This window comes from Microtus pennsylvanicus, chromosome 7 (assembly GCF_037038515.1).
Source record: "Microtus pennsylvanicus isolate mMicPen1 chromosome 7, mMicPen1.hap1, whole genome shotgun sequence".
NCBI classification, from domain to species: Eukaryota; Metazoa; Chordata; class Mammalia; order Rodentia; family Cricetidae; genus Microtus; species Microtus pennsylvanicus.
In genome coordinates, this window is record NC_134585.1 from 34,272,033 (window position 1) to 34,322,649 (window position 50,617).

Consider the following 50,617-nt stretch of genomic DNA (forward strand, 5'->3'; position numbering starts at 1 on the left):
AAAAAGACATTCACTCTTAGTTCCGTTACCTAGAATTGGCTGTAATGTGTTTTTATTTCTTTTGGGCAGTGTTTGTTCGCACATATTAAGTCAGAGGTTGAAAGCATGTTCGTGTGGTGTGGAAGCATGAAGATTTCAACTCGTATTTTATCTAAAGAAATTTTACAAATTATCAAGGACTCTTTGAGAATGTGTTTGCCTGCCTTAGTATGCCCAGTTTTGGATATGTCGCAGTTTGCTTCATAGCTTTGTTATTGTTGAACTTTCGGCTTTTTAAAAATAAAAATTTTGAATTGCATTGTGGTTTGTGTGTGTGTGTGTGCTTGTGTGTGTACACACACGCATGTGCACCCGCCAGGAAAGAGAGTGGGTCCCAGGGACTAAACTCAGGCCAGCAATCAGGCATGGCAAGCAGCTTCACCTGCTCAGCCATCTCTGCGCTCCTTTTTATTTTCTTCACTTCCCCTGGTTGACATCACATGACCATTTCTTTTTTTATTTTGTGTATGTAGAAGTTTTGCCTGCATGTCTGTCAGTGCCCCAGACGTCAGAAGAGGGCATCAAATCTGGAATTACAGGTGGTGGTGAGTCACCTTGTGGGTGCTGGGAATTGAACTCAGGTCCTCTAGAAGAGCACCAAGTGCTCTTTAACCACCGAGCTATCTCTCCAGGCTCCAAATGAACGCTTGAATTCACAAATTGTCAGCATTTCAGATTTTCCTAATGCTTCTGAGACAGACTTGTACAGCAGGTCAGCAGGCTGAAGCCGGAAAGCCAGCCGGTCCTTCTACTCAAAAGTGCTGCCCTCTGGATCTCTCTCTACACCTTCTTCGTGGCCTAAAGTATGTACGGCGGAAACCACCAACTTCCACCTACCACCTAGTGTTCATTCTCTCCGCTGTTAAAGTAAACACAACTTACCGCTAACATATTCAGAAAGATACTTAAGCCTCAAGGTCCCCAATAATTTGGAGTACTGAACTTGATTCACCCTGACACTTCTGTCAGAAGTAACACGTTACTTAATGAGAGGTCTCCACACCCTGCTGTTAGAACCTACACATACACAACGCCTGATAGCCAGTCACTGTTCACGTGGTTTGCTCTTCAGGCCGTCCTTCGCCATTAGTCAGCTCTAACTAGGCCGGAGTCCAGCAGGAAAGTGGACGGTGCGCCAGGTCCACCGTCTCTTAGGTTGCTACTGTTTTCTCTTCTTTGCTGAAAGGTTGTACTGAGCCAGGCTTTAGCCATGACAGGCCAGCAACATGAACCCTTTTATCATGCTCTTCCTCAGGCTGTTCTGAGTCAGCCTCTTCTCTCTGACCTCATCATGTACAGGAGGGTTCCATGGAAAATGCTAATTGTGTAGGGGTCGTCTATTTTCTGTTGGTTAAACAAACAAGGAGTACCTACCTTAACACTGTCAACCACTTTACCTTTAAAAAGCCGGATGTCTTTCTCATACAGTACCACAGCCTCAGGGTTTAGGGGACTTGTCTTGTCGATCCTGTAGAAGACTCTCCTTGCGTACCTTACGACCTGCCATGTGTGATTATGGGTCCGCCTCCACTTTGCGCATGCTCTCTTCACACCCAGTTCACCTGAGGCAGAATCAGCTAGCAGGTGAAAGATGGGAATATCAAACAGCAGGCATGGACAGTCGCCATCTGGATAGTTATCAGGAATACACACGGTAAACTTGAATACACCATCCCGATACAGTCCGTGTCGTATGAGTGTTACTCCAAACCACACTAATGCAGAGCGGTACGATGCCTGTACCTAGACACCCGCTAGCTTCTGCTTCACCGCCAACGTAAATTCTGCAAGAAGCGAATATTCCAGGTGGAAGGGTCCGTAAGAAGCATGAGTGCCATTTCTTGACTGCGCTGCTGGGGCTGGAGATGTAGGCTTCGTTATGGGCAGAGCGTTTTTTGGGGGGAACAGATGGCAGCTGCTTTTTTTGGTGCAGTTCGTGGAGGACTGGTTTTCACATCCGCTGCTAATGTCTTCTCTTCACCTTCAGCTCGTCTGCGCACAGAGTTTGCAGACATGCTCCACAAAGGGTTCGTAACGTGTACTCCAAACAAGGAACTTCAATGCTGTGTCATCAAACGCTCTGTCCTCAGCATTCACGCTGGACGCCCTCCATGTGCAGCTCACGCCACCACTACTCGACCGCATCTCCGGCTGCTGGGCATCTCTCCCACAGAGCCCCTCCCTCAGATTTCACAAATAATTTTCATAGTTTTTTTTTTAATTTTGGGGGACCATATATAAGTTCTTGTTTTCTATCCAATCAAATCCATACATTTCCTTCATGTTTTATTACCTTACCGTTATAATTTGACTATCACATCACACCTCATGACTTTATGTCATGTATTTATTACCTTATTGTCATAATTTGACTATCGCATCTCATAACTATACATTTCTTTAATATAATTATTTTAAATAAATGTGTGTGTTAGTGATCTAGTTCAGGGCTAAACGCATGCTAGCCTCGTTCCTATTCTACCTTTTTAATATTTAAAATTCAAATTTAGTTAGAATTTGTTTTGCCACATGGCAAGGATTGTGAATCAATTAAAATTATAAATCTATTTCTCAATATCGTTTATTAATTTTACCCTATCTGTGAGAGGTTATGTGTGTGTGTGTATGGTGTGAGTGTATGTATATGCATGTATGCATAATATGTATTTGTGCGTTATGTGTACATGTATGATGTGTGTATGTGTGTGTTGTGTGCATGTATGATGTGCGTATTGTATAGTGTATGTATATGTATGATCTGTATATGTGTATTGTGTGCATGTCTGATGTATGTATTGTATAGTTTTGTCGATTGTCTTGGGCGGGCCACTTAGTCTAGGGTTAGTAGCCCGCCGGGCAGTTCAGTTATTCCAGGGTCACGGAGAGGCACTACCTGGAAGATATGGGCTAGGAGACAGGAAGAAGGCCATGCAAAGTTTGTCAAAGCCTCCGTTTATTACAGATGGGGTATAGCTTTATATAGAGTAAAGAGTTGGGGGATGGGCACAGGGTTCTGGGCTCTTGCCGCGTGGTTCACGTTGGTCACATGGTCCGAGTTGGTCACGTAGGCAGGAGGTTATCTTCGGTCAAGTCACAGTAGGCCAAGAAGTCACAACTAGGAGATGATACACCTAGTTCTCGAGATAGTTTGGAATGTGGGATGGGTTCCGCTAACAGATAGCTCTCATTAACAGCCAATTTGGGTGTGGGGTAGGCTCTGTCAATAGAACCATTCTTAACACAATTAGGGGTGTGGGGTTCTCTGCAGACTCCCCAGGGTGATGGTTCCTGTAATGATTTTAGGAGGAAATTGGCTCCTGACATAGTTTGTGCATATATGAGGTGTATGTGTGTATTGTATGTATTATGATGTGTGCATAATGTGTGTATGTATTATCTGTGTATGTGTGTGCATGGGCATGTGTGTGTTATGGTGTTGCATGTATGGAGACCAGAGGACAGACTCAGGCGTTTGTCTTTGCCCTTTACCTTGTTTGTGACAGTCTCTTGCTCACCTCTGCCATGCACCAGGTCATTTGGCCTAGGGGCTTCTGGGAAGTATCCTGTCTCTATGTCCTGGCTATAGGCCCACTGATATTACAGCGCATCCAGCTTACACAGGCTCTGGGGATTCAAACCCTGGTCTGCACATTTGCACGGCAAGTATTTCCCCAGTCACAGTCCATAGCTTTAAGAAGCCCTTCAGACAGTTGGGGTTATAAAGAAATGATAATGAACTAAACTCCAAAAAGTGGGTGAGGGTCAGGATCGCTTCCCTCTTGGAAGATCAGTGAAGGAAAAATGAATGCTGCAGGGAAGGAGGAGGTGGCCAACACTTTTGTTTGTTTTATGTTGAGACATATGTGCTGTATATGGTCGGAAATACTTTATAGACCAGGCTGACCTCTAACCCACAGAGATCTGCCTGCTTCTGCCTCCCAAGTCCTGGGACTAAAGGTGTGTGCCACCACAACTGTTGACAGCCATTTTAATGCAGTGTGTAGCCCCACGTGGCTAGACAGAGTGTAGCTCCATGTGGCTAGACAGGGTTGTAGCTCCACATGGCTAGACAGTACCCAGAGCAGACCCCGCAAGGTGAATTCATGTGATCCACTAACTACAGATGACTAAAGCCAGGTGTTGCTGATCTCTGCAGGGCTGTGCTACATCGAAAAGAGGGATATTTCGCTGGAGCTGTTTACCGTTTGCTTCAGTCTCAACTATTTTACAGACAGAATCTGATATCCACAGTCAGTGGTGAGGAGACAGAGAAATAACAGATGATGACCTCAGCCAAGAGAGGAAGCCATTCACAAGACAGAAGAAGGCCCAGATGTTGGAATTAACAGACAGATTTGAACCCAGTTATGAAACATATGTTAAAGGATTCAACAGCAAATAGAGATAACACACATGAATACATCTCAGGTATTTTAACCGAGATATGGAAGCTATAACAAACCAGAGCTACAGCTTCCTCAGAACTGTGGTCAGGACAGTTAAAATCAGGACGCGCTTTGAACCAAAAGAAAGGGATTGTGGAGCAAGAAGTTATAAATTCTTCCTTCTGTCTCTCTATGGTATCTGTTTGGGTTTTTTTTCCCTCCTTTTACAAATGTCTCTTTCGTTTCCTTGGTTCATCTGTCTCTTGAAGTATGTATGATTAAATTTATAATAGCTTTAAAAATATTAATGGCGTGAACGGATGTGGCGGCACACACTTGGAGACAGAGGCATAGGGTTGAGAGTTTAAGCTTAACTGGACCCATGGCCTCTGCTTCGGTTCCTGCCTTGAGTTCCTGTGCTGACACCCCTTCATCATGGATCATAAACTGTGAGGTGGAATAAACCTTCTCCCAGCCAAGTTGCTTTCGGTCATGGTGTTTCGTCACAGCAATAGAAAGCAAACCAAGGCGGTGGGTGAGTCTTTGTGGGTAGCAAGAAGAGAGGAGCGTATGAAAACTTCCTGGCGGGGCGGGGGAGGGAATGGGAATATTTCAGATTTTGGTTTGCATGTTCACTGCGGTCAAAATTTATGGAGCAAAACAGAAAAGGCCCAAGCCCACCCTGCTCCTTCTCTGCTTGGCCCCTCTGTGGGAATACTCCTTTTCATCCATCAGTCTCGGTGCCCAGAGTTGTCACGGTGACTTTAGTTGCTGCTGTGGTAGATAACTCTCTCTCTCTCTTTTTAAATGGTGTACGCATGTATGTGTGTATCTATGTGCATGTGTATGATGTGTGTGTTCATTCTTTTGTTTGTATGTAGGTGGGCATGTGCCACCATACATGTGTGGAGGTCAGAGGACTTGAATGTTGGGCCTCATCTTCTACCGTGTCTAAGGGGGGGGGGTCTCGTGTTCCTGGCTGTAGGTCAGGCTAGCTGGCTGGAAAGCTTCTGGGACAGTGATTCTCAACCTTCCTAGTGCTGCGACCTTTTAATGCAGTTCCTCATGTCGTGGCGACCCCCAACCATGAAATTATTTTCATTGCTACGTCATAACTGTAGTTTTACTACTGTTATGAGTCGTAATGTCAATATCTGATGCACTACCCATGTAGGAGTCACCACTTACAGGCTAAGACCCGCTGTTCTAGGGGTTTTCCCTGCCTCCATCTCCTGTCTTGCCCTACGCACTCTGGGGTTACAGATGCTTGGGCTATTATACTCAGCTGTAAGCAATGAATCACAGACCTGGGGATCTGACACCATGTTCTCATGCCTGTCTGGAAACACTGTACCCCTGGCCCTGTGCTTTGGATCTTAACTTCCACCCCGCCTCCCCAAAGTCCATGTGTCCAAGGTCTGTGACCCTGATGGGAACTGGGGAAATCAAGAGATGGGACCTCATGGGAAGAGCTTAGGCCACTGGGGAAGCCCCTTTGAAAGGGCTACACAGGCACAGTCTCTTCTTGTCTTTGTTTCCTGGCCCCAGTGAGGTAAATGGACCTTTTCCAGGCGCTCACCACATGACATGTTGCTTTGACAGAGTCCAAACCCAAACATCCAACCACCATAGCACCACAACCAGCCTTTCCCGGTTGTTCATTTCTGTGTGTACATCAGTGCCAGCTGTTCTCCTCAGTTGTTCCTCTGCTTTAGTTGTTTGAGACAGGGTCTCTCACTGAGCCTGGAGCTCGTCCATTTGTCTAGACTGGTTGGCCAGGAGCCCCAGGGATCCTTCTGTCTCTATCACCTAGTGTAGGGGTTACAGGCATGCAGTGCTGTGCTAAGCTTCTCACCCGAGTGCTGGGGACCTGAACTCAAGTCTTCATGCTTGCATGGCAAATACTGTACCAATGTAGCCACCTCCTCACCCCACCGCTCCTGGTTTTGTTTTTTTTTTTTAAGTGGATTTAACTCACAGTGACAGAAAGCCAACATAATTGCTCTCAGTTGTTGCAAGTAAATTCAACTCATTACCAGTAGGAACAGCACAAGAGAGAAATGGAAATAGTAGGCGTTTAGAACATTAGTGGATTTAAGCATGCAAATCTGGAAGTGGTGATATCTTTCCGAACACTTTTTTTTCTTTTGCGATCCAGTAAGTGAAGTTTTCTCCTTGAATGTCATTTGTTCCATCTTTCCCTTTAACAGAGTGTTCTGTGCATTGTGAAAAAATTAAACTGTTTAGTGAGCCACGGGCTCGACACTCAGTTCTAAGTCGCTTCCACACACCTTGCTCCCATACACCTGGACACAACTTTGGGTCTTATCAAATTTCACCAAAGGCCTATATGGACACAGGGTATGGCTTGTGTTCCTACCACCAGGGTCACTGGGGTCCAGCTTCCAGAACTTTCTCATCATCCCTGGCATTGTCAAACTCCAGGACTTTTACCTTATTCAGGTAGAACTTAGAGCAAACCTGAAGACTTCATCAGTGTTTTTTAAAAAGGTGGAGACTTACTCCTTTTAAATAAAGACAGACGTACAAGCTGAGGGCTGACAGTGGACTTCTGACCACAGGTTTGTCTCCAGCTCTCCGTTCTGAATGCATCAGACAGCTGTCACCTGTGGAGGGCATGTCATGGTGATTGTGAGCTCCACTGAACAGTGTGTTTCTTGGGCTGGTTGAGGCCATTTCCTGCTGTTTTCTTTTAATGATACCTTTTCTTTCTTTAGCCACTTCCTCTTTTGAACCTTTAACCAAGAACACTCCTACTGAAGTCCTGCTGCCTTCCTAGAACCCTGTGGAAGCAAGTGACCTTGAGGGAAGGAGACGCGTCCCTCCGCATGAGGATTGAGTGGAAGAGCAGTGACATTGGGAAGAGGGAAAGAGATCCGCTGATCCTCAAGTGGGGTCCTGGTACCTTAGGGATCCTGAGGTGAGCTTAAACTTTACATAGTGGGTTACAGTTATACATATCTAAGCATCCCTGGGCAAATTGTGGTCATACCCATCATTGACACACTGTTGTCTTTTCTGTAAGGTGGTCTGCTAAGATGTCTCGGTGGTTAAGAGCACTGGCTGTTCTTCCAGAGGACCTGGGTTCAATTCCCAGGACCCACATGGCAGCTCACAGCTGTCTGTAACTCCTCATGCAGATATTCTTGCAGGCAAAACACCAATGTATGTAAGATAAATAAATTATTAAGAAAGATGGTGTAATAAAAGGGAAATCTTTGAGTGGAAACTTACCTGACTAACTCAGGCTTTTGGCAATTTTGTCTCCCAGCATGAGATACCTGGAGGAATTCTAATTTCTCTTTCATTTTTAATAGGTAGCTTTGCTGGGTATAACATTCTGGGTTAAAATTATTGTTTTTCAGAACTTGGAATACATTTTTTTCCCAGGCCTTTCTGGCTCTAAAAAGTTTCTGTTGAATAAGCAGGTGATATTCTGGCGGGTTTGTCTTTATAAGTGATTTGACCTTTCTCTCTTGCAGTTTTTAATATCCTTTATTCTGTGTTTTTAACATTTTAATTATAATGATATAATAAGATGGAATTTCTTTTCTGGTCCTTTCTATTTGGAGTTCTGTGCCTTTGTACCCGTTCAGGCATATCTTTCTCTGGATTTGGATTTTTTTTTCTTCAATGATCTTATTTAAAGCATTCTCTGTACCCTCACTATGGTGTTCTCCTTCTTCTGTGCCCATAATCCAAAGATTAGGTCTTCTCATGGCATCCCAGAGCCCTCACGCTTTCTGTTCCTATTTCCTTCCCAATGTCTCATTGGCCAGTACTGAGTGACCCATTTCCTGCTCGTTGCTCTCCGACTCTATTTCCTACACATTCCATTCTGTTGGTGTGGTTTACCACTGAGGTTTTTATTTCGCTTTTTATTGAGTTTTCATTTTGCCATCATTTCAGTTTGGGTTTTGTTCAGCAATTTTATCTCAACTTTCATAGATTGACTTCATCATTATATTCATCCCTTTGTTTTTACTCTTTTGAGCTATATTTGTGTCTTCTTGAATACGCTGATTGTTTGAACATCTTTATAATCATTCTTTTGAATTCTTTGGTAGTTTTTTTTTTTCAAGTCATTTCCATTGGTTCATGAAGCAGATGACTTGTCTCTGTTCTTATTGTTTCTGTTTCTTCAATGGGACTTGCATGTCTGGAGTTAGTTCGTGGGTTTTTCATTTTTTACTTTCTTTTGTTTTGTTTTTACTAGTCACCTTTAAAATATTTTGTCCTTTCGGTATTGGCTTCTGCAGTGTTCAGTTGAGAACTAAGTCCTAATTAGCGTTTGTTAAGTTGGGAGTGTAGACCCCAGCCCCTCACATCTATCCCAGCCCCCAGGCCTGAGAGTTGTATTAGTCTGGACTCCAAATCCCAGCATGCCAGATCCTGACCCCTCTCTCTGAGGGGAGAGGAGGGGGTTAGGACCACTCCCACAGGGTATTTAAGTGAGCTCCCAAAAGAGGAACACGTGGTCTCTTTCCTCGTGGCCTCTTTGTTCCTCCTTGGGTCCACTGAGAGCACAGGAATCCCATTAAACCTGGATATTTAATTTGGCTTGTTGTGATTTGGCTTGATTGGGATTTTTGCATTGGCAGAGAGCTCACATTAGGAAAAATTCCTAACAGGGTTGACATGTCCTTCCCCCCTGTAGGGCTGTTATTTTAGGGCAGGGACTCTTACCTTGAGTCTTCCTCTGATGGTCAGATATTGACCTATGTCAGCAAGAACTTTGTTCTGGTGTCTGCAGGCTTCCCTGTGAATTATGGAACTCTCCACATGCCTGTGAGCTTTACCCAGAGCCAGATAAGGCCCTCACCTTTGGTCTGTAGCTTCCACTGAAGCTACTGGGAGATGAGGAACTTCTATTTACCAATAGACTTCACTCTAACTTAGGAATGATCTGTCCCCTAAATCCATTGCCAGTGAAGGTACTGGTGATATGGAACTTTCCCTTCCTTTGGTTCTAATTTGGAGTTCCACCTTGGTTTTCTGAGACAGGGTCTTTTCACTGGACTGACCGGCCAATGAATCCTAAGAATCATTTTGTCTCCACCTCCCTAGTGCTGGGATTACAAGTGTTCTTAAAAAAAATATATGGGTTCCTGGGATTGGTTCTCATATTTGTTAGACAACCATCATACTGACTGAGCATCTTCCCAGCTGGCTGTCTAGCTTTTCTAAGGTAACTTCATCATATGAAGTGTCTGGAGGCCAAAGTCTTATTTTGTAGTTTCTTACGTCTCTTGCTCTTGATGGCAAACTCTCTCTGTGTTCTGTAACTTTGATAAAAGAGTCCATATATGCCCAGAGTATACCTGTGGGAGTTCTTTGTGACCCTGACTGGGAAGACATTCACTGTCAGATAGTCACCAAGTGTCACAGAGACCAAAGATAATTTTCCTGATGATTTCCTGGTTCACATGACACCCTCAGCCCAGCAGCAAAGTTTGCTTCAGTGCGGTCAGCTCCTTCACCAAGAACAGGCATTCTGGAGGTGCTGCCTTCTGTAAGGGTCTTTGAGCTTGAATTTTCAATTAGGAGTTGGCATTTTTATCATTTAACATCTACAGGTACCTTACTAAATTGCATTACAATTCTCCTGTAGAAAGAAAATTATGTTGGGACTAGAGAGATGGCTCAGTAGTCAAGAGCATTTGCTGCACTTGTAACTCCAGTGCCGGAAGATTTAGGGCCTTCTTACCTCAGCGGGCACAGTGCTCACACGCACTTGTCCACCCCACTATCCATAGTTAAAAAATAGAAGAAATCTGATAAAAAAGGGAAAAATGGTTTTGACATACCTTTGTTTCATTTGAAAACATGTATTTACATGTCAATGTGTGTGCCATGGTGCCTGTGAAGAGGTCAGAAGACAATTGTGGAAGTCAGTTCTCTCCTTCTACCATGTGGGTTCTGGGACTTGAACTCAGGTCGTCAGCCTTGATGGCAAGCATCTTTACCTGTGAGCCATTACACTGGCCTAGGCTTTAACTTGAAAACAAGAAAGCCAGGCATGGGGGAGCACGCCTTTAATCCCAGCACGCGGGAGACAGAGGGAGGTCAATCTCTGAGTTTGAGGCTGGCCTGGTCTACTGAGCAAGTTTCAGGACAGCCAGGGCTACACAGAGATACCCTGTATTGAAAAACCAAAAACCAAACAAACAAACAAAAAAACCCCAAGAAAGTTCTATGGGGAAAAAATAAAAACACAGGGAAAAGATACAAGGAGGATGAAGACAGACAACAGTAGGTGAGGTTGCATTTAGATGGGGTACAGGTAACTCCCCCTGCCTGTACTTTTGCTGTCTAGGTTATTGTGTTCCTGGGGTGTGAGGCAGGGCCTTTCTCTTGCTTGGCAAACACGTGAACAATGAATTGCACTTTTGTCCTTTCAAAAATGTTTAACAGAGACATAAAGCGGCTTCTTGCAGTACCACTCTGGTCACCAAACCTTACTATGTGGATCTTTCGGAGTGCACTACTTCAAACCATAGGAAATACTATATGATAACCACATATGCCAGGGTTCTGTAACATCCTGGTTCAGGTCCTGAGCTGGGGTAGGGGTGCCAGTGCCAAAAAAAATGTCTGGCTACCAGATGAGTTTCACTCAAGTGGTGGCACAAATAGCTCGAGCTGTCTTTATTTGTACTTAAGAAACACACGTTTCCCCCCCAACTTTGAAATCAAAATAACTTTTAAACCGAAAACAACGTTCAGCATTTTGCTAGCTTGGTTAAATATCGAGCCAGGCTCACCCTGTCCTTACAAAGCTAAAAGGTGGTAGACATAGGCAGCAATATTGTTCAGAACATAACAAAACATATTTGCAGACTTAGGGGTGATTTGCCATAGGCTGCTTTCATACAGTTGGCTTGTATTTCTCTAACTGTTCCCTTGTCCGACAAAAGGGTCCTGCACATCTAAGCCTCTATATGAAGGACAGAATCTGATAAGGCGCTCATTTTCCATCCTGCCACACCAGTCTTAATGGGTTTTCTCCCCTGGGATTGGGAGACATAGTGAATGTCCCTGTGTTGCTTCATTATATGTGTTCATTAACTTTTATCATCTCAGATTCTGTCAGCGCTGAATCAGAAAAGTTCCCAGGGTCTGGATTAACAGCTGGTATTTTCAGATAAGAAACCTGAGAAGCATCATTTCCGAAATAATTTTAGGGGAAAAATAATTGAGAAAAAAAATGGGGTTTCCAGGAATGATCACATCTGTCCAATGCCTCACTGGCAAAGAGAAACTAGAAACTATCAGGAGAATCATCAATATTGTGAGAGAGAAGAGAGCATGCAGGCTGCACAGTCCACAGCCGTATTCTGCACTGTCCTGAGGTCCACTGGTTTTGCCAAGTGAGAGACTGTCTTCGCATGATGTCTCAGATTCATAGATGACAATGTCAGGCAAACATATTAGAATAAGACATACAATGCTTTCAAATGTTGTATCATTTAGGGAAGTGCTGTGGGATAATGCTCTTAGACATTGTAAAGATTGTTGCTCATATTAGTTTAGTAAAACACTGGTTGATAGCCAGGCAGGTAGTATAAGCAGGGCAACCAGACTAAGAGAATTCTGGGAAGAGGAAAGGCAGAGAGTAAGGCACAAACCAGATGCAGAGGAAGCAAGATGAGAATGCCTTACTGAGAAAAAGTACTAAGCCATGTGGCTAAACATAGATAAATATGTATGTATAAAAAATTATACAGGTTAATTTAAGTTGTAAGAGCTAGTTAGTAATAAGCCTGAGCTAATAGGCCAAACAGTTTAGAATTAATATAAGCCTCTGTGTATTTCTTTGGCTGTGGGACCAAGAGGGACAGAAACTTCTGTCTATAGGAAAGACCTCGGTTTGTTGCTATAAAAACGGTAATGGCCTGGCTCTGCCCCTTTAAGAGACAAGCCACACCCACTCCCTCCCTGTCCACTGAGGCAAGCTGATCTTCAGCTTCCAGCCTGAGTCCCTTCCTTTTCCATCTCCCTCTTAAAGAGGCAGCTTCTGTCTCTCTCCACTTCTCCCCTTCCCTTCTGTTTCTCTCTCCCTCTGTCCCCCTCTCTGCTCTTCTCTCCTTTTCCCCTTCCCTTCCACAACCTACTAAATAAATATCCAATCTCACTCTGCATGGGGTGCCTATCTGTCTGTCTCTCCTTGTGGAACTTGCTGCCCCTCATGGCCCACTGCAACCTCTTCGGGAATTGCATCATCCTTGCCTGGGACTGGCTGCTTTCAGGACCCACCGCCTGCTGCCTGTCCCCCACCCCCCAGGTGGGACTTGCAAGGACCTGCCGTGTAGTCTCATGGCTTGCTGCCTGCTGCAGCCACTTGGGAACCTGCAGCATTTTACTTAATCCATTGCAACAACCCCCACCAAGTCTCTTCAACTAAAACTGGTACATTTCTCCCTTTTATGTGGTCCTTATGGATCAGCTGGGGCTTTTCTTCCAGATGCCAACACCCTGCCTTCATGATTGCCCAATGGACTAGTTACTTCCCTTGTTGCCGTAATAAAATGCCTGAGAAAAGCAACTTAAGGACTAAAGGATTCATTTGGCTCACAGTTGAGTGGTTCAGTCATGGTAGGAGATGTAAAGGGGAGATGTAAAGTCAGGAGCCTGAGGCAGCTGGTCACAGAGAGACAGGAAAGCTGACTCTCAGCTCACTCTTTCCTTTCTATTCAGTTTAGGACCACAGCCTATGGGGTAGGTGGGTCTTCCCAAATCAATTAACCTAACCTGGAGACTCACAAAGATGTGCCCAGGGGTCTATCTCCTAACCTAACCAAAAGACCTGCCAAGTTGACAATCACCATTAACTATCACACTCAGCAAGACAAGAGGCCATGGGCCTGCTGTGACCTGGCTCTTTATATATATATATATATATATATATATATATATATATATATATATATATATATATATAGAATAGGCACAGGTTCCTTCTGCCTTTTGTCCAGTAAGCCACCTGGTGATGTTATCTGACCATAAGGTCAGAAAAATAGACTCCCCTCCCCATCCCATGGCTGAAAAGGAGACAGTGCAAATGACTTCCATAGTCATCAAATTTGACACTCATAAAATCTGATTTTTATTTCGTCCATGTTAAAATAAGGAAGGGACTTCCTAAAAGGGTCTATCCCAATGTGTGTATGTGTGTGCCCGTGTGTGTGTCTGATAGAGCCGCTATCTTGCTTGTATCTAAGATTTGTAGGATGGTTGCAGTCACTGCAAGAGTCACCCTGAGGTGGGCCTCCATCACCATCACCCTGTGTTGCCTGCAGGATCAGGAAGTGAAATGAGAAACTGGAAGTGACTTGAGCATGTGTGAGACCTCAAAGCCCGCCTGGCCTCCACAGTGACACACTTCCTCCAACAAGACCACTTCTACTCGAATAATAGCCACATCTCCTAATAGTGCCCACGGCCTTCACCCTAGTAGTTAGTACCAAGCCCCTGCCACTGAGTCACCACCTCTATGGAGGCATCTTTCTTTCTTCCTCACCGCCATTTCCTGTTATAGATTAAAGGCCTTCCAGAACTTTCTACAGACCCAGCTAGCCAGTGGAAAAGCAGGGGCGGGAATTCACAAATGGCTTCTCTGCCTGCTTCCCAAACTTCCCGGCTCTGTATCCAGCCTATAAGAGATGGACACCAGATACATGTCTGCTGCAGGGCCGGGCTTCTGAGCCACACAGCACATTCCTCAGAATACACACGGCCTCACTTTGCCCTGCCTTCTCATGTGTGCCCCTTCCCCCACCAGCCTGTGTTTCCCTGCATCAGGCAGCCCCTGCTTTCTTTAGGTGTCCTAATTCACAGCCGCAGGCATTTGCCACATGTCCTGGTGTTGTTCCTGGAATCTGCTTCTTCCTCTCCCCCACGGTGCTCACTTGGCTGTAGCAGTGAGCCAGGATTTGCAGCTCAGAGGTAGAGAGTATTTTTTCCTAATCTGAGCCATGCCCAAGCTGGTGCCTGCAGATGTAGCTTTACCACGTTTTTCACAGCCGGTGCCTTGCGGAGGAAAAGCAACGCCTCTGCCAGCTGCCGAGGAGGCAGACACATTCCTGGGAAGCCAGCTCCGGATGGCCTGCAGGCTCCCGCGAGTGTTCTGGGCAGATCCTGGCTCCAGGGTCCGTGGTACTGGCAGCAGTGTCTCTGCTGGCCTCTTGCCTAGGATGACCACAGCCCATACTCTTTCCATCCTGGGCCTCTGGGCTCTGGCCCAGTCAAGGCGATGAGCTCCTTCAGGCTGGTTGTGCCTTTCCCCCTCTCCATCTTAAAATAATTGTTCTGGCGTTGCGGGCTGGCAGGCTTACTCACTTAACCCCAAGGCCAAGAGCAGCAAAAGGCTCCCGGTAAAGGGCCCCACGGCCATGCACGCCACCCAACCTTCACTCATGGTGGCCAGTGCCCCTATGGCTGCATAGCCTTCAGAGATCATTTTCTGCATGCTTATTCTTCTCCCCTGCTCTTGCAGGGAAGGAAACTTGGGCTTCAGGTTGATCCTAGTGTAAGCTCTTTTCCTTTACAATAGATAGTGGCAGCCACACACTAACACCACACCACACAGTACACACACCACACACACAAACCACACAGTACACCATACCACACACCACACCATACCACACATACAGCACACATCACACACACCACACACACAGCACACATACCACACACCACACCATACCACACATACAGCACACATCACACACACCACACACATACCATACATCACACACACACACACCATATACACACATACCACACCACACACACACCACACACACATACCCACACAAACACCACACTACACACAATACAGACACACACACATATCACACAGCACACACACACATACACACCAAACACCACACACCCACACACACACCACACACATACCACACATCTCACACACAAAAACATTATACACACATACCACACCACACACATGCACACACACCACACTCATACACACACACACCACACACACACCACACACACATACACAAATACCACATCACATACACACAATAGACACAAGCACAAATAACACACCACACATATACACACCACATGCCACACACACCACATCACACACACACACACACACACACACACACACACACACACACACACACACCACATCACACACACACACACACACACACACACACCAAGATTCCTTGTTGGTTCAGGGAATCCTGCCATAGCTCCTGGTGTGGGAAAATCTTGTTTTATTCAAACAATAGGCCTCCAGGTGTTCAGAGCTCCTTGGGCCTGTGTTTATCACGTGCTCAGGGATGTGCCCGGGTTCATTCACAGAAAGTTTGAGCCTCGCTGCCTGTGTTATCTCGACAATGCTTGACATCAGGCAGAGCTCATGGTCATGGGGTGGGGGGAGCTGCATTTGCCACCCACAAAATAGGAGCCAATGATGTGTTGTTTCTTTTTGTTATTTTCCTAAGACTAGATCTCATTGTATAGCCCTGGCTGGCTTTGAACTCAGGAGCCTCCTACCCCAGCCACCTGAGTACTGGAATTACAGTCACGTGTTAGCATGACCAACTGAGAAATTATTTCTTATCTATTCTCCAAAGAGCAATCATTGCCAGTTAGGCTAAAAGTTTCTTTTTTCTTTAAAATATTAATAAATTACCTGTTTAAATATGAGGCAGATGTGTAAGGCCCTCCTGACCGGCTTTTGCACGTGTGTGCATGTCTGTCCGTGTGTTGGATGTTTGTATGTATTGAAGGGCAACATCAAATGTTTTCCTCTATTGCTCTCTCCCTTGTGTCTTGGAGACAGAGTCTCTCACCAAACCTCAATGCCCCTGAGGTAGTTTGGCTAGACTGCATGGCCAGCAAGCCCCAGAGATCTTGGCAGCTCCACTCCCCCAGTGCTGAGATTAAAGGGACACACTACTGCATCTGGATTGTAACACATACATTCTGGGGGGTGGGGGTTGGATAGGCCCTACGCTTGTACGGCAAACACTTCATTGACCAAACCATTTCCCCAGCACCCTTCTGACCCCCTTGACCCTCTGACTGCTATGAAATAGGCCTGATTTTTCTCCACCCTCCAGCTAAGATATGCAGTAGGTAGAACTCAGGTTAACCTCCTGGCTGCCTGCATGGGCCATGTTATAAGAGCCTGTTCCCCACACTCTCCCGCCCTGCTCCATCATCCAGACCCTTTAAACAAGTCACTAGGCCTGGTGGGGACCATTTCACATCGCCTACCACCTTCAGACAGAGCTAGGCATCAGGCAGCGGAACTCTAGCACTCTGTATTTTAAAAGCAGAGGCAAGAAAAAAATAATAAAGCAGACTTAATGAGCATTTCCCATGTATTGGAGTGAAGGGAGACTCAGAGCAGTTATAGATGTAGACAGTGGCAACTTGGTATTCATAAATCATGCTGTGAAATCTGATGCAATCATTGCAAGTACAAGTGGACAGTAAATTTGAAAGTTAATTTCTTGTTGGGCAAAGTCTATCAGCTTAGCGCATTCAGACCTGTGAATGAACACAGACTTCCTGTACGACACCTGACTGAGCAGAAGGGAAAAGCCTTATAGTAGCTGGTGATGGGATTGTTGTGCATCTAAATGAGGAAAAGGGGACGGCGGAGAGGTCTCGGCGAGTGGAGTGCCTGCCATATAAACATGGGTAGCTGAGTTCAGATCCCCAGCACCCAGTAAGCACAGCCCAAGGTGCCTGAAATCCCAGAGCTGGGGAGGTGGGGACAGGAAGGTCCTTGAGGCTTGATGGCTGGCTAGGTTAACTCTGGTTTAGCAAAAGACCCTGTTTCAAACAATTAGGGAGGAGAACAGTTGGGGGAGACACCTGTTGCCAACCCGTGGTTTTTACAGTCAGGTGCACTTTAATGCATATATACTTGCGCTCACATTAGTGCTCACGCGTGTGCATGCACACACCTGGACACACACGCGCACACATATCCATCCTACCCATCCAATCAAATAGATAAAAGAATAAATAAACCTGGCCCCTACTGCGAGTATTCAGATTACAACCGTCTATGGCGAGCTGACAAACTAAGCAGTTTAGATAGGACAGGAGGGTCAGAAGTTTAAGGTTATCTTTGGCAACCAGCTGTGGCATGAGCTCTAGGCCACCCTGGGTTATATGAGACCCTAAAAACAAACAAACAGCAAGAACAACAACACATCAAGATAACACAAGAATTAGTGACCTTGTGGTAGGGAGGAGCTTTTAAAACAGGGTATAGAAATCCAAACCCGAGGAGGGCAGATCAATTAGCCTGTGTTACAATATTTGCTTACCAAGAGACTGTAACGGGAGCCAAAGCGGGCTCAGAGAGGGAGCTGGAAGCACAGAACCCATGAGACGTCTGCCTGAATATATAAAGAGCTCTTGCAAATCAATAAGAAAAACTCAAACAGTACAGTAGGAAATCATGAAAGGGATTTGAACAGGGACTATGTTCATTTTAAATGACCTTAGTGCAGAGTCAGTGTTTCGGCCTCCTGCAGCCAGAGCGATGCTAGTTAGAGCCACACCGTGGTGTCTGAGGTAGTTTTAAAACCACACACATGAAGTTTGCTTATGCTTCCCTCTCCAGGGCCCAGATCTTGATGCCCCATCATTGAGTTTGAGCTGAAGTAACTTATCTGTGTGCATGTGTGAGTGGATGTGTGTAGGTGTGTTCACACACCCATGTGTGTGTTGTGTGTGTGCATGTTTCTGTGTGCTCATGTTTGTGCATGCGAGTGTGTGCGCATGTTTCCATATCCATGTGTGTGCATGTGACTATGGTGCCCATATGTCACAGTGAGCATATGGAGGCCAGAGGACCACCTCAGGAGTTATAGTCAAGGACTCTGTTGTTTGAAACTGTGTGCAACAGACCAACTAACTGTTCCACAGCATCTGGGGAGTCTCTTGTCTCTCTTTCCCATCTTGAAAGATACTTATAGAAGCACTGGGATTATGGATTCATCCCACTACGCCTAGCAACATTCCATAGTTTCTCATGTTTATGTGGCAAGTACTTTACCCACCTAGCCCTCTCTCTAGCCAGGAAGTACATATTTAATGGTCAATGTGCCAAAACTAATGAGAGAGACACTTCCAACACTAAGTCACAAGAGATAATATGACCCCTTCTGTCTCTTTGTGTCCCTCGGACCACGGACTTGGGGAAATCTGTGCCCTCAGAGAGAAGCATCACATAGCCCCATGGAGAACTGTGTTGCTGCATGGTTGTAATCTCAGAGTGGGGGAGGAAGAGACAGGCGAATCTCTGGTACTTGCTGGCTCGTCAGCCTAGCCTACGTAAGTTCCAAGTAACTGAGAGACTCAGTTTCAAAAAATCAAAAGCAAGATGAACAATACTTAAAGAATGAAGCTGAGTTTGTCCTCTGACTTCCACATACAAATGCACTCACATGTACCCCCCACATGAGCATACAATACAGTACGTATGTACACACACACACACACACACAGAATGTGGGTAGATGATGTTAAGCATTCTAGTAGTAAAGGCATTGAATTGAATTAATATTTGGCGCTTAACAAATTACCTCGAGATTGGGTGACTAGATGGAAAGCATATTTATGTCAAGATTTATGAGGCAGGAAGTTGGGGTTTGCTGGCCTGGATGACTCTGGTCTTAGGAGGCTTCAGTCATGATGTCAGTTGGGGCTGCGGGCATCTGGGGGTGAAAGGGGAGTCCACTTCTTCATCAAGGGTGATGTCTCCCTGTAGCAGAGCACTCTGGCTCTGGCGGGGCTGGATTAGAGCGGCATGTCCATCTGTCCTCGTTTCGGTCTGTTGTCATAATAAAATATCCTGGCAAAAAGCAACGCAGGGAAGAAGTTTATTTGGTTTGTGATTCCAGGTTTTAGCCCACTGTTGTGGAAAAGGCAAGACAGGAACTCAAGCAACTATTCATTCACAAGATATCCAAATATGAGCAGAGAGAGACTAGACACACCCTTGCTTTCTGCTTCCGTTCAGCTAGCTTTCTTTACTCTTATACAGTTCAGAGCCCCAAACCAGGGAGTGGGTCTTCCCGCATTGATGAAGAGTCAAGACAATTCCCTGTAGACAGACTCACAGCACAACATGGCCTAGACAATTCATTGAGACTTTCTTACCAGGCGATTCTAGGCTGTGTCAAGTTGACAGTTAAAACCAACCAACGCGTCATGGCTCTTGTGTTGCCTCTATTGCACACACGTTGAACCAACCTAGGACATGGTCTTAGACTCCTCAAGCCAAAAAGAACCCTTTTTTGTTTTTAACGTACAAATTCCCCAGCCTCAGGCACTTCATTATGGTGACAGAAAACAGGCTAAGAAGCTGGGCCTTGTGGTGCATACTTGTAACCCCAGCACTTGGGAAATGAAGTGTCTCAGTTAGGGTTCCGATTGCTGTGAGGGGACACCACGACCATGGCAAGTCTGATAAGGAAAGCATTTAATTGGGGTGGCTTGCTTACAGTTTTAGAGGTTCAGTCCTTTATCACCACGACAGGGAGCACAGCGGTGTGCAGGCAGACATGCAGGAGGAGTAGCTGACAGCCCTACATGTTATAGGCAGCAGGAAGTCAACTGAGACACTAGGCCATATCCTGAGCAGAGCAAACTTCAAAGCCTGCCTCCACAGTGACACACTTCCTCCCACAAGGGCATATTCACTCCAAAAAAAAAAAAAGCCACACCTCCTAATATTTCCACTTCCTGTGAGATTATGGGATCCAATTACAGTCAGACTACCACATGGAGGCAGGGGGATGAGGAGTCCAAGGACAGCTTAAGCCAGATCCTGTCTTAAAGGTAAACAGGGGGAAAATGAGAACGGTAAAGCTAGCACAGAGAGGCGGCCCAGTTGCATTTCAGGGAAAAGGCAGTTGATGAAGCAGAGGGGCCCTGGAGCTTTGCTTGTTAGCAACGTTTTATGTGCTCACCTGGGCTGCGGTTGCACAGCTGTTCAGTGCATTACCTACCCAATTATGTTTGGTGCCTTTTCCTGTGTGGTTGTGTACTTACGAAAAAGATTCATTAAAGAAACCACAAAGCAACAGGATATAACACGGCAGACACATCTCTCAGGCCTGTGGTAAAGCCTTTGGTATGAGTCCCATGGCCCATCCAGATACTCTGTTTCCTTAGTGCTGAGCTACACAGTCCCCCTGCTCTCGAGTGACACAGACATGACCTCTGGGAGATCATAGAGGGTGTGTTCTCTAGGTAATCCTCTACAAAACATATTCATTTGGCTGAATCTGGGGACAGAGAAGTGGAGGCTATGTTCCTTGATGAGGGTTTGAGCGTGGCTCCTGGAGAGATGGGCAGGGAATGGTGGAGTTGGTACCATGCTAGGGAGGCTTGGAGTCTCAGCATGTCCTCTTCTGAACACATGACTGCCTCTGACCTGGGCAAGTACTGTGGGCTGCTTCTGCTGATGGGGTCAAACGCAGGTTTACAGGGTGTCAAGCTACCACATTGCAATATGTATCAATACTTCTTCCTTTTTTATGCTGAATGATAGCCCATTATATGGATATAGCACATTAAAAAAAACCCTTATTCCCAGCACTTGGGAGGCAGAGGCAGGCGGATCTCTGTGAGTTCGAGACCAGCCTGGTCTAGAAGAGCTAGTTCCAGGACAGGCTCCAAAGCCACAGAGAAACCCTGTCTCAAGACAAAACAAAACAAAACAAACAAACAAACAAAAAAACCCTTATTCATTAGTTGATGGACATGTGGGTTGTTACGACTTCTCGATTATTATGGCTAATGCTCCCGTGAACATCTATTGAGTGGTCATATTTTCATTTTTTTTTTGTTGGATGTGTACTAAGGAGTGAAGCAGCTTGACCAAATGAGAATGTCTATTTTATTATTTATTTTATTTTATTGTGTCCTACGTGTGTCTTTCTATGTGTGTGTGGTTGTATGTGCACATACTCTCACACAGATGCACACATCCATGTGTGTACATGTAGAAGGAAGGAGGATGTCAGATACCTTCCTTTACTGCTTGAGACAGAGTTCTTTTTCTTTTGTTTGAGACTGGATATCTCTGTGTAACAGCCCTGGCTGTCCTGGAACTCACTCTGTAGACAAGGCTGGCCTCCAACTCACAGAGATCTGCCTATGTTTGCCTCCCAAGTGCTGGGATTAAAGGCAAGCACCCCCACCACCCGGCTTGAGACAGAGTTTCAAACTGAACCTGAACCCCACTATTTTGGCTCGGCTGCCTGGTCAGCTAGCTCCTAGGAGTCACCTGTCTGTCTCCAAGATGTTAGGGTTACAGACATTCACTGGCATGCTTGCCTTTTACAAGTGGGCTAAGGATTCAAATTCAAGTTCCCCTGCTTGTCAGCAATCACTCTTCCCTGCTGAGCCTTCTCCCCAGACCCAAGAACCATCAGACTATATCCTGCGGTGTGGGACCACTGCACATTCCCACCAGCAATGCAAAGAGCTGCAGCCTTGCACATCCTGCACACTCGCAGCCCTCTGTCTGAGGGATGCCCATCTCTTACCAGTTTTAAAAACAGGTTGTCGTTTTACTGATTTGTGCATAGACCCTTGATCAACAATGTTAGTTATGTTTACATTCAAATCATTTTTTGCTTGTGGTGTGTGAGTGTGTGTATGTGTGTGTACATATGTGTGGAGGTCCAAAGACAACATTGTGGTCACCCCTTTTATTCTACCATGTTCTGAGACAGGACCTCTTGTTTGTCACTGCATGAGTAACTGTCCCTCAAGCTGCTGTGACTTCTTCACTTACCATCTCCCCACAGGGGTGTATGCTAGGAGTACAGACACCCATGCTGCTGAACCTGGCTTTTGAAAGTTTTATTATTATTTATTATTATATTATTATAATATTATATTATATTATTATTATATCATCATTGTCATTATTATTTTACTTATCTGTAGGTATATGTATCTGTGTGAGGGTTGTTAAGTATATGTGAGCACAGGTGTCTAAAGAGTCCAGAGGTGTTGGAGTTACAGGTTGTTGCCTGTACTGTACAATGGTACATGGTGCTGGGAACTCATCTCGGGTCCCCAGTAAGAGCAGAAGGCGCTCTTACCCACTGAGCCACTCCGCAGCTCCTGAGCATCTGAGGATCTGAGCTCAGGTTGTCCAGCTTATGTGGCAAGCACTGAGCCATCTCCCTAGCCTTTCGTTTTGTTTGTTTTCTCATTTATTTTTGGGCTGTGTGTATGTATATCACAAGTGTGTATGCACAAGTCTCAGTGGGATCAACACATGACAGATTAAATGTGACAGCTAACCCCTTTTCTTAAAAAAAGGAGTCAAGTTTAGGTGAACATGGGTGTGAGGAGACAGCACGTGTGACTTAGGCGTGTAGGCCTGGAGGGGGAAAAAAAGAACGAAACCGAAGAAGGAATTCTATGGCCTCCCCACAAAAAAGAAGAGTCCATATGCCTTGCCACAGATTGTAACTGTAAAAGCCACGGGGCGTCATCTGGATCCCATCTTGACCTTCCCTCAGCTCCTGGGTACAAGCTGTTGCTGGGAAAGGAATCCATGGAGAAGCTGGAAGGAAAGGGGAGGAGGGCCAGTGTCCCTATGTGCGGCTGTTGCTGACTCTCTGGGAGCACAGGGGTGGGAAGGAGGAAGTGACCTAGCAGCCATTTTGTCCCACCTGAGCATGCGTGGGCTGAGATCAGCCCTGTCTGGATATTGAGTAGGGTAGGGGAGCCCCTGAGCCTTTGGCTACTTCCTGTGAGGGAGAGAGAATCTGTTTCCCTGGAGCTCTTTTTACTTTGAGAGTTAACCCATCAAAGTCCTAACATTTTGTAGAGATTTTAGAATCTGTCTCTGACCGATTCCCTCTTGGGGTGGGTGGTGTCCTATGTTAGAAACACAGACGGAACTCTCTAAGGATGCCTGCGGAGTGATGGATCAGGACTCTACACTGATGTAGCACACTTTCTCATGTACTCATGTTCAATCTCCAGGTTGTCCCGACCAACCAGAAAGTACTTTGTTACTCTTGGTTGGTCGTCTGCACGCAGTTATACGGTCACTATTTTTGAGGGCCCTCCCCCTTTGGTATTGTTCTCCCTGGGCTCCTCCTCAACTAAAGCTCCTCCCTTTCCCCTTCATATCCCCTGTATCATGGTATTCCCCTCTCTAGGGCTCCTTCCCTGCCGCTGTGGCCCCTTATTACTCTACTGGTTAATCTTAGCATTTTATAGATATTTGCATCTGAAGATTTGGAAGCATAAAGGAGAGAGAACATGCGATGTTTGTCTTTCTGAGTCTAGGTTGTCTCATTAACATAATATCTTCTAGTTACTTCCATCTGTCTGCAAATGTCATGATGTCAGTTTTCTTCAGAGCTAAATAGTATTCGATTCTATGTGTGTATGTACCGCACATTCATTAACTCATCAGTTGAAGGCCCTTAGGCTGTTTCCACTTCCTAGTTAGTGTGGGTAGAAAGTTAATGGATATGGCTGAGTCTGTGGAGTAGGAGGTCAAGTCCTTTGGGCATATACCAAGGAGTGGTGTAGCTAAGGGTCATGATTTGCTTTCTATTACTATGATTTTTTTTTTTAAAAAAAAGACCCAAAGCAATTTGAGTGGGGAAGAATTTATTTGGCTTACACATTTCAATTACAGTCTGTCATAAAGGGAAGCCAGGGTAGGGAAATCAAGGCAGGAACCTGGAGGCAAAACCTGGAGTAGAGACCATGGAGGAATGGCTCCTTCTGGCTCACTCAGACTGCTTTCTTACATCTCAGGACCACCTGTCCAAGGGTAGTACAGCCCATAGTGAGCTGGGCCCTCCCACATCCATCAAGAAAGAGCCCCGGAGACTTGCCTACAGGCCAATCTTATAGGAACGTTTTTCTCAGCTGAAGTTCCCTTTCTCAGATAACCATAGTTTGTGTCAAGTTGATGAAAATTAAAAACAAACAACAAAAACAAACAAAACCAAACTAACCAGCACATTGGGTCATATGCTAGATTTCTTTTTAGCATTTTGAGACGTTTCCATAGTGATTTCCAGCGTGGCTGGACCGGTTTGCATCCCCTTCCCTTCGCATCTTTGCCAGCATTTGTTGTCAGTCATTTCTAATGGCATAAGATGAAATTTCAAGAAGTTTTAATTTGCATTTTTCTAGTTGCTAAGGATGTTGAACACTTTTTGAGATAATTTTTAGCCACTTTAATTTCTTCTTTTGAGAAACTTCAGTTCAAATCCATAGCCCATTTTTTTAATTGGGTCATTTGTTTCCTCAACTCTTTTTTTTTTTTTTTTGAGTTTGTTATGTATCCTGAGTATTCATTTTCTGTCAGATGCACAGCTGGCGAAGATTCTCTTCCATTCTGTGGGTTTCTTCTTCACTTGATTCTTTCCTTAAGCTGTCCAGAACCTCTCGGGGTTCTGAGGTGCCACTTGTCAGTCCTTGGCCTTAATTCCCAGACAGATCCAGTCCTAATCAGACTGTCCTTTCTTGCACCTCCAGCACGCAGAGTGTTGCCGATGCTTTCTTTCTTCTTGCGGTTTCAGTGTTTCAGGTTTCACATTCAGGTCTTTGATCCATCATAGTTGACTGGGGGCCGAGGGCAGAGTGCCAGACACACGTCTGCTTTCATTCTCCTACATGCCGACACCTGTGTTTCCAGCGTTATTTGTTGAGGATGCTGTCTTTTCTCCAGTCTATGTCTTTGGCATCTTTGACAAATGTCAGATGGTTGTAGTTACATGTACTCATGTCTGTGTTTCTGTCTTGTCCTATTGGTCTATATGTCTGCTTTTGTGACAGTACCATACTGGTTTCTGTTATTGTAGATTTGTAAAGTGTCTTGAAATCTGGGAAGAGCAATCCTTCCTGCATTATTATTTTTGTTCAGAATTTCATTGGCTTTCTGGAATCTTTTGCAGCTCTATATGAAATTTTTTCTGTTTCTATTTTTCTATTTCTGTGAAAAAAATGTTGGAATTTTCATAGGGATCATATTGAATCCATAAATGGCTTTTGACATGACGGTCATCTTCACAGATTAATTCTGCCAGTCCATGAGTAGGGGAGATCTTTTCATGTTTGTCTTCCTCAATCTCTTCCTTCAAAGATTTAGAGATTTAATTGTAGAAGTCTTTCACCTCCTTGGTGAGATTCATTTCTAGATATTTCTTTTTCCTTGAGGCTCTTATAAATGGGAGTGTGTCCATGCTCTCTTTCTTGGCATGTTTGTTGATAGTGTCTAAAATTTCTTGATTTTTTTTGTATTCTGGCACTTTTCTGGAATTCTTGATCATTTTTTAGATGCTTTATGGGAATTTTAAAGACCTCTTATGGATCATATTGTCTACACAAAGGGATGATTTAACTTCTTCTTTTCCTATTTATATATCTTTACTTTCCTTCTCTTGCCTTATTCCTTCACCTAATGTTTCAAGCATTATATTGAAAAGGAATGGAGATAGTGAACATCCTTATCGCGTTCCTGATTTTAATGAAATTGATTCAAATTTTCCTCCATTTAGGATTTTATTATGTTGAGGTATGTGCCCTCCAGCCCTATTTTCTCTAGGAACAAGATATGTTAAATTTTGTTAAAGGCTTTTTCTGCATATATTGAGGTGATTATGTGATTTTTGTCCTTAAGGTCATATATATGATTTATTATATTTATTAACTTACATATATTGAACCATCTCCAGAATATAACCAACTTGATCATTGTGGATGATCTTTTTGATGTATGCCTTTACTAGGTTTATAGGTATTTTATTGAGTACATTTGCATTTATACTTATTTGGGATATACAAAGCTGTGTGTGTGCGCATGCAAGCGTGCGTGCGTCAGTGTGCGTGAGTGAGTGTGTGTGTGTCTTTACCTGGTTTTGAGATTAGAGTAATACTGGCTTTGTAGTAGAAATTTGAAGTGCTTCTATTTTTTGTCTTGAATATTTTAAAATGCATTGGTTGTGCTGAAGAGATAGCTCAGTAATTAAAAGCTAGGCTCACAACCAAAAACATAACGGTTGTAGATCTTTTGTAAAAGTCTGGTAGATTTCTGCTGTGAATCCATCTGGGGCTGGACGCTTTCTTTTTAATTATTAGGTCAAACTCCTAATTTGTTATGGGTCTGTTTATGTTGTTGGTCTCCTCTTAGCTTAAGTTTGATAATTTGAATGAATCTAGAAACATGTTAATTTCTCTTAGATTTTTCTTTTTTTTTTTTTTTTTTTGGTTTTTTGAGACAGGGTTTCTCTGTGGTTTTGGAGCCTGTCCTGGAACTAGCTCTTGTAGACCAGGCTGGTCTCGAACTCACAGAGATCCGCCTGCCTCTGCCTCCCGAGTGCTGGGATTAAAGGCGTGCGCCACCACCGCCCGGCTCTCTTAGATTTTTCTAACTTAAAGTATTTCCACTTAATATTGTGAATTTTTTTTTGGTGTCTGCTGTAATGCTTCCTTATTCATTTCTGGTTCTGTTAATTTGGATCATTTCTTTTTTCTCTTTTGGTTACTTGAGCCAAGAATCTATAGATCTTGTTGTTTTTTTTTGTCTCAAAGAACCAATAAAGTTTGTTGATTCTTTGTATTGCTTTCCTTGTTCCATTTCTTTTTTTTTTTAAGATTTATTTACTAATTATGTATACAGCGTTCTCCCTACATGTACACCTGCAGACCAGAAGAGTGCACCAGGTCTCATTACAGATGGTTGTGAGCCACCATGTGGTTGCTGGGAATTGAACTCAGGACCTTTGGAAGAGCAGTCAGTGCTCTTAACCTCTGAGCCATCTCTCCAGCCCTCCTTGTTCCATTTCTGCTCTTATTTTTAGTATTCCTTGTTGTTTATTAGGTTTTGTTTGGTTATTAACTCATGTATTTGTTTTCTTGCTGATTTTTTTAATGTAGGAATTTAGAATTATAAATCATTCTCAAAGAAATGTTTTTAATGTGTCCCGGAGGTTTAATTTCATTGTGTTTTTGTTTAGTTCCAGAAGTTTTAAAATTTCTTTAAAGATATCTCTCTTTTATTGACCCATTCACTATTCAGTATTGTCTTGCTTAATTTTCACATGTTTATATATTTACCAGTGATTAGTTTTCTGTTCATTTTAATTTGATTGGATTGTGTTGAGAGGATAAATGGAGTTACTTCAATCTGTCTAAATTTGTCTCCCAGTATATAGTCTATTTATAGACGCTTCCATAGCTTACTGAGTTCAATGTATATTATTTAGTATTTGGATAGAATATTTTGTAGGTATGTCATATCCTTTCGCTATAAGATGTCATTTAATCTTGATTTTTCTGTTTATTTTTGTCCAGATGACCTAACTATTGGAAAAAGTAGAATATTGAAATCAACTATCGTTGCTGGGTTGGGGTTAATAGATGTCTTTAATGTCAGTGGCATGCTTTTTTGTGAAGCTGAGTATGCCAGAATTTGGCGCACACATATTTAGAATGTGACATGCTCTCATCATCTCTTCTAATTACGTTTAATTTAAGTCTGTTTTTGTCAGATATTAGAGTGCTGCCTGCTTGCATTCTGGTTTTGTTTGTTTGGACTACCTTTTCCCTCAACATTTTACTTTAGGGCATTGCCTATTTTTAAAGCTGAGTTTCTGTAGACAATAGAACAGTGGCTTTTATTTTATTTTTTAAATTTTGTTTTCATTTTACATACCAATTTCACTTCCCCCTCCCACCCCTTTTTCCACCCCCCACTTTCCCCCAATCCCATCCCCCATTCTGAATCCAAGTACACTTTAAAAAAAAAATCATACACCATGTGTAGTAGCAGGCCGCTTGTTTGCCCTGGTTGCCAAGAACTGAAATAATCACACAGAAACTATATTAATTAAGTCACTGCTTGGTCCATTCGTTCTAGCTTCTTATTGGCTAACTCTTACATATTAACTTAACCCATCTCCATTAATCTGTGTATCGCCATGTGGCTGTGGCTTACTGGGTAAAGTTTCCAGTGTCTGTCACAGGCAGGCTTTGTGGCTTCTCTCTGCCTCTGCCTCCTTTCTCCCAGCATTCAGCTTAGTTTTCCCCACCTAGCTCTTTCTGCTCTGCTCTGCTATAGGCTCAAAACAGTCCTTTATTAAAGCATACAGAGGGGAATCCCACATTAACCATGATCAAATAGGTTTCATCTCAGAGATGCAAGGATGGCTCAACATGTGAAAATCTACCAATGTAAACTACCATATAAATAAACACATGATAATCTCATTGGATTTTGTTTCTTAATCAGTTCAGATGCCCTGAGTCTTTTGATTGAAGAGTTGATGCCATCAACATTTAAACATTTTATTGGAAAGTGTGTGTTGATTGGAGTCTTTTTATTGTTGTCTTGCTGTTTATGTTCTTATTCAAACTTGTGTTTCAGGAATCATAGTTTCGTTTGTTTTCTTTCTTTAGTTTCTTGGCTGTGCTTATTTCTCTCGTTAGTCCCAAATATTGCTTTCAGTATTCTCTATGGGGCTGGTTTGGTGAACATGAATTCTTTCATCCTGTTTGTAACCTAGAAATCCTTTCTTTCTCCTTTAACTATGGTAGACAGTTTTGCTGGGTACAGTAGTCTAAGTTAGCATCTATGGACTTTAGAACTTGGAGTCCATTGCTCCCAGCCCTTCTGGTTCTCAAATTTTCCATGGAGAAGTCAGCTGTTATTATAAAAATGGGCTTTCTTTTATATGTGAACTGTTCTTTTTCCTTGTAGCTTTCAATACTTTTTCTTTCTTCTGTATTTACTGTGTTAATTAGGAGGAGTTATATGTTACAACTGTGAGGAGTTTCTTCCTGATCTTGTCTGTTTGGTGGTCTGTGTGTTTGTATCTGTATAGCTATGTCTTAGTTTGGGCATGTTTTCTTTTATGATCTTGTTGAAGATCTGGTCGATGATGTTGATCTAGGATTCCTCTCCTGAAATTTTTACACCTGGGTACATCCAAGAGTGATTGGACACACATGGTTGGAGGCGAGGATTGGAAAAGTCAAATGTTCTCGTCCTGGAGTTTCTGAGTTCAGATAAGTAGTTCGTTCTCAACCATGCTTCTACTCGCAAGGTTCCAGGCCCAGCTCTGTGGGAACCACCATGACTGTGGCAGGGGAGCAGAGTCAGAAGAAAGAAAATCCATGTTCACAGAACAAGACAAAACCAGTGGCAGAGGAAAAGCAGAACCACCTCCCAACCACAGGCTGCCTGTGACCAGACAACACACCCAGAAGAGGCCCAAATCTTTCAGCACTGGAGAAGGCCTGCACCTCGTGAATAACACCCAGAGAGTGGGATGTGGAGGTTTGGGACTTTTGAATCTCAGACCTGTCCCAGCTCTCTAGCCTGCTCCATTCTTGGCTGTTCTTTTCTCGTGTTAATAAGCTGTCTCTGTTTCTACTCTACGTGCACTCCTGGTCTAATCCTCTGCCTTGGGACACAAGAACCTGGGCATCTCAGCAGGTGCCACCTGGACTCAGAACCGTACCTAATAAAAGAATTCCCCTCACCTTCCAAACAGGGTCAGAAAACAGGTCCAAGGCTTTGAGAAAACAGCCATACATGGAACTCCAAAAAGTAGCTCCTGAAACCCTGGAGCCCTGGAGCCTGGTCTTAGGCAATCCGCCTCATCTCCCACCCACAGCCCAGACAGAGGCTGCAAAAACAGGTAGTCAATTTACCTCCCACCCCACAGTTTCAAAAAACAGTTTATACAGAAAGCAGTTTCTGAGTCTGATGAAGCCATGCTCTTCCTGTCTACTTTCTCCAGAACGGTTGTCGGACCTCACAGGGTGTTTTCCTGTACTCTTGGGTACTGGGCTGCAGTGTTTGGGGACACCAACCTCTTAGAGCCAGAAAGGATTTTTTCTGGCCATTTTGAGGTCTGATTATATTCTTTCATTTTTCTTCCTTGACTTACTCCTTCCACCTAACGCACAACCAGGTGTGATGCTCACTGATGGCTGTCCCCTGCCTGCCTGCAGTGTCCTCTCCCGTTGTCCTTTTGTGTCCTGAGTGCTTTGGGCCTGCCTATAAAGATCTCAGGGTTCTATTCCAGCGATGCATTATCAGGGTGAAGAATCCAGACCGTGTGGCACAGGTTTGGGGCCGCAGAGGACGTCTCCTGGCTGAACTGAGGGGGTGGGGGGTGGGGGGTGAGTGCTTGCGTCTCTAGCACGTCTGTAGCATTAATCCTGCTTGTGGGAGAGGAACAGAGTTTTTCTTTCTTTGTCCACAGATAGTGGGAGGTCCCAGACCCTGTCTGTGACTCCCTGAGGGTCTGGGGAAAGGCAGGCAGAGGCCCCAGACAGGGCACATTTTTGGAATTCCAAGCATGTTTTCACGCTTTCCTGGCCCAGCTCTGGGTGCAAGTTGGAACTTGGCGAGGTTGCACGCTACAGGCTCCAAACCTAGCTTAGCCAGCTCTGCCAAAAATGTCACACGAAATCTACCCCACCCTGCCGGGAGGTGGGGGGGTTCAAGTCCACCCCTTCCACCTCTGTCTGAGGCTGGGCATCCTTCAGCCTCCCCTCTCCAGCGGATCAGAAGTGAAGGGAGAGCTCACATGTCCACAAAAGTGGTGTGGGAACTTACTGTTAGAATCCAGCCTCTGCTCCACAGCTCCCCTCACAGACACTGACAGGTACCCACTGGGACAATGAAGACAGGGTTTCTCACTGGGGAAATGAACTCACATTAAATTGATGTTAGAGTATTGTCACCACTGGTGTGCACAAACAGGCTGCATCCCCTCCCCCTCAGCCTACTGACTAACCTGGCTGCAGCTTTTTGTATGACCCTCACCTCATCTTCAGAGGTGGAAGCAGAGGCTTCTTCACACTGGCTGCTTGGGCTCCGATTCTCTTCAGAACCCCTGCCATGCTGTTTGTCCTTTAATGCTGGAACCTGAACTTTTTGTGGGGCCCCTGCCATGGCATCGTCCCTCTGTCCATGGTGTTAATAGCTCATCTGCTAAACTCCATGATTCCCAGGAATCCATCCCAGTGTCCCCCTAGACAACCTGCTCCATCCCAACCTAACTGGCACTACTTAATTTTGGGAACAGAATATCATAGAAATATTTTAAAGGAGGTTTATGTGGGACATTATATAAAATGCTAAAGGTAAAAGAAGAAAAAAAAGATAAAAGAAAGGAAAAATGAGAAGGTTCTATTTTACTATATTCCTAAACTTACATTGTGGTTATGCCTGTGTATTAGCAAAAATAAAATGTGTGTTTGTATGTGTATGTGCACTTGTGTGTGTGTGTAAAAATGCAGCTCTCACCTCAAAGAGAATAAGAGTTGATTGTGGAGCCATATTTGAGTGACTGTGGCCAGGGAATACAAAATCAGATCACTCCAAATGTCGTGCTCTAACATGATAACAGTTTTGTGATTTTTTTTTAAATGGGGTGGCACATATGTGTGTGTGTGTTCATATGTGTATGTATATATACATGTTTGAGTGTGTGCAAGTCCACTTGGGCTCCTCCAGAGGTTGATATTGGTTGTCTTTCTCAATTGCTCTCCATTTTAGTTTTTTAAGATTAGGGTCTCTCCTTGAACCTGGAGCCCACTGGTTTGGTCGACTGGACCTCAAGTTCAGGGACCTACCCATCTCTGCTTCCCCAGTGCTGGGATTACAGGTTTGTCAACAATATACCTTAAGTTTAGGACTGTTAACCCCAGATATGTGAGGAGAAAGACCACTGACCTAAATCATCGCGTGTCAGGAGCCAATTTCCCCCCAAAATTATTGCAGGAACCATTGTCCTAAGGAATTTGCAGAGAATCCCACTTCCCGATTGTATTGAGAATTGTTTTATTGGCAGAGCCTACCCCACACCCAATTATCTGTTCATAGAGAGCTATCTGTTAGCGGAACCGCCCCACACTCCAATTATCTAGAGAACTAGGAGTGTCAACTTGCGACTTCCTGACCGAGGAATCGTGACCTGACCGATCGATCGTAACCTCGTGGCCAACGACCTCGCGACCAGCTGGAACCACCGCTGCAAGATTCCTTCCTGCCCATGCCCCTGCCCCCCAAATTCCTCATCCTATATAAGCTGTAACCATGACTCAAATAAACGGAGGCTTCGACAAATCTGCTTGGCTTCCTTCCTGTCTCCCGCCCATATCTTCCAGATAGCGCCTCTCAGGGACCCTGGAATTACTGACCTGCCAGGCGGGTTACAGCCCCTAGACTGAGTGACCCGCCAAGGCGGTCTACAAGATTCCATGCTAAGAGTGGGGGTTTGGGGGAGTCGATGTACAGTTTCTCATTAAAGGGCAAATCATTCCACCTTTCTGTTTAGCAGAATAGCATAAGGTGAGCCAGTCTTCCTGGAGGGGGTCTCTGGGCCACAGGATTGAACCACCCCAGCTGGAATGGTAGGTCTCCACCCAGGCCAGAGACTGCCTTCTCTTGACCAGTTTTTCTCTCTAACGTTAACTGCTGATCCACCTTTCTAGCTCCAAGAGTCCTAATTTTGTCAGCGTCAAAGACCCCATGCCTGGGACCTCCTGAAGGGAACGTAATTAATGTTTGTGAAGAACCAGGGCCTGCTTGTGAAAAGGCGCTATGTGTAGGAAATATTCTTTTAAACACCAATTGTCTGGCCCCTCCAGAGGCCCTGCAATTAAGCAACTGTTGTGGTTCTCGAGTGGCGAAGACTTTAACATTTCACTATATTGTAATTAAGTCAGGCCTTCCGGAAGCTGGTGCACCGCGCTTCGCAGCGAGGCAGTGAATTCCGCCAAGGATCTCTTTGCGAGAACACGCTCAGGTTCCGGGAACTTGGCCAATTGCTTTTCCCATAATCTGAATGAGGTTGCCATCTCTCCCTCTGTGCAATTTCTTTGGAGGCACACGGAAATGTCTTCTGCTTCTTAAGAGTTCTTTGGCATGTAATTGGTTACGCATTCATGTCTGTAGAGGGAGAGATTCGATTGGAACACTCTCGGTGTAGTCCCTGGCCGAGAAACAGAGACATGAGGATGTGCGTGGAAACGCCTGCGGAGTGGAGTGGGGTGGGAGGATGGCTGTGTGGGGAAGGAGCAAGAAGTGCTGCTACCCTTCCCAGGTACTCTTGGACTACATTTCCCAGCCTCCATTGCAGGAAAAAGGGGCCATGTGGTTGGGCTTCAACTAACTGGATGTGCACAGAATTAGGGGTCCATCTTCAGCCAAAGATAAACATCCTTTTTGACAGTAGAATTCACTGGCCTTCACATTCCAGAAAATCCCCAAGAACCCTTTAAAGGAGTACCCCGCCTCCCTGCACCCCCACGTGCCCCCAGCGCCCACAAAAACAGAATCAGTGCAGGTTTCAAGAAACCTACCACCGATGCAATTCCATGAAACAGCCAACCCCATCATAGGTCTTGGAGTCGGGTCCGGAGGTCTCCCAAACAAGTATTCTGATTTCTCTCCCACCAGCAGCTTAGAGAAACAGTTTACCTGAAAGATAGTTTTGTCAACCTGGCAAAATCCGAGCCACCCAAAAACAAACGAACGAATTTCAAATGTGTACCTTGTTCTCCTGTGCCCTCAGACAGAGAGCTGCAGCGTTTGGTGGTGGCGGGGGAGCTCCAACCCCTTTGAATCATAAAAGTTTGTCCGGTGGTTTTGAGGTCCCACCGAGTTTCTTCTTGGAGTTTCCTGCACTGACTGACTTCTTACACCACGAAATGAATGACACATGGGCCAAGACCTTGAAAACCCAGGAAAACCACAAACCAGAGCCTCACCACTAAGTTTTGCATGAATGCGAAGTCAGATGATGATAATGATGGCTATTATTATTATTTTTAATCTTTGTGTGTATGATGTGCATCTGTGAGTGTGGACAGAAGATGGTCTTGCTTGCTGGTTCTTGTATTCCATCTTGTTTGCTGCAGGGCTTCTCTCTCTCTCTCTCTCTCTCTCTCTCTCTCTCTCTCTCTCTCTCTCTCTCTCTCTCTCTCCCCACGTGCACGCACCAAAGAGCATATATGGAGGTCAGAGGACAATGTTTGGGAAATTGGTTCTCTCTTTCAGCCTTTACTTGGGTTTCTGGGATCCAATTCAAGCTGTCAGGTTTGCTCATCAAGCACTTTTACCCACTAAGCTATCTTGCTGGCCTTTTCTTACGGTTTCTGGCTAACCATTGCATCCACCAAGCTTCCTGGGACACCAGATTCTGAAGATTCTCCCATCTGCCTACCTTTTCACGCTACTCACTGGGATTGTAGATACCACCTGTAATGATTTAATGGCAGGAGGTGTGGTAGGTGTGGTGGGTGTGGTGTGGGAGTCAAGGGGCTCCCCCAAGCCACACCATGCAACAGATCCCATGTAGAGGTTTATTGGAGTGTGTGTGTGTGTGTGTGTGTGTGTGGTGCAGTGGCAGCCTCTGAGCAAGAGCAGAAGGAAAAGAAAGCAGGCAGAGAAGACACTTGTTTTTTATAAGGAATATAGCACATGTGTATGCATGGACACAGCAAAGAGTGCAGGACTCCTGGCAGCATTAGGACAGTGTCAAATCTTGGCTGCTGACAAAGACAATAACAATCACATGTCCTTGTGCTCAACTATATTCATAGCAGCATTATATATCATAGCCAGAACCTGGAAACAACTTAGATGCCCCTTGATCGAAGAATGGATAAGGAAAATGTGGTACATTTACTACACAATGGAGTACTACACAGAGGTAAAAAAAATAATGTCATCTTGAAATTTGCAGGCAAATGGATGGATCTAGAAAAAAAACATATTGAGTGAGGTAACCCAGACCCAGAAGACAAATATAATATGTATTCACTCATGAGTGGTTTTTAGACATAAAGCAAAGAAAAACCAGCCTACAGGCCACAACCCCAGAAAAACTAGACAACAAAGAGGACCCTAAGAGAGACACACATGGATCTACATAGGAAGGTGAAAAAGATAAGATCTCCTTTGTAAATTGGGAGTGTGCATGCCTTTAATCCCAGTGGTGCACACCCTTAATCCCAGTCCTAGAGAGGATGATAAAACAGGAGGAGACAATTCTCAGATGCAGTCTCATTCTGAGATTCCTGGAGGCAGGATCGCCATTTCGGACTGAGGTAGAAGTAAGATTCCGTGGCTGGCTGCTTTGCTTTTCTGATCTTCAGGTTGAAACCCAGTATCTGACTCTGAGTTTTTATTAGTCGTGCTCCACTTAAGTTCTGCAACCAGCCCAGCAGGGAGGAAGACATTCCAAAGAGACACTGTGCCCCTCTGTTTGGCTCTTAGACTATTTTTTTTTTTATTTTCGAGACAGGGTTTCTCTGTAGCTTTTTGGTTCCTGTCCTGGAACTAGCTCTTCTAGACCAGGCTAGCCTCGAACTCACAGAGATCCGCCTGCCTCTGCCTCCCGAGTGCTCTGATTAAAGGCGTGCGCCACCACCGCCCGGCTTGGCTCTTAGACTATTGAGACTTGAACTCCAGGAAACTGGAATTTTCCCAGGAATTTTATGCTGGGAGGACAAGCCTAGGGTCATGGTGCCAGTCGTGGGGTGGGGCTTAGGGGGTGGGGACAGAAGACGACCGTGCAATAACCTTGCAAGACAGCTGAGACACTGTCAGGTGTCACCTCACCTTGATTGGCACTGCCTTGTTAGACATACTGATGATCTCTACGGCAGCCAGAGCCTCCTGCCCCATCCTGACAAGGAACTTTAGGAGTGGGGGTGGAGCATAGACGGACACCTTTGTTCTTCCCAATGTGGCCATTTTCATCAAATAAATTCTTCTCTACTTATCACGGTTATTTTTGGCATAGTGAGGAAAAATTACCAAAGCTTAGCTTGTTCGGGCAGCCAGGGCCTAGGTTCTGACCCCAGCGACACAAGAAATGCCCCCCAAAGGCTGGTGGGAGCAAGCTTGAGCTGTCCTTAGGACAAACAAGACATAGCCAAGTTACTTACTTGTTTTCCTCTCTTCCTTTTCTGATTTGAAAAGCGAGATACTTCCTGCAGGGGCTATGGAGAAGAATGCAAGGGAGGATGTGATTGAGCCCTGGACTGAGGTGACCATGGCGGGGGGGGGGGGGGGGGGGGATACAGCCTGGGACTCCTGAGAGCTGACCTTTCCCATCATGCTGTAGGCTCTGCTGGAGCCCACCGTGGGAACAGGCTGCAGGGGAGCCGCGGAGAAGCAGCCATTGTCCTGCGTCCCTCCCATTCGGTAAATCCTGCCAGAGCCTGACATGCTGTATAGGAGGATTGATGGGAGACACTAACTTGTCCCTACGCTGGGGCATTGGTTTGCATTTTCCTTCCGCTTCCCCGGAGCCTGAGGGAGCCTCTGAAATGGTCTCTTGCAAGAATACCATACTTGACCCCAGAAGGGGTGTGGAGAGCCTGGATCACTCTCCAAGGTGACAACTGGTAGAAGGAGTTATGTAAACACTGAGACATTTGGGAGGTCAAGGGGTTGAGAATAACTCTCAGCGGGTAAGGGCCTCCTTTTCAGACCGGCCTACACCTCTGCCGCCTTGTGGTTTCTGGTTTGCACTGTTGCAGTTTGGGGCAGAATTTCTCAGACTCCCAGAGGATGGCTATGGGAATATTGAAAATGCCCCGACACCTCTCTTGTGGTGGAGATCCGGAGTGGACAGGCTTCCCTGGCTGATGCAGATGAGGTGAGACTAGGAACAAGGTCTTTGAAGTCAGATGACCTGTTTTCCAGGTCTGATGTCCCTTGCGACTTGATGGGCTTAGACTAGTGGCTTCTCTGTCACCTCTTTAAAACCGGAAGGGCCTCACACAGGGAGCTGCGTGGCATGGAGCAGGTGCAGCAGGTTTGTGAGAACCGCAGTGGCTAGGAACTGGCGTGTTATCTGTGCGTCTCATTTGTAAACACTGGGTTTCACTTCCTCGGAGCATGAGTTCTGCATATAAAAATCCTCAGAAATAAACAAGTCTCAGAGTTGAACCCTGGCCTGGTGATGGCAAAGCCTGTACCTCTGGCCTCTCCGTGACTTAATCTTACTCCTCTGTCCCTGCCTACGTGTGGAGCAGTGGTCCTTGATGAGAGAGACTGATCCTTGGTGGCCCACCTTACCTAAGTCTAATGACAGTGGTCTGGCTAGACTCGGGGTCTGGCTCGTCTATTGATCAATTAGATGTTGACCAGAATGCCACACTGCTAGCCCACCTCTCCCATAGCCCATGGTATCAAAGTTTGAGGGTACAATTTCTCTCTCTCTCTTCATGTGTGTGTGTGTGGAGTATACGTACACATATGTGCACAAATCGAGGCTGATACTGGGTGTCTTCCTCTATTGTTCTCAACCTCATCTTCTCCTTTTTTTAAAAAAGATAATTTATTTATTTATCTAGTGTATCTATGTGGGGCTGCATGCCACAGCACACATATGGAAGTTGACTTAAGGGGATCAGTTTTTTCCTCCCATCATCTGGGTCCTGGACAGAACTCAGGTCATCAGGGTTGGTGGTAAGCACCTTTACTCACTGAACCATTTCACCAACCTCTTCTTTATTATCCCTTTACACAGGGTTTCTCATTGACTCCTCTTCCTCACCTCTTTAGACAGGGTTTCTCAGTGAACCCTCTTCCTCACCTCTTTAGACAGGGTTTCTCACTGAACCCGGAGCACACTGACTGGCTAGACTAGCTTGCCACCAGACTCTGGGTATCTGCTTGCCTCTGCCTTTGCAGTGGGAGGGTTACAGAAGTATGTCACCATACCAAGCTTTTACTTGGGTACTAGAGACCTGAACAGTTCAACAAGCTTGCATGACAGACACCTACCTTCTTTACTTAGCCATCTCCCTAGCTTTGATATGTGGTTTTTGGAGACAAGGTCTCTCACTAGCCTGGAACTTGCTGTTTAAACTGGGTCAGCCGGTTAGTGGGCCCTGATGATCCTCCTCCCACTTCTGCCTCTCTAGTGTTGAAACTACAAGCGCGCTCCATCTTGTCTGTTGTTTTGTTTGTTTGTTTTCCTTAAATGTTGGTTCTGAGCAACAAACTCAAGTAGAGCAGCATTTTATCAACTGTGGGGTTATGAGGCAGGCAACCTGTTCAGGAGTTCTCTCTGTCTGATGCCTACAGAGTGTTGGGCACAAGAACAGACCGAAACACTGACTATATCTCAAGCTGTGTCTCTACTGCCACGTAGGGTCTCTGTCATTACTTCTGAGCTGGGGTAGACAAACCTTCATCAGAGTGCCCAGCAACTGTTCTCTGACTTACTTCTCTGTGGCCATCCTTCTGCTCCTCTGGTTTAATTGCCTGTCTGTTCCCCAGCCCATTCATCTGGCCATGCAGAAAACACAACTAAGTCCCCTCTTTGACTTGTGAACACAGACCCTTGGACCTGGGAGGTTGGTGGACAATACCAGGCTTTGTTATTGCCAAGTTGTCTGCAGAGCTTGTGGGGTAATTGAAGATCCAAGCCTAGAAGCAAAACCTGAAGGCGTGCCACCGAGTAAGCTGATTATGGGGACACGAAAGAGTAGCAGATGCTGGGGGACACATGTCTGGGTAATGTGTACCCTGCAGGGGCCCAGGTAGCCATGAGACCAAGGTTCATGCAGCTTTAAGCAGGGTATAGTTCCTGGTGCTCCTGACCTACATCCCTGCCATGGGCCAGCTCTGCACTTCTATCATTCATCCTTTGTGCAATTCATTCTGGGGTCTCATGCTTACAGCTGTCATGGGTTTAGAGAAGTTCAGCAAAGGCCCCATGTGGGACATTGGGGTAGGACCTCACTATACTTCAGGTGGTGTCCCAGGTTCCCTGGTGGTGGTATGGAGAATCTGGGAGAGGAGCAGAGACCCTGGGACCTCATGAAATAAATCCCCCTGTTGGTTAATCGTTTGTCAGCTTGACACAAACTAGAGTCATCTGGGAAGAGAGACTCTCAGGTGAGAAAAATGCCTACAGTAGGTTGGCCTGTAAGCAAGTCTGTGAGGGTATTTTCTTGATTAATGATTGCTGGGGGAAGGTCCAGTCCACTCTGGATAGTGTCACACTTGGGGATGTAAGAAAGATGGCTAACCATGGACCTGAGAGAAAGCCAGTAAGTAGGTAACTCTCCTCTGTGGTTCTTGTCTCTGCTCCTACTGGAGTTGCTGCCCTGATTTCCATTAATGATGGACTATGATCAAGACGTGTAAGCCAAATAAACCCATTCCTCCCCAAGCTGCTTTCAGTCATGGTGCTAATCCCAGCACGAGAAAACAAACTAGAACATCCACTGTTTGACTTACAGCTACCTGTCTTCCTTGATGCAGCCCTGCAGGTATTGCGTGAGCTAGTCCTTTGGTCCCTGTCTCATCTCCAGCTTAAGTAGGCAGTGTCAGGGCAGCTGATGTGTAGACAAATATGTACCTGGTGGAGGGGCCAAGACTGAGTGCTGGCATGGTATACGGCTTCTTCATCCTTGCAGGAAGGCTCTGCTGAGAATCATAACAGTTGACGAGGGAGCAACATGATTATGGGATCAACAGAGGTTGTCAGAGAGGAACCGACTGAGGGGATTCAACCTTTCCATGAACTGAATAGTTGGGTCTGCCTTGGCCTTGGTGGTAGCGAGGGAGGAATTTTAATATACGTACTGTATGAGTTTTTTGGGGTTTTTTTTTTGTTGTTTTTTTAGACAGGGTTTCTCTGTAGCTTTGGTGCCTGTCCCGGAACTAGCTCTTGTAGACCAGGCTGGCCTCGAACTCACAGAGATCCGCCTGCCTCTGCCTCCCGAGTGCTGGGATTAAAGGTGTGGGCCACCACCGCCCGGCATGAGTTTTGAAACATTCTAGGAATTGCTGTCTAGGGCAGGCAGGTTCTGGCTGCAGAGTGGAGGGCCTCAGCAGCTCACAGAGGCCCAGGCCATGACCTCTCTTCCTAGAGGTCAAGTGGGATGTCTGTCTCAGTATTGCAACAGTGCCTTGGGTGCCAGTGTGGGCAGCAGGCAGATGTATCTCACACCCTTCAGGGCATCCTGGAGCTAGCTGGTGTTGTAAGAGGGGACAGGCCAGCTCAAGGGTGGAAGGACCTGGTACCTGGCTTCCTGGAGACTGTAAGAGCAGATTCCATCACCGTATCATCACATCACAAGACAGTGAGGAGTACTGTAGGGGCTGTGAGATGCGGGCCAGGCCAATTAATCCTACCTTGTGGCACTATGTCTGCTGTGTGTTAATGCCGTTCTTTCATCTCTGCAGGCTGCCTGGTAGGAAAGAGAGCATCTGCCACTCATGAAGGGCAGGGTCAGTGTAAGGGAGGGGAACGGGGATGTCTAGGTAGGTATAGGATGGAAAGGAAGGTGGACAAGAGAGGCCACTTGGTGGGCTGGAAAACAGTGAGCATTATAGTTCAAGTCAGCGTATTCAATTAAACAACTTTTCATTACATTTATTTGTGTGTGTGTGTGTGTGTACGCACGCGCATATGTGTGTGTTACACGCAATAGTACCAGGGTGGAGGTCAGAAGAAAACTTACAGGAGTGGGTTCTACCATTTAGGTCCTAGGGATTTAACTCATGTTGTCAGGCTTGGCAACAGATGCTTTTACTTATTTATTTATTTATTAGCAAGTAAGCCATCTAGCCAGTTCCAGCTTATTAATTTTGAAATATTTTACTAAGCATATACTAATTGTACACCATAGTGAGCTTCATTATGACGCTTATGACGTTTCCACACGTGCATATAATGGATTTTGATCCTATTCACCCCCGCTTGTCCCTCTCCCTCCCTTTGGTCCTTTCTCAGTAAGGGTCCCTTTCTCTTTCATGTCTTTTTTTTGGGGGGGGGTAAGTCAAAGGCTACCCACAGGAGTGTGGGTGACCAGCCACTTCAGATGCCCGGATCACTTCCCATTAACCACACCACTGAAGGAAACGCCTCTCCCTGCTTCCGCAATCATTAGCCACCTCTAGATCTTTAGGGAGATGCAGAGCCTCCTTGATGGTCGCACTCCACTGACACAGTTTTAAAACCTCCAACTTTAGTTCTGTTGGCTGGATAGATTTTCTCATGGGTACTCTAGCCCTTCACCTCTCTTCCCTCTTATTCTGTGGAGTGGGAGCCTCATATTGATCTCTGGTACCCAGATCCAAGCCCGGCAGATAGATGCCACAGCCCCACAAAGGCCCATTTATCAGCCTCAACTGCTCACGCTACATCCTGAGGAATCTGGAGGAAAAACAGATGGTTGTATGCGGATGGCATTTACTTACTGTCTGTCAATATTTGAGAAGTTTTATTACTTTGCAGTGTTGGGTTTTAGAATAAATTAAATGGCTAATGGAAATATTAAAATAGAATTAATTTAACTAAACAAATAAAATCTGGGAGAGGCGATGTGATTTGTTTGGAAGTTACTAAAATATATTTTCAGAGGAAGCCTCAGAGATGGAAGATGGGAAGGAGTCTGGGATGTCTGTAGGCCCTTTGGGGTCTGGGGGGCAGGTCTATATGGGAGCTAGCTGAGGTGCACAGCCTTGCCTGTGCTCACAGTGGGAACCAGAGACTTGCATCAGGCAGCTGCCAGGGACCTGCACACCGCCGGCCCTGTTTCCATCTTGTGCTTAGTGTCTGACTGATGGTCCAAGTTCTGGAGCACAGCCAGCATCACATCTACCCTGGGCCTGTCCACGAATCAGAAAGGGAAGCAGAGATGTTAACAAGTAAAACACAAGGAACGTGGTACAGAGATGCTCCAAGAAGTTTGGGGAGTGCAATGGCTGATTGCTTTTGAAACAAGTATTGACTTGGAGCCCGTTTTAATGTACCGAGAGCAATAGGAAAGCTATTCTTTGCACAGTGCCACAAGACTGTCTCATGTCCTTGCTTTTTTTTTTTTTGCCAGGAACCCATAAAGTCTTTTACTGAAGTATAGCATGGTCTCTTTCGGTAGCTTTCTGCTGGAGTTGAGACTAGCTGGTTCTGTACCCTGATGCTTTTCCCAAGTAGAGACATGGCCTTCTGATTCTTGGCCCTAGAGAGAGGAGCAGGAGTGGAGAGGGGGAAGCAGAGATTCAGCAGGTAGAAGAGAGCTCACAGAGCACACCTCCTCTTCCTTCTGATCTGCCAGGCAGCTCTTTGGTAAGTCATGCCTTCCTGGGCTCTCGTCAGACACGGTGGAGAACTTCTACGGCTCTAGGATGTCCTCCACATTTCTTGTGATGAGCACTTAATCTCCAACCAGCATGCTATTTGAGTATGAAGTCCTTGAGGTCAGACCACTCCTGGATCCACACATTAACGGCCTGTCCAGAGAGTGGCTTCGTTATATAAGCCACACTCTCTCCTAGCTTGACCTGCTTTGCTCCTGGATTCTGTCACCAGCAGGAAAGATGAAACCTGATAGAGCCTTAAACTTGCAGAACTATGGGTTGAATAAACCTTTACTCTTTATAAACTACCCAGCGTGGGGTAGTCCATTGTAATCACAGAAAATAGATTAAGGCAGAGAGCCAAGGGAGAGTCCACCCAGCAAGGAGACGGTGGACTTCTGTCTGTCAAAGACAAGAAGGTGCAATATGAAGAACCACGAATTTATAGGACCTGGGACTAGGAGGGGTGAAACGGAAAGGTGACAGGTGGGGGGACTCATGGGTGCCTTTTGAATCCTGACCTGGGCATCAGTTGGGCATCCGGTCTTCATACGTGGCTTAGTGGAAAGTGGAGGGTGGGTATGTGTGTAGCATTTTGGAAAGGTTCTGCCAGAGACGCCAGCCAGAGGCCACCCAGGAAGCCTGGGCTGCAGAGCTCAGGAAGAGGCCTGGAAGAAAGCACGGAGACATAAGAGAGAAGGCAGAGCTCAGGAAGAGGCCTGGGCTTCTGTTTCTCAGGTCAAGTGCAGTGCACGAGTCAATAGGCCTGGGCCAGAACTCGGTTGGTCTCCAGTTCTTAAACATCCTACTATGACAAAGGGTGTGTGGCAGCAGGTGATGCGCTCACGGTCATCTTTTAACAGTTCCGGAATCCTCATTTCCAAGCACATAGCTGTAGGAGTTTCTTCAGAAAACTGGTGTGTGTGTGTGTGTGTGTGTGTGTTTGCTGTGTCCACATGTGTGTGCAGGTGTTCTAAACCACATGTAAGCAGAGTTCAGAGACGGGGAAGTCTGAGATCTAACTGACTTTGCTTCTCAGAGGGCCCCTGGACACACTCCGTACTGCACCCTCTGGAGAGAAGGAGCCTTGTGCAATCACGTGGTGCAAAGTGACACATTTCCCGGTGATCCCTTTGCCAGGCCATCTAATGCCAGCCAGGAGCCAGGAGTCCTCATGACCTCTTGAAGGCCCCACCCCTTTACCACATCACACAAACCTGAAGTTTGAAAGCAGCAGTCACTAAAGCACCTTCTCTCAACCCACTGTTGTGTGAATCAAGCAGGCCCTCGCCCACCTTTGTCTCCTCTGGGGATTGTACATCCTGTAACTACCCAAGCAGCTCTCTGCCAATAAGGTGCTGCCACCAGCTGCCATCTGGCTCTTGCTGCTCATTGTGTTCACACACACACACACACACACACACACACACACACACACACACACACACCTGTGTCTGACACTGCCACCTGCCTTTGCTCCATGGGCTGTCCTTCAGGGGTGTTGTCCCTGTCAACACCTCCTGCTGCTGCCTGGGGCCCCGGGGAAGCTCACCATCTGGTCCTCCCTAGTAGAAGGGATTTCCAAGCCCACTGGGGAATGTGGGTGCCTGAATAGTTTGCTTCCTGTGCAGTCAGTCTTTGGGAGGAGGCAATTGCTCTTGTACTGCCAGGGGGGGAATGTCTCGCAAACTTCCAGGAGCAATGTGCACGCACGGATAGTACAGGTGAGGTGTGAGCCAGGGTTCCTGCAGGATGCTAACGCCCTTCCTTCTCTATCCTTTGGGCAGCACCCCAGCATTCAACCATGCCCCCACCCTGCTCTTGTTGTGATATAGACTGGTTCTGCAGTTCTTGAGGGATTCAGGGCTATAACATCCGTCTCTCGTTCCTCTCTGTATTAGTTACTTTCCGTTGTGGTGATTAAAGACACTGGTCAAACCAAAATGGGGGAAGAAAGGGTTTATCTGGGTCACACTTCCATGTCATAGTCATTACTAGGGGACATCAGGAGTTCAAGCAGGAACCTTCTAGGCAGGAACTGAAGCAGACACCACAGAGGAATCTGATTTACAGGCGTGCCCTGTGGCGTGTTCAGCTTGCTTTCTTATACAACCCAAGGGTGGCATCACCCAGAGTGGGAGGCATCCTCCCATCTTAATCACTGATCAAGAGAATGTCCCACAGACATGCCCACAGGCCAAGGTGATGGAGTCAATTCTCCAGTGGAGGGTCTCTCCTCCCAGGTGACTCTAGTTTGTAGGAAGTTGACAAACGCTAACCAGCACCACTTGTCCAGGCCTGGCTTTTCCCACCAGGTTGTGCCAGGTGTGGTTCAGGAAGCACCTTCTCTTGGCAATGATCTGTCTATCTATCATCCATCTACCATCTATCTATCCATCCATCCATCTATCATCTATCTGTCTGTCTGTTTATCTATTCATCCATCCATTCATCTATCATCTATCTATCCATCTACCTATCAATCATCAATCAATCAATCAATCAATCAATCAATCAATCAATTTTACTTCCCAACTTTAGTTTCCTCTCCCTCCTCTAGTCCCAGTGCACCCCCCCCCTTTTGCTCTATGATGGAGGAAGGTCATTGGTTAAATAAAAAGAAACTGCTTGGCCCTCATTGGTTAGAAGATAGGTGGGAAGAGTAAACAGAACAGAACGCTGGGAGGAAGAGGAAGTGAGCTCAGACTCCACAGCTCTCCTCTGTCTGAAATCTTGACCACTTCCCCAGTCTATTTAAACTGCTTCCCCAGAAAGTTCCCTCGTGGTCCCCCCACCCCCACCCCCGTGGTCACCTTCGCGGCTTCCCAGTTCCCCCTCGGGGCCACCTGAGAGCGCAGGAGTCCCATTAAACCTGGATATTTTTAATTTGGCTTGTTGTGATTTGGCTTGATTGGTATTTTTACTTCGGTCAGCAGAGAGCTAACGTTAGGAAAATTCCTAACACTCTGTTTCTATTCAAAAAGGGCAGACCTCCCATGGATAGCAACAAAACATGGCATATCCAGTTGTAGTAAGACTAAGCACCTCGCCTTGTATTTAGGCTGGGCAAGGCATTCCAGTATGAGGTTCTCAAGAGCCAGTCAAAGCATAGGGACAGCCCTGCTCCCATTTTTAGGCATCCCATAAGGAGAACAAACTACACAACTGTCACATATACCTAGAGGGCTTAGGTTGTTCCCATGAGGTTCCCTCCTCTCAGATGACGTTAGCTGTGTCAAGTTGACATAAAACAAGACAGCACAGTCCGTAAACCTATGGTACCCGCTTATCCCAGGATTATTTGCCTCAAAATCAATATGCACTCAGGGGCTCTCTGCCTTTTCCCTACCAGTACTTAGTCCCTGTTGCGGGGGCCGCTGAGAGAATGAGCTCCAGGGGCCACATTCAGAGTCTGCTTTCCAGCACTGCTTCAGCTGTCTGAAGTTGTCTTCCCCTGAAACAGGTTCTGAGCATAAGCGACTCCATCAGGTTCGCACTGTGGGGGTAGGTCCCTGCTCCATGCTGGGTGGTTGTAACACCAGTTTATCCTTTGGCATTCCAGAGTGGTGCTGGCCCGCAGAGCTTACCTGTATGGGGGTGACAGGCTGGGTCTTCGGAACTCATACAAAGCAGCCCTTGATCTGTAGACTAGCCCTGGAAGAGGGTCAGGCAAACTTGGGTGCCGCAGCTGTCGACAAAGGAGGTAGCACTTGGCTGTCACTGGAGCACCTGTCGAGTTTATGCCCAGAAGGAGAGTGGTCCTCAGGAAAGGGGATGGTTGAGCACTTCCGTGAGGGTGTCTTGTTTGTTGCTGCTCAGGAGGAGTCTGACATGGCCTGGGAGGTATCTGTGACCCAGGGAAAGTGGGCCCACGTGCTAGCTTGGCACAGGAGGTCTTCAAGAGAGCAGGCAGGCCATGATGTGAGTGAGGGTGGATGATGGGATCCTCTGTGATGTTGCAGGACTTTCACTTGAGCTCGGGCTATAGGGACGGTCCAGGGCTTCTCTCTTGTTTCTCATGCTCCACACAAAATGGTGTAAAGAGGTAGCAGTAGAGGAAAGGGTGAGTAGGAGCACAGTTCAAAGGGCGTCTTGTTCTAAAGTGAAGTGTGCACCCTGCTCTCTCCTTTATCTGCTTATTGTCTATCCCTCTGTCTGTCATCTCTCTCCTGCCGGGCTCCTATAGGCTTCTTCTATCCACACAGGGGCCTTGATGACACCAAGGACATGTGTCCTTGAGAGACAAGGCCTAGTCCTTTGGGGAGAAGGCTGCTCGCTCTCTCTCTCTCTCTCTCTCTCTCTCTCTCTCTCTCTCTCTCTCTCTCTCTTTCTCTCTCCACTGAGCCAGGCCCAGCCATTTCAGAACAATGGCGCAACTCCAGATTTCATTAAATCAAGGGAGGAAAATATTTTTGAAAGAGGGTAAATAGAACTTAATTTGCCATGTGGTTGGAATTAGCAGAGAACACTTCCCATCAGCCTTTGAAGGGTTTGGTGGTTGAAACAGCTCCATTGGCTCTGGTGTAGGCTTCGGTGCCATTCAAAACCCCCATCATCAAGGCTGGAGGCTGATGCTGGCTAGGATGGCGTGCACAGAACATCTTGGGTAAATGTTTGCCTTTTGGTGGTTATGCTGAGGGATGAGTGGAGCTGTGGAAGATGTTCTCCCGGATAGGAATCCCTCCCTGAATGCCACAAAGGCTGCTGCATTCTTGGGGTGGGGGGCTGGTAACAAGGAGAGAGACTCACGGGGGTCATTCCAGCTGCTCTCACCCCCTTATGTTTAGGATATGTCACGAACAGCTGGTAGCCACATGTTGTGGGGGAGCAGTCTGTGACATTGTTGTAATCTGACTATTTCCCCGTAAAAAGTTCTTGGTGTTAGGAACTTAATCTCAAATGCTGTGTTGACGGTACTTGGAGACAAGGTCCTTCAGAGGTAATAGGGGTTAACAGAGGTCATGAGGGTGGCCTCCATGATGGGATTAAGAACGTTACTGTGTGTATGTGGCATGGGTAGGCACGCGTGACTCTTGGCTTGGGTGTGACTGCATGTGGGGGCGGGTACATATACTTTTGTGTGTGTGGAAGCCAGATAGTGATGTCTGCTGTTGTTTCATAGACTCTGCCTGCCTTATTTCTGGAGACAATACCTCACATTGGCTAGGAACTCAGTGATTCGGTTATTCTGGTTGGCCAGTGAGCAGAGGAAGAGGAAGGGAAAGGAGGAGGAGGAGAAGGAGGAGGAAGAGGAGAGGAAGAGGCCCAAGTTAGTGCACTCTTTCTCACACCATGTGGTGTGCCCAGGCAAGGAATGATGGGGCAAGAAAGTCATCACCAGAAACAGCTCCGCCATCTTGAACTTCAAGGCTTCAGAAGCAAGTGTCTGGACATATATGTAATTACAGCAATAGAAAAGGGAGCAGATGAGGCACTGAGTGGTACCCGCTATAGACACTCTTCTGTGGGCGCCTTCACGGGTGCACACGCTCCTCTTCTGGCCTCTATGGGCACCTTCACTGGTGCACATATTTCTCTTCTGCTACATAAAAATAGTTTTAAAAGGAGGAGAAGGGACTGGAAAGGTTGGTCATTGGCTAAGAATACTTACTGCTTTTACAGAAGATTGGGGTTTGGTTCTTAGCCCCCACATGGTGGCTCACAGCCACCTGTAACTCCAGTTTCAGGGGATCCAATGCCGTCTTCTGTTTTTTTATGGGCTCCTGCATGAACATGGTGCATATACATACAATTAGGCAATACACATATCCATACAAAACAAATACTGAAAAGAAGATAATGAAGTAGAGAAATTATGATATGCTCTTGATGCTTAACATGTGGCCCTCCAACTGGCACAAAACCACCACTTTAATCTTGTCAGAAATTCAGCCTCAGGGGCCTAGAGACAGGAACCAGGGGACAAAGTGCTGGCTGTGTGAGTGTGAAGCTCTGAGTTCAGTCATCAACAACCACATTAAAACCCTGAGTGCGGTGGGATGCTCCTGGAATCTCAGTACTGGGGAGGTGGAGACATGCAGAATCCTAGGGCTCCCTGGTCATCCATCCAGCCTAGCAGGTTCCAAGCTAAACGGAGACCTTGTCTTAAAAAACTATGGACAATACAATGAGAAACAACACCTGAGGTTCTCTCTCCTTTCTCTGTTTCTCGTTGTTCCGTCCCTTCTCTCACATACACTCTCACACACATGCACACCTACACACACACACAGAGAGAGAGAGAGAGGGGGGGGGGGAGATGTATTCTCAAGCTTTGAATAGCATTTAACAAGACCTCCAAGTGTAAGTGTACAAACCGCAGTTCGAGAAGCAGTGACTAGAGCAGGAAGAGATAATGAGATGGGAATTGAAAGGGAAGTTGAGTCATGCAGATACATTTTTGTTTTTGAGAGGGTCTCAGTATGTAACCCAGTCTGACTTGACTTCTTTATCCTCCTGCCTCAGTGTCCTGAGTGCAGCATACAGTGGTGTCTGTCACGATAAGGAGATGATTCTAAAATTCAAGAATTCCTCTATAGATCTTCCAGAGGTGGAGAATGTAAAGAAGGAAGGCAGTGGGCAGACAGCTAAGGTACTTGCCATTCAAGTATGACTTTGATCCTCTGCGCATACAGAGAAAAAGCTAGGTGTGGTGTCATATGCTTGTAATCTCAGCACTAGGGAAGTGGGGACAAATGAATCCCTGGGGCTTGCGGATTGGCAAGCCTGCCTAGCCTACTCAGCCAATGATTGACCTTGTTTCAAAACAAGGTGGATGGCTCTTTAACAAAACGTCTGGCATTGTCATCTGGCCTCAGCATAATGTATAACACACGTGTAAGCACATCTGCACACACATGTTCCTACACAGAATTGATCAACCAACCAATCATCACTCACTCACTCACTCATCAATCAATCAGAGAATCAGTCAACCAGAGACCTGCAGAATATAATAAAAATCCTGAGTCTTCGGGTTGAAAGAGTAAATAAAATACCAATCAAGATAAAAACATACGAGCAACAAAACCTTTTCCATGCCTGGTCATCAGTCTATCTTGAGATTTCAGGATACTAATCAAAGACTCAAATCTAAGTAAAAAAAGTTTCTCATGCAAAAGCTGACTTCAGTCTTCTCATTGGATAAAGGTGATGTAAGAAATGGAGAGAGGCCTTTAAATTAGAAAGATTCGTTAATAAGGGGCTGGGATGATGACTCAGTGGGCAGAGTGTTTGCTTTTCAAGCATAAGAAAGAGAGTTTGATACCCAGAATCCATGTAAAAATACAACGACAAGAAAACCCACCAGATATGGTGGCACAGGCTTGTATATACCAGTCCTGGAGAGGTGGAAAGAGATGGATCCCTGGGCCGTGCTTCCAGATAGCATAGCCTACCTGATGAAATCCAGTCCAATGAGAGACCTTGTCTTGAATGGGAGAGACAGCTTAATTGTTAAATGTACTTGCTGTTTTTCTAGAGCTGTGGTTCTCAACATGTGGGCTGCAACCCCTTTGGGGCTGCAGATCAGATATTTACATTATGATTCATAACAGTAGCAAAATTACAGTTAGGAATTAGCAGCACAATGATTTTATGGTTGGGGTCACCACAACACGAAGAACTGCATCAAAGGGTCACAGCTAAAGGTTGCGAACCACTGCTCTAGAGGACCACTGTTTGGTTCTCACCACCTACCTCAGGCAGCTCACAGCCTCCTGTAACTCCAGTTCTGGGGGATCTGATGCCCTCTTCTGGCTTCTGAGATACCTGCTCACATGTGGCATACACTCACGCGGGCACACACATACACATACATAACCATGAAAATAACTCTTAGGGCCAGCATGGGGCACACCCCTTTAATCTCAGGAGTGTCGTATGTCAGTTTTCTCTGAATTGAAGCATTCCTTCCAGGAAGGACTCGGGAGGTAGATGAAAGGCCAGATGTCTAGGAGAACAGAAACTTAGAAGGTTCTCTAGGCCCTTCCCAGCAGTATGGGAAGGAGTGTCCAGGGGAGAAGACTAACCA

At 45.8% G+C, this 50,617-nt stretch overlaps 1 long non-coding RNA gene and 1 pseudogene across 1 annotated transcript; one reads left to right on the forward strand and one right to left on the reverse strand.

Annotated features, from left to right (window-relative positions):
* Positions 1-1,159: 1,159 nt before the first annotated feature.
* Positions 1,160-2,184, reverse strand: LOC142853987 (AKT-interacting protein pseudogene; annotated as a pseudogene).
* A 5,002-nt stretch (positions 2,185-7,186) lies between these two features.
* On the forward strand, positions 7,187-32,578 carry LOC142853701 (uncharacterized). The gene is made up of 4 exons (XR_012911238.1): positions 7,187-7,365; positions 29,558-29,790; positions 30,008-30,154; positions 32,026-32,578. It is a non-coding gene; the product is annotated as an uncharacterized LOC142853701 (long non-coding RNA).
* The last annotated feature ends 18,039 nt before the right edge of the window (positions 32,579-50,617 follow it).